This window comes from Hylobates moloch, unplaced genomic scaffold, assembly GCF_009828535.3.
Source record: "Hylobates moloch isolate HMO894 unplaced genomic scaffold, HMol_V3 SCAFFOLD_16, whole genome shotgun sequence".
NCBI lineage: Eukaryota > Metazoa > Chordata > Mammalia > Primates > Hylobatidae > Hylobates > Hylobates moloch.
In genome coordinates this window covers 6799650-6871738 of record NW_026652291.1, presented here as the reverse complement: position 1 = coordinate 6871738, position 72089 = coordinate 6799650, and the positions used below count along the sequence as shown (strand labels likewise).

Genomic DNA, 72089 nt, shown 5'->3' with positions numbered 1-72089 from the left:
TGCATGGCTGTTAAGACTTGGAAAATACTGTCAATGGTCCATGTTAATGATGCTTTATCCACTTTAAAGAGAAATAGTGTTTCTACCTGGAATATAGTTGATAACCATTGCTTCAGATAAAGGTTTCAAAAAGTCTCAAGGCTACAGGACGCAGGAAGGTCAGAGAGGCAGGGGTGGTATAAGAAAATACAGAAACCATTAAGAGTCACCCTAGGACTTTGGGGACTCAGAGAGCAGGTGTCTCTTTTCAGAGACAGCCACCCTTTAGGTCCAGGGGTCTCCAACCCTGTTGACATGTGAACTCAAGCTTTGTCAGATCTTCTGGTCTCTCAGTAGAAGAAGAAAATTCTCATTTTAATGTGGCAAATCCAAATGTTAAATGTTTATTACTAATTACAAAAAAAAAAACAGTGTGAAGGCCAAACAAAACAAATCTGCAAGCCAGACCTAACAAAGCCTACTGGCTCTGGCTGTGGCCAAGGTCAGACTATAATTGGCTGTGGACTCATGGTTCATTACTAGCAGTTGCTGCTTTGCAGCGTGAGAGGTTGGTCCTTGACTTTCTATAATTATTCAGATTGAGTGCTTGTGGTTTGTTCAGAAACCTGAAGCTTTGTGAAAGCAAAAGAGGGACACCGGAGCTCAGTCTCCACTGCCCGCCTCCTTTCTGCTGCTACCCTAAAGCCTGCACTGCTCCGCAGGGGCCGCCCTGACTTTTGCTTTGCTTTGGTGTTAGGTTTGATGTTTGCTCCACTTATGATGATAATGATAACAACAGTAGCAGGTTCATTGAACACCCATCACCTGTGAGTTGTTGTGTTTGTTTCTTCTCCCCATCATCTCATCCAGTCTTCACTTTAAGGTTAATGCTAAGGTTACCTTCCTTCCACAGATGGTGATATGATTTGGATGTGTCCCCACTCAAATCTCATCTTGAATTGTGGCTCCCATAATCTCCACGTGTTGTGGGAGAGACCCGGTAGGAGGTAATAGAATCATGGAGGTGGGACAGATCTTTCCTGTGCTGTTCTCATGATATGAATTAGTCTCACAAGACCTGATGGTTTTATAAAGGAGAGTTCCCCTGTGCACGCTGTCTTGCCTGCTGCCATATAAGACATGACTTTGCTTCACCTTGCCTTCTGCCATGATTGAGGCCTCCCCAGCCTTGCTGAACTGTGAGGCAATTAAACCTCTTTTCTTTATAAATTATCCAGTCTTGGGTATGTCTTTATTAGCAGCATGAGAATGGACCAATACAGATGGGAAGCTCAGACAGGTTGAGATGCCTGCCCAAATCCACTCACCTGGTGAGTGGCAGATCCAGGATTCAAACCCAGCTTTGTCTTTCTTCAGGGCCCATCCTCAGGTCCTGCCACACTGCCTGTCTCTGCACACAGCTGTGCTACTTTTAACCAGCTTCCCACTGCACCTGCCTGGGCTCCACAAGTCCCCTGCAGCCCAGATGGCCTCTGTGCACTAGGGTCTCCAGCCTCAAGGCTCCTCACTGTTCTTAGCTTTTAGTTTTCTGCCCCAAACGGGTGACTTGCATCAGCCCTGCCCTTGATGGGCATGAGGCATCCCCCATTTCTGTGTGATATATCCTCACTTGGGGGGCAGAGGATGCGTCCCTTGAATTGTCTTGTAGTTCACAGAATGAGGCCCTTTGATCAGTTGTGTGAGGTTCTCCACCAACTATCTCTGTGACTTTGCACTGCTATTCATCTAATGGTAGAAGCTGAACCGTAGGACTCAGATTTAGACAATTCTCTCTCCTTCATTTCCCACCCAATCTAATCACTTTCCAAACCCTGTGGATTTCTCCCTGCACATCTCTGATACCTAGCAGCTTCTCTCTAGGACCACTTAGCAGCCCTGTCTCCTGTTGTCTATCTCCAAGTTGTCTATTTTGTCTCTGGCATCTCCAAGTTATCTATCTTGCCTGGCATCTCCAAGTTGTCTATCTTGTCTCTGTTCATCTAATCTTGACCACTTCCAACACATTCACCATACAGCAGCCATCATGACCATGAAAGTCTGATCAGGACTCTGCTCTATATACAATACGTCCATGGCTCCCTACTGGTCTGAAGGTAAAAATCTCAGCCTCCACTCTCGGCAAAAGCTGATTCCTACCTACCTGTCTCTTGACTTTCTCAGATTTCAGTTCAAAGGCCACTTCCTTCACTACCACACTAATTCAGGATGTCTTTGTTACCTACTATTGAAGTTCTTGGACTTATTCTTTGTGGCATCAATCGCCCGTTTATTTAAATAACTGATTGCATAACTGGGATAACGTCTGCCTCCCTTACAAAAATGTAAGTTTCACAAGGAAATGAATGGAGTTGTTTACTGTTAGATTCTTAGTGCATGCAAAGAGTTTGCAGAGAAAAGAGAATGAGGAAAAAGGAATTCCTTCTTCAAGATACGAATGAGAAGTATAAAGTCCTTTTATGAAAAGGGAATTGTATCACTTGTTCACTTGATGCTTGACAGATGTTGACAAGCAGCAAACATGGCATCTGGAACCCAGTAGATGCTTAAGGATGAGAGCTATTCTTGTTTTGACCCCGGATCCATCGCTTCATTAAATCACAGGCATAGGCTCAACTCACTGCATTTCTCTTCTTTGCAAGTGTGATGGTATCATTATATGCACAAGCCCCAGGTCCAGAATCATCTTTCCAACCAAATGCTAGTGACATTTTGAGATTTGGAATCTTAATATTTGGAAGGTAACATCAGTTCCTTCATTTGAGACATTTTTTAAATTTGGATTTCATTTGATAACCATCATCAAATCCATTCCCCTGAAGATGGGGACATCATCCATTGAGCACAATATACCATCTCTTCCCAGAGCATGCACATCGAGGGGTGTTGGGAGGAACCAGCAGGCAATGTGTGTTGTATCATCTGCCACATGGCTTGATGCATGCTTCTCATCACCCTAAATAAGTGAATGATGAGAAGGTACACAGGACTTTTCAGGGAGGCAAAGAAAACCAATTAGGATGTGCTCAACTCTGGCTACTTCCACACATTCAAGACTCTAAATGAGGTCAAAGAAAAGATAACCAGAAAAATAAGATTCCACAGTGATGCCTTTTCATGCCATGATAGTCATCCCTCCTTTCACACTATAGAATTGTCTGAGCTGCTGTGACCCCTGAAAGAAGAGGGGATCAGGGTCAATTTTCACCAAGGCTGACTGGAGACACCTTGTTTGTTCCTTTGTAGTTAAGGATAGTGCACTGCCTCATATGCAGAGTGGGCTGTGGTCATGAACATCCACAGAGTGGGAAGAGGCTCAAGCTCCCATTATATGGCTTTAGTAGGCATAAGAAGCTATTGTTTAAAAGAAAAGTCTTCTTTTTCAAAGTACTATTTGTTGGAGGCTCAATAGGTATTGAGTGCTATGCTAAAAGCTTTACATGCATCATTTATTTAATTCTTTTTTTCAGAATATTATTTTTATTTATTTATTTTCTCCTCCAACTTCTTTTTTAGGTTCAGGGGGTGGTACATGTGCAAGTTTGTTACATAGCTAAACTGTGTGTCACTGGGGTTTGGTGTATACATGATTTTAACACCAGCACAAGAAAAAACATGTCCTTTCTCAAGAATACAGCCCTATTTCTGACATAATCCACTAAAATAATAATTCCTAAAAAATAAATTTATTTCAATATGAGCAAGACAGCATACCTGCAAATTCAATCTATAAAACTAAAAAACTTAAATTGTAGTTCTTACTGCTTAATTCAAATAGTAATCAGTAAGCATAAGTTTATGCTTAAATTCAAGTTTATTTTGTGGTAGTCCTTAAAATTACAACTAAGTAATTTGTCTGTCTTTCTATTTTTTCAGTTTATTTGAACCAATAAAGTAATTTCATCTCTTTCAGAAAAAAATAAATACATGAACTTGGATACCTTGTATAGATTCTCTTCCTATTAGTAAATGTGGGGCCTTTCGCCCCAATCACCTGCCTGAGAACTCAGAGTTGCAATGACATAAAAGCAATTTGCTTGAGGATTACAAAGGAAGGGACCAAAATCTATCCTCTGAGTGCATGTGTGGGGCTCACTTGATAAATAGCATCATCTTCTTCAACTTGTAGATGTTACAGCTCTGATAAGTTTGTTCGGGAGAGGAATTTGGAAACAGGCTTGCGTTGAAACGCAGGGAAAATGCAGAGGGAGAGAGACACGACTGCTCATCACCCAGAAAGTCTGCATGCCCAGGCTCTGCCATTACCCATTAACAGGAGACGGGCGTAATTACGCGGCAGCCCGGGAGAGGTCTCTGACTGAAACCCACAAATAAAACTGTCCGGTTCCTGGTGAAGCTGTCTCGATCCCTTTCCAGAGGAGGCTATGCATCCGAGTAACCTTTTAATGCGCCTCTCTTCCTCTTGCTGATACATTGGATCATTATTTATTTTGTTTTCTAATTAGTTAATTAGGCTGGTGTTGTGTTTTAAGTCGAAAATCCTGTTGTTTAGTTACTAGAAAATGGCTTTTTGTCTGTTTGGGGTATTTTGCAGGGTAATGGACACTTATTAATTGAGTGTCTGGCTCTGGGTGAAGCTGCTCAGGGACACACACTGTGGATTTTCTGGGAGTAAATTACTCATTAGCTGCGGAAGGCTGTGTTCAAAACAAGAGCACCTGGGTGCAGGCGAAGTGCTGGTGGACACTTTCAGTTGTCATTTCATTTCCTCATGTTTATGTGGCAATTTACAGTTTGCAAAGCCCGTTCACTTAAAATAGCTCATTTAGTCCTAAGTAAAGAGGCTTTGGAATGCATTTTATTACTTCTAATTTACAGATGGGGCAGCTGAGGGTCTAGATCGTCTGCGGCTGGCTCACGGGCCTCGCCGTCCTGCTAGATAAGCTGTCTGTTAAATTGGGCAGTAAAGAGGAAAACAAAAAAGAGTGAGCTCTGGACTAGAAGGTCCTAGGTTTGAATTCAAGTCCCTCCACTTTTATTTTAACCAACAGTCAGGATGCCACTAGCCAGTCGTCTGTCTAGACCCAGATGCTGTGCATGGGTATCATCGGGCCTCTTGCTGCCCAGGAGGACTGGGCTGACTGGCATCCCTGGGAACTTTAGCAAACCCCTGGCAAATGGGAGAAATTCCATTTACCTTGAAAGACTCTTCCCAGGTTGAGAGACAGCATCTGTCAAACACCACAGGTGGCGTCTGGAACCTAGTGGGTGCTTAAGGATGAGAGCTGTTCTTGTTTGGACCCCAGGTCCGTCGCTCACTTCATTAAAACACAGGCACAGGCTCAACTGCCTGCATGACCTACGTTTTTGTCAGGGCTCCTCTGCAGCCTTTGAGTCAGCCTCCTGCTGTGATTCCACATGCCTTGCTCTCTGTGCTCCTTTGTCACATCCTTCCTACTGGGCTCTAGTGGCTCTCACATGCTCCCTTCCAAAACCAACTTCTTTCTTCTACTGGTAACTTGGGCTCACATGGCCATACCTGCACTAAGTGCCAAGCAATTCACCTTCTGGCTTTCATAGTATTCCATCTTATTTTCACACAATGCAATAAGGTGGCTATGTTAGTTTTCTAGGACTGTGTGGAACAAAATAACACAGATACCTAACGAAAGAAACAGGATGTCTTCGACAACAGAAATTGATTCTAGGACGGTTCTGGAGGCTGGACGTCTGAGGTCAAGGTGTTGGTAGGGTGGCTGCTTCTGAGGCTGTGAGTGAGAAGGTGTTTTCCGTCTTGTTCCTGACTTCTGCTGGCTGCCAGTCATCTCTGTCGTTTCTTGACTTGGAGAAGCATCGCTTGATCTCTGCCTTCCTCTTCCATGGCGTTCTCTTTGTGTGCATTTCTCCATGTCTAATTTCCCCCTTTTGATTAGGATGCAAGTCATACTAGATTAGGGCCTACCCTACTGCAGTGTGACTTTGTCTTAACTAAGAACATCTGTAAGGAGCCCATTTTTGAATAAATTTCCATTTTTGAGATCCTGGGGCTTAGGGCTTCAACATACAAATTTTGAGCGGACACAATTCAACCCATAACAGTGGGTCTTATTTTTTTTTCACTGCTCAGGTAAAATAAATAAATAAATGAATGAATGAATCTCAGAGAAGCAATGCATGCCAGGTCTGGGAACTAGTTTTTGGCATGGCTGTTCTAAACCAAGTCTCCCCAACAATTCCAAGGAGCAGAGTCTTTCTTTCTTTTTTGATAAACGGCCTCTCTAAAAACCAGAGAGGCAAGGCAGGCATTGGTCTGGAGCTGAAGGAGACTGGCAGCAGGTTTCCACAAGGCTGGCATTTGCCATCCCTGCTTTGGATTATACCTATGAATGTTTGAGGATCTTCTTCGGAAAAGCATTGGATGTGTCTTCCACACAGCCGGGAGGCTGATTTTCCCTCTGGTTTCATCAGGTCTTTGAGGTTCATGGACAAGCTGCTTCCCGGGAGCCCAGGCCCTCTCTGCCTCAGGTGTGTGTTCATGTGGCATCTGGGCCTTCTGGGCTCTCATCACACCTCACATTCAATCTTCCTGAAACATGGCCCACGTTGGCACATCCTGGGGCCCTGCTCGGGCTGTCCCTGAGCCTGCCAGCTGCTCTGTCTTCCAGAGTGAGCTAAACACAATCTCTTCTCCTTCGCAGGCCCCACCAACTACTCCTGCAGGCAGCTTGAATGCTTCCTTCAGCTTTCCTTTCTGCTAAAAGGCTAATTTATATCACCACCTCCACGGATTGCCTTGGAATTATTTTGGCTTCTCTTCTTGCATCCACCATTAGACTATGTCCTGCTTATAGAAATACATTGACTTTGAGTTTATGTCCCCTCCGGTAGGTTCATCTTTGTCTTCTCAGCACCACGCATAGGTAACTTTGCAAATAACAGGGGCAGAACAAATGCCATTCAAGAATGGTTGTGTCTATACCTGGGCACTGATCTTCAATATGGATACTGAAAAAAAAGTTTCTGCTTTAGAGAGGTGTTATCAAAACCATTAGAGGGAGAATTCAAACTCAAGTCTTAGGAAGGACAGTTGAAAGAAGGACCAAATTTCATCCTAATAAGTGGCTCAAAGGGCCTAATATCACAGGCTTCTGATTGAAAAGGCTGTGCTAGGTCAGACAGAGTGAATGCAACCTACTAGTTACTCTATCCTACCAAGAGGATTCATACACAGAACTTAAGAGAGTCAGGTTTTAGTTCAACATGCAGAAGAAACTTCTCATGGAGCTGTCAAAAAATAAAGTAATAAAACAATAAAATGAAACAAGAAGGCCACGTTTCCCCGATCTAGAATGAGTTCTCTAAATCTAGGGCAGAAGTTCTCAACTGGGGCAATTTTGACACCCTCGACCCCCACACCCAGAGGATTGTTGCCAATGTCTGGAGCCTTCTTGAATTGAAACACTGTTGGATGGGGGGCTGCTACTGGCTTCCAGTGGGCGGAGGCCAAAAATGCTGCTCAAAAGCCTACAGTACACAACATAGCCCACAAGAAAGGATTGTCAGGACCCAAATTTCTATAGTGCTGCAATTGAGAAACCTTGTACCAGAAGTATTTCATCCCAAAGCAGACCATGTATTGGTAACATAGCATGAGTGTGAGAGTTTATCATGCCTAAGACTCACCAGGTAAGCTGGTTAAATGTCCATACTCTTGGGTTCCAGCTCCTAGGGATGTTATTTCAGTGGGTCTGGAGTAGGCTTGGGAGCCGGCTTTTAACAAGAACCCCGGTGACCCTAAGTAGGAATTTGGGGCCCCCATTCTGAGAAATGTTTTGCCAGATGACCTTTGAGGTCCCTCCAATCCTGTAATCTCCTGACTTCAAGAGAGAAGCAGCAGGAAGGTAAAAGGCATTTACCTGATTACCCACCTTCAGAAAATACTGGTTGAAGGGCTCAATTAATTAGGACTTTTAAAAAACTTGGAGATCTATTTTTTAATAAGAAAATGAACATAAGTGCAAAGCATCATGACTACTCATTATTTAATTTAATGATTTGTGAAGATTCTGTTGCCATGGTGACTGAGCGCTATTTATAAAAATTAAGAACATAAATTATAAATAATAATATTATTACAAGCAGAAGGGACTCGAACCTCTCAATCAGAGGGAATAATTTCCAGATGGAAAACAAAACAAAAAAAAAACAACAACAAAAAAACATTGTTTGCATTACATATGGGGAAGGGTGCTGGCAGATTTGCATTTCCACAGTGTTCTAGAGGGAGAAATCAGGTCAAGATGATGATTTCATGTCATTTGCATGACAGTCCGTGTCTTTGTATTCTGCGGGGTGTATCAGATCTGCTGTGCGATTCAGGAGAGCGAGGGTGGGGCTAATAATGGTGTCAGAGAAAGCACAGAGGCAGGGCTGAGATGTCACCTCTGAGATGTCAGAGTCAGCACTCGACTACTCCACAACCCCTCACCATGGTGATACAAACCAGCTTCCCAGCTTTTCCTAGACTCAGGAAGAGTTGGGTCAGAATGCCTGCATTTACTGAGAGGCAGGCAAGTCCTCCATTGGACTGCAGTCATTTTCATTTAACCCACGTGTTCAGGCATTGTGTCCTAGGGTAGCTGAGGCCAAGGGAAGTGGGCCAGCCCAGGAGGTTGAGACAGAGGCCAATGGGGCAACACTGCTGCCCTCAGAGTTTGCAGCCAGACTCTGCTGCCAAGTGATTAAGGGTCTCTGTCATCAAGTGTGGGATCCCCAAATTAGGGAAAACCACTTCCACCTAGGAGATCCAGGAGAGGAACTGAGACCAAGTGTTCAACTGAGATCGTGTGCCTTGTGTTGGTGGTAAAGGCAATATCAGAGCCCAGGTATGGTAATTCTCAATCTAATGCCTGTCTATGTGATCAGGCTTCTCCCCTTTCTGTCCTCCCAGGGCCCTCTGCGGACCAGCTACCACCACCAGTTGCTAATAAGCACTCCTGCCAGGGTCTTGGTGCTGTTTTGACAATCACCAGTGCGTTCTGGCTAGAATCAGGCTGGATTGCCCTAAGAGATTGCTCTGGTGGGGGACCATACAATGCCAAATCTGGTTATACCGCTTGTTTCCTAACACAGCTGATTGTTGATTACTAATCATGTTTACACTAGGGATTTCCGCATTAAGGCTCTTCCCCTTACCCATTGCCTGTCCAAACTCTGTCCATCCCACAAGGACTAAAGTAAGCCAACACTGACTCCGGAAATCCTTCCCTGATGCCCAAAACCACCCCTTGTATTTTGAGGCAACATGTTGTAATCAGAGGTCAGGGTGCATTTCTGACAGCAAAGCCATTGTGCAGATAAGAAAGTTCTGGCTTCTGCTCTTGCATTTGAATTGGTTCTGGACTAGCCTTGGCACACCAGCCTGCCTCAGGCAGATATGTAGAGGTCAAGCTCGGACAGCTATCAGCACGAACCCCCAAAGAGTGGACCCCAATATAATCCTCTTGTCCACTGAATTACTTCAAATTAAGGTGCTTTGAAGGATTCAGGGTTAACCAAAACATACTCCAGGCACTGACAGCAAATGGAATGTTTACAGGATATAATTGCCTTTCCTAGACACGGCAAAGGGAATTAGGTCTCCACAGAGCCAGTGCTACGATGAATACTTGTACACAGATGGGAAGCATAAGACGAGGCCTAGCAAAGCAAGTGGGTACATATTAAGGGGGAAAAAGTGCTTGAGCAATTGAATTCATCCCCTTTGACTTCACTCCTAAAGTTTTTATTTTATTTCTTAAAAAGGTAAGTTGGTTAAGCAATGAAAATGGGATATGCACTGTCCAATTAAAAAGCTAGCAAACATTTTTTGGCATAGGAGAGGAGTTGTTCCCAACGTAGTTGACTCAAGGGAAAGAGATGGGGAAGGAGAAAGAGGCTTTTCTCCCAAAGTTCATCTGGCCACAGAAGCCAGGGATGTGCTGACTGTCCTGGTGTGGGTGCCAGACACCGGAGCTGCCAAGCAGAGCATTAAGGGCATGTGTGCATGCAGCCAGCTTCTTTCTTGCTCTTTGGCTTGTAAAGGTCATAAGTAATACTGCTTTGGATCCAGGTAATCTCCTTAAGGCTTTGATGGTTATTCTCCCTCATGTCTCACTACAAAACTTTTTTTTGAGGAGTAGGAGAAAAATGGAGGTTATTTATACCAACTTATAAATGGGGACCTTGACCTCCAGAGAGGTCAGAATTACCTAGAAAGCTGTCCATCGGATTGTGCCCAGCGTGACCTAACACCTCAGATCAACCATCCTTTTCTCACCATCGGATCTGCCTCTATTCTCAGAGTGGGGGAGCTTTCAGCAAAGCCAATGCCATGAGCCTATCACTGACTCCTGCTTTGCCATCTGCCTCCAAACCTGCTGTATTGATCTCCTCACCTCTAGCCTAATTGATTGCCTGACAGCGTTCTCCCACTCCTTTCCAAGTCTGACAAGAAACGCAGCCCTCCTTGCCTGCACACATCTTGGGCTTCCAGGGGCTGCATTCTGCATTCGCCCCTGAAAACGTGCCTTTCTGTCTTCTCTCTGGAGGAAACCCCAAGCCAAGTCTTGCTCCAGTGACTCTACCTGCATCCCCACTGGATTTGACCCTGAGATACAACAAGCAGGCCACTTGTTCCTGGTCTTCTTGAACCCGTATGAGGAAAACGGCTTCCTAAGGATCTCCAAGCCAATGTGAGCCCTGCTGACTCAGTGTCCACCCTGGGAAATTCAAGCAAAATAGTTCTCCTGCATTTTATAATGAAACCGCTCCTTGCTCTGATCTCATCTACATGAGTTATCGATGACTAAGGATCAGACACATTTTATGATGTTGAGTATTTTTTCCAAATGAGAGTAGGTAGAGGAAAAAAGACAAGTTAAGGAATTTGACATTTGACTCATTGTGTGGATGGATTGTATGGCAGGCAGTAACACCCAGCTTCAAGGACAACCCACAGGCCTGATAGCTGTGCAGCCATCTGACCGCAAGGACTCTGTGGAGAATCATGTGGATTTCCTTTGCACATTTGGCCTGAGTCAGTTTCCTCCACAGGACTTTACCACAGTCATTGATGCTGCCACAACCTGAACCCTTGTCTGTTCGGATCTGGATGACAATCCAGGTGAACAGGGAGAGATTTGTTTTTATTTTTCCTCAAGGGAAAAGGAGGGGCACGGGGAGGGAAAGAGGAGGATGGGTTTGTTGGCTTGCTTGAGTCCCATAAATACTAATTCATCAAAGGTTAGAAAATAATTCATTTTCCACGGAGATATTGCAGGCTTCTTGCCCAGTGTTCAGATAAACATTTATTTAGGCAGATAGTTTATGAATTATACAGTGCTTTTTAAAAATGGGGTGATGGGGAAAAATTATAACATCCTGAAGTGCTTCCTTTGGTTCCATCAGAACCAAATGGAGAATTCCTCTGAAAGAGGCAGGTATTCCTGCGGTCGAGCTGCCCCCTCCTCCACAGCTACTCTTGGCCACCCACGGCCTGCACAGCGAAGGTCAAGGACTCTTGGGCTCACAAAATAGCAGGGCTGAAATGGGCTGTTTCAAGAGCTGTGGACCTTCCTCCTAGGAAAATGAGTATATGCTTACACATCCAACAAGTTTTCCATAATTCCCAATGTGCACAGGCTGCTAGAAGCCCTCCAGGAACATCCTAAGAGTCCTTGCACTCCAGTTAAAGGGTCCTGCTTCAGCTCAAATGCCTTATTTGATAGATGTGGAGATCAGGAGCTAAGCCCAGAAAGAGGCAATTCAAATTGTAAGTCCACGGGCAGCCAGAGCAGATGTAGGATGGAGCCTTTCTTATTCCTGATCCTCTTCCACCAAGAAAACAAAGAAAACCCAAATCCACAGGTGGAGGTCTAGCTGGTGGAGTCGGGGGTGGGGGGCAAAGTTAGACCTGAAACAGAGTCACCCAGGTGTTGGTAATTGAGAATCTGGAGGGACTCAGTGCTTGTGTTGAGTCTAGAGACACCTTTGCATCCTTAGTGCACAATGCAACACCTGCTGTTATCTTTTGGGAAATATTAGTTCAATTAACTCAATAACATAAGCTAATTTCTGTTCCATGCCAGAAGCTAAGGACACAAACATGAATAAGAAACAGTCTGGTAAAGAAGTCAGATAAAAAGAAAGGAAAAAAACTAAATAAATTAGATCTTCATGGTTTGTTCTGAAAGAGGTTTAATAGAAGACATGGCAGTAAAGAGGAAGAAATAATTATTTCTGCTGAAGGTGACAAAAAGAAAAGGCTCATTCAGGAAATAAGATTTGACCCAGGTCTTGAAATACGAGTAAAAGAAAGGTCATCATATTGATTAGGGTCTATAACCAATTTAAATAATGAGAAGAAACAAAGAAAAATAAACAGAAGGGAGGAAGAAAGGAAGAAAAGAAGATAAGAAGAGAAAGGGAGGTTAGGAGGAAGTACCCAGTTAGGAAGATAGAAATTAGTCCAGGTGCTTCAGTTGGAGGGAGTCAGATATTGGGAATTGGTTACACAGGGCCATGGAATTTCTGAGGAGTCAAATAAGAGAATAGTGAGAGAATATAGGAATTAGTAACAGCTGGAAGCCACTGCCACCAAGAAAGGAGATGGTATTATCAGAACCCAGGAGCAGAGGCCATCTGGTGGGAGCTAGAGCCACAGGAGACACTTCCCAGTAGGAGCTGGAAACACAGAGGAACATGACACTGGAGAGTGGGGAAAGCACGCAGGCTTTTCCTTCCCCTCCCCTCTGACCTTCTGGCAGTGTCTCCCAATAGTCAGCCCCACTCGGAAGCTGGAGGAGAGTCGGATTGGGTAAATGCAGTGCCTCATGTTGTAGAGGATGATGCCAAGACTCAGAGCCATTAACCCACCTGCCAAAGGTCATGAACACAGCTCGTCCTACAATGGTGCACACGGGACACAAGCAGGCCTCTCTTCCCCAGAGACTTTGCTCTTAACCTTTTCACAACACCACCTCCCAATCTTTAGCCTTCACTAAATATTTTGCTCATTTAACTTCCAAAAAATGCTGCTATTTCTATTTTTCAAATTAGATTTATTTCTCAAATTTAACTTACCAGGGTCTTTGTTCTAATCCCAGATTCTATCAACTGGCAATTACTTGCTTTCAGGAGGTACAGCAAAATTTAATCTTTTGATAAAAACATTTTAAAAAACTGTTATTTGTGATGCTTTTTTCAGATAACTGAGTGAAAATCAGTTTTATCTTAAGTAATAGTTTTTATCATATTATGAGAATTGTATTTCTGGCACTAAAAGTGAAGATCTTATTAGACCTTGGGATTAGTGATCTTTGGGAAACATTTCAGGATCATGAGCCCAGATTGCAAACGTAGGACCTAATCTGAGATCCTTTCTATTGACAAGAGTTTAGTCATCGCCAGCACCCGAAATCCAGACCATTTCAAGCCCCTTTGGCAAAATAGGTGCCTCTGTTACAGGCAATTTGTGCTTTAAGGTTTCATCTTGGTCATTACTGCTGCTGCAGCTGATTTAAATATTTTAATGAATGATGTTATTGTCTCTGTGCCTGGGGGTCTTTTCAGCAGAGGTCGCAATTTGAAGGAAAAAAAAAAATACAGAAAAATAGCTCTAAATAAGTCAGTGATGATGGATGACTCACTTTGGTTGTGTAGCAAAACCTAGGCTAGAATGTCACCACGCACAAGACTCACATGCTAGGAAGGTATGCCCCAGTCTTGGAGGGGAGGGTCACTGAGGCACAGAAGTGAGTCATTGGAGGAAGTAGGGCCATCTTCCAAGAGCATCTTCACCAGATTGAGCCAAAACTAAGGGCATGGGGCAGGTAAAGTGTTAAGAATAAGCACAGGGGTATAGCATCATGTATAAAGTTACTATAAACACGAGGCTTCAGGGGCAGGAGAAAATGATCACAGTGTTGATGGTTAGATCAAATAGCTTGGGAGGGTTTGTCTATGATTCCACTCAAAGAGAATATGTCCCAAGGTGTGCATGACTTGGGCATTGTGGCTTCTTTTACTAAATGGGTCCCAGCTCCAACACATGTGAACATCTTACCAAGAAGGGTGTGATTCTATTGCTTATCGATGGGCATGTCTCATGCAATGTGGATCCAAAACCATGGCCTAGTTCTGCCTCTGATCTTCTACCAAAGAAACAATAGAATGTTCCACCACTGGAGAAAACTAGAGGGGACAGGATGAGAGATGACTTATCAGCCTCAACATGGTGGCCTCCAAAGGGATTTCAAGACGTCATTGCCTTGTTCAACCTTCACTTTCCATGATGGCTTTGGACCCCCCCCTGTAAGTGGTATGCATGATGGCCAACATTGACAGGGATCACCATGGTCACTATGATCATTTGTTCACTTAGTAAGGCATTCAGCAAGTGTTTATTGAGCATCGTCTCTGTTGCAGGCAGTGACCAGGAGATGCTGAGATGCAGTGAAGATTGGACAGTCAGGGGCTTTGTCTGCTTAGCACCTGCATTCTGATGAGGGAGATAGACACTAAACCAGAACACAATAAGTATTGTAACTCCAGGTAGAGATCAGAGTCATGGAGAATGAGGAAGCACCTTAAGGAGATAGGGTAGGGGTGTAGTTTTGGATATTAGGGACATGGGGCCAATGAGGGTAAGCAGGCACCCAGATGATGTGAAGACGGAAGTCATGCACAGATCCAAGGAAAGAGAACTCCAGAAAAAGGAGCATCAGAAGGAAGGAGGTGGTCACATTTGAGGAGTAACTCACAGGACTCCTCATGCTCACTGTGATCCTCCCAGAGAAACAATGGGGTGGCAGGGAGATGTGATTAACCCCATTTTATAGATCCAGAACCCAGGACTCATGAAGTCCCTGCCCAGGGTGTGGCCACGCCTAGCAGACAAGGTAGATGTGAATGTGGCCAGGGAAGGCATTTCTGGGTAGAACCCAGGGATAGAGCTGATAAGAATGCAATTGAACAGAGGCGAGGCTAGAGAACTAGAATCCATAGTCAGCCAAGGGTCAGGCTATGGGCATGGACACAGATACCAAGACCCCAGGTTGAAGACACTTATCAAATATCAGTCCATGCTAGCGAGTCTGTGTGTGGCAATGTAGATTCTAGAGTCAAGCGTGTGTAAAAGCACAAGGATAAAGTGCAAAGATCTTTGCAAGAGCTTCTAGGAACCTGGCTTTCTGAGATTTTTATCTTGCTTACTTCTAAATCTATGTGCAACAGCTTATGGTTAGATGCATGTGCAAAGAAATTGTTAAAATTGTGCTTAAAAAGAATAATTAGAGGTCATCTGGAATGAGGGAAAAGAGAAATCCACTGAGGCTCTTGTTTAAAACAGCTGCCACAGTTGAACCTTGGGCAGAGTCCATGGCAGCCCAGGCCAGGGTTGTCTTGTGGAATCGCTGGATGGGAGAAAATAAGAACGTTTCCTGGGAGATACTCGTCCAGCTCTAAGTTTATTTTTTGGATCCTCACAGAAAAGATTCCTTTTTTGACAGCATTTTTATGGCAAAACTTAGGTCAGTTTCTACTGGGGAGATACGACAGATACTGTGTGCAGTTGTCAACTGTCAGTTTGGGTAATTCCAGGGTGTGGGTAGGATGCCCGCCAGCTTCTGAGCTCCACCTGTGTCAGAATGCTGCCTTTTTGTTAGCCTTCAATTCTCCCCTGAACAATTCCCAGAGCATAGCCAGACAGGGTGGCTGCTCCCCACTGCCGTGGAGCCCTTGGGCTTGCTGTGGCCAGTGTAGACAGGGAGAGCTCAGGAGCAGACAAAAGAGGCATCAGCTGCCACCCACACCCTTCACATTGCCACAGAGATTCCCTGCCTTGAGGATCTGGTCTTGAACAAAGCGAGCAGTGCGAGCCCATCGTAATTAAAGTTTTCAAGATTTCTGCTTCAGTTGTTTTACTCAAAAAGCATAATCTCTTGGAGGTTAAGATGATGAAACCTGGTATTTACAGAAGCTAAATGGCCTCAATCCTGAGCCTTAGTGGGGCAGGCTGGGAGGAGGCAGGCGGGGGAGACGGCCAGGGAAGCACAGGAAATGCTTTCTGCTCTGAGAAGGTTCTGGCCGGCGGCCTTCCGCAGCTCACAGGAGCCTTGGGATTTCCGTTCTACTGACTCTCTACGCCAGCCACGGTGCCGCCATATTCCCTCCCAGGCTAATCCAGAACGTGATCCAGTGAAAAGGTCTGGAAATCCCACCTCCCTTTTCAGGCATCCAAGGTGCTCAAGGAACTCTGTTCTTCTCAGGGCCTCTCACCAGGAATATATGTCTGCATTCACATAGTCACTTCGTGTCTAGGGAAAACCTGTATCATCAGTCCACTGAGATGCATATGTTCCCATCAGAACAAATAGGGAGAGTCAGGAAAATCACACGCCTATAAAAACAATTGTGATTAGATGCAGGGGTACTCAGACCAACACAATTTGGTTTAATAAATATCGGTTGGATTGAGTCTCATCTATGCAGAAAACTCAGCACCGGACATTATGCTAAGCTCCAGTAACAAGAACAACTGACAACTTCTGGGAAGTTACAATTTAATAAACCTTTCATGACCATTGTCTCATTGATTTATGCTACAAGCCTGTGAGGTCTTAATTATCAATGTCATTTGACAGTGGCCAATGAGGATCAGAGACATCAAGCCACTTTCTCAGGGTCACACAGTTACTAAAGCAGTAGAAATTGGGCTTGAAGCTAAGGTTTCAGACTTTCAGTTCTGTGTTCCTTTCTCTACATTGGACTTCTGGTACAGATACAGGTACTTTAGAGAACTGAAAGATGAATACCTTGTTTCAATAGAATGGAAATAATTTGTATTGACTCAGACCAGTCTGTACTGGTCTCCTACAGTGCATTTGCCACCAGGGTTGTAACTTTTAACATCAGCAAACAAAATGACCAGTGTTGACAAGATCACAAACACACACATGCGCACAGTGATTTATCTATGCTAAACACTTTACACACATCATTTATTTAACCTATACACAGTCCTATGAGGCAAATACTTACATCATCTCCACTTTACAGAAGCTAAAAGAAATGAAGTAACTTATCTGGTGGTCACATAACCTGGGAGGGCCCAAGAGCTGGAACCCAGATTGATCTCTCTTCAGAGTTCTAGCCATGATGCCACTCATATCTACAGCACCTGCCAAAGTGTGGTAACAAGGTAGCTTAAAACAACAGAAACTTACTCTCACAGTTCTGAAGGCTAGAAGTCAGATGTGCAGGTGTTGGCAGGGATATGCTCCCTTGAAGCTTCTAGGGGAGGATCCTTCCTGGCCTCCTCAAGCCCTGGTAGCTTCAGCCATTCCTTGGCTTGTGGCCTCATCACTTCAGTCTCTGAACGGCCTTCTTTTTGTGTCTCTGTCTCTGTCTCTCCTCTTTTTATGAGGGCACTGATCAGATTAAATTAGGATCTCCTTTAATTCAGTATGATTCCTCTTAACTTGATTATATCTGTAAAGACCCTAATTTCAAACAAGAGCACCTTCACAGGTACCAAGGGTTAGGATTTTAAGGTATCTTTCTTGGGGACACAACTCAACCTATATAATATCCATTGTCATCACCCCTACCCCACACTCATGCCAGGCTCCCTCTCTCTCATTTAAAATGAAAGTTATCTTCCAGTTGACAATTATGAAATGTTCACAGGTTATAAAAGGGCAAGTTGATCCTCAGGGAAAGGAAGTGATCCCAGAATGTCAGAGCTCCAATCTGAACCTGTTCCCTTACTCCAATCCACCAATCCTCATGCTTTTTTTATTTTTGTTCTTTTTTTTGAGACGGAGTCTCACTCTGTTGCCCAGGCTAGAGTGCAATGGTGTGATCTCGGCTGACTGCAACCTGTGCCTCCTGGGTTCAAGCGAGTCTCCCACTTCAGCCTCATAAGTAGCTGGGATTATAGGCATCTGCCATCATTCCCAGCTAATTTTTGTATTCTTTATAAAGATGGTGTTTCACCATGTTGGTCAGGCTGGTCACGAACCCCTAACCTCAGGTGATCCACCCACCTCAGCCTCCCAAAGTGCTGAGATTACAGGCATGAGCCACAGCACCCAGCCTTTTTTTTTTTTTTTTCAGAGCTTGATGAGCTTCCCCCTCTAAACAGGATGTACTCATGAGAAATGGAATTGGCCATGACTGAGTCTTTGCTAAACCAGACTTCTGAAGCTTCCATCTTCAAGAAATTGAGGAAATATTTATTGTGTGAGACGGTTAGAAAAGAAAAATCTGCATTTACTCTGCGCACATAACTTCCTTGGTCCTAAAAATGATTAAGTCTTGCATCCAACGTCTTTTGTGATTAACAGAGTTGTCTTTCATTGTAAATGTTGCTGTTTGTCTTGCCTGAGATTATATTAGTTAAAGTCATCATATGGAAAGCCAATATCCTGATATAAATGTTGAGGAAAGTGTTTGTTTTATCCCCTTCATGGCTATTTAAGTATCTAGCAGTGATAAGGTTATATGAAATCTCAGAATGTGTACGGCCCAAATGATATTAATATTCAGAAGTAACTCTGAGCATCCCAAGTCGCTCAAAATCTACACAGCCCAGGCAGAGGCCTGGATTTCCAAAATAAATTACTTATAAAATGTAGTGTCTCGATGAAATATTCAAGTTTAAACTCATTTTGTATTCCCAATTTTAAATACAGACACAAAGTTAGGCCGCAGCTTCTGCGGCCGTATCTGAAAGTGAGCAGGCGCATTGAATCAATCAGCTGGAGTCGGCAGAGAGAAAAATAATCCCTCCCCGTCAAAGTGAACTGCAGAAATCCATAAATAAAAACCAGAGCTACAGAAAATCTCAGTTATAAAGGGAAGTTTGTACATGTGCATTTTAAGACTTAACTTCCTTTCCCCCTAGCTTGGAGATTTAAGGGTCCTGTCTTAATAGGCAAATATGTATGAACTTGACTTTCATCACAAACCTGTCTACAATTGCACCTGCATGTCTGTAGTTTTTAACCAGAGTTACATTTGGAAGCAGAAAATTGTTTGCAGAGCAGGAGAAGAGGAATTAAAAAATGTTGTTGTCCCAGGATTAGCTGTGTACCTCAGCAGGAAGAAGAGGAGGAAAAAGCCAATTTCCATAAGCTCTCCTCCCTCTCTCTCAGGCAGCCTCCCATCTCTCTATGCCTGGTTACCTGTTTTGCCACTGGGGAAATGGGAGATAAGAGAATCTTGCAGGCTCACGCCTGTAATCCCAGCACTTTGAGAGGCCGAGGCGGGAGGATCACGAGGTCAGGAGATAGAGACCATCCTGGCTAACACGGTGAAACTCCATCTCTACTAAAAATACAAAAAAATTAGCCAGGTGTGGTGGCGGGCACCTATAGTCCCAGCTACTCAGGAGGCTGAGGCAGGAGAATGGCGTGAACCTGGGAGGCGGAGCTTGCAGTGAACCGAGATCATGCCACTGCGCTCCAGCCTGGGAGACAGAGCGAGACTCCCTCTCAGAAAAAAAAAAAAAAAAAAAAAAAAAAAAAAGATTCTTGCCCAAGATCCTAGGGTGCCAGAACTTCCCCAACCCATTTTCAGGTCATTTTCTTTCTGGAAGATTCCATTTCTCCAAATTTGCATGGCACCCTCCCAGGGGAATCTCATTCTCTTTAGGACAGATAACTCCTGGACATAAGCTATAGGCTGCTGTACCCTTGATTGTCCAAGGCCAACTTTCCACTTCTAGCAGAATGAACCCAGCTTATCATGCAGCATCTGAGCCTCAGTTTTCCCACTTTAAAATGAGCTTTGCAAACCCCACCCTCAGACTGCACCAAAGCAATATGCAAATATAGACACTGATTTTTATAAATTGCTATAATTGGAATCACTTTCATATCACCAAAACAACTTATGAAACAATCTGCTTCATATTTTCTCTTGATTTGCTAATCAACATGAACAGCTATGGCCTCCCCACATATTAGGCACTGTTTTCCCCACCATTTTTTTCCGTTTTTTTTTTCCCCTTTGATTTTCTCTTTCTTGTTTTCTGTTTACTTCTTCTTTGTTCTTCCGTTTCCATGTTGGAATCAATGGTCTTCTAATTTCCAGCTCAAGTCTAGAAGCCCCAGGGCTTTCTGTTCTCTGACATTCCGATCCATGAGGCAGTTTAGGCAGGAGGAGCCAGATCCCAGGCTCAGACTAGGGAAGAAGCATTGGATGTCTTAAGGAGGGAGAGGAGAGAGCGGGGGTAGGAGGGGAAGGAAAAGGAAGGGCCGGCCAAGCACCTCGTTATGCATCCCCCAACTCCCCTCTCTCTCAGTTCCCAACCCTCCAGACATTCCAAGGCAAGCAGGTCACAGGCCATCTTTCTGGACAGCTTGTGCTGCGGATACTGCCGAGGTCAAGGGTATGCCCACCAGTCACACCATCCCCAGCCCAATCCCAATCCAGTTCTCGCCCACCCCCAGGAGAGCCCCTCCCTTTTTTAAACTCTATTTACAATTTCTTCAACCAAGACCCAGCTTTTCAGACTACAGTATCGAAAAGGAGAAGTCTGGCTAGCGGCAGTGGCTCACGCCTGTAATCGCAACATTTTGGGAGGCCGAGGTGGGAGGATCACTTGAGCTCAGGAGTTCAAGACCAGCCTGGGCAATATAGGGAGGCCCCCTCTCTGCAGAAATAAAATAATTAGCCAAGCATGGTGGTGGACACCTGCAGTCCCAGGTACGCGAGAGGCTGAGGCAGTGGGGGATAGCTTGAGCCTGGGAGGTAGAGGCTACAGTGAGCTGTGATCGTGCCACTGCATTCCAGCCTGGCTGACAGAGAAAGAACCTGCTCAAAAATAAATAAATAAATAATAAATATAAAAAGAGATGTCTGAAGCAAAATTCTACACTAGAGGAGGCGAGTCAATGAAGTCCAGCACAGAGTAGAGGCAGACGAGCTGCCCCCATGTGAGGGTTTCAACTCAAGGATGGGATCCAACCACACTCCTGCCACCCTTAGTGCTCATAACAGTTCCCCCATCACCTAGAGGATGCCTCCCCAGCCCTCAGCCCACAGGCTCCTGCACTTCCCTGAGTCTCTCCCCGCTCAACCTTGGCCCCAAGCTTCACGCTCTCTAAGCCACATTAGGTTCCCCAGAGTGGCTGCACTTCCTGGATAAAAAGAGCTCTTGATCTCCATCTGCTCTTAATTACTGCTTGGTCCTCTATCAGCTGCGACAGCCCTGCTCCTGATCCTGAAAGACTGTCTTCACTGCAGACACGCACATGCACACACACACACCTTTATACATTGAAAAGCGTACAGACCCCTTAACTACTGTGCGTGCATCTGTGAATGTGCGGTGAGTGTATGTATGTCTCTGAGTATGGCTGTGTGTGTACGTTTATACATCTGAGAAAAGGCAGGGAGAGAAAAGAGAGATCTAATAATTTATTTTGAACTTGATCCTAAGGAAGAGCCATGTCTATTTTAACACCTCAGACTCACTAACACATTTATAAATTTTAGGGTCTCAACAGATATTGAAGGAATGAATGACTTGCCTCCACAATCTGCACCTTCAATAAGAAGACACCTCTTCTGAATTCCCATAGCATCTTCTTCTCACCTCTACCCTATGGGCTAGGAAATTTGTCTGGCCGTCTGTTCCCACGCCTGTCTCCCTCCCTAGACTGTGAGTGCTTTGAGAACAGGACTATATCTCATTTGCTTCTTCTGTCTACAGCATCCATCCCAGAGCCAGGCATAAAAGAGATAGAGATGCTCAAATACAGATGCTCCTCAACCTACAATGAGGTTATGTCTTATCTGGACAGATAAGGCGATGATACGTTGAAAAATATCATAAGCTGAAAATGCATTTAGTACATTTAACCTATTGAGTTTCATAGTTTAGCCTAGCCCACCTTAAGTGAGCTCAGAAGACTTACATTAGCCTACAGTTGGGCAAAATGGCCTAAAACAAAGCCAGTTTTATAGTAATGGGTTTTGGGGGGGGGGCGTGTTTTGTTTGTTTGTTTTGGGTTTGTCTTTTATTTTTTTTTTTTTTGAGATAGGGTCCTACATTGTTGCCCAAGCTGGAGTGCCATGGTGCAATTTTTTCTCACTGCAGCCTTGACCTCCCTGCACTCAGGTGATCTTCTCACATCAGCCTCCCAAGTAGCTGGGAATACAGGCATGGCCACCATGCCCAGCACATTTTTGTATTTCTTGTAAAGATGGAGTCTTGCCATGTTACCTAGGGTGGTCTCAAACTCCTGGGCTCAAGTGATCTGCCCACCTCAGCCTCTCAAAGTGCTGGCATTATAGGCATGAGCCACCACGCCCGGGCCAAATGTAATAATATATTTTATATTTACATATATTTATAATATGATACAATATAACATATAATCATGTTGTTATAAAGAATTATGAATCAAAATTCAAAGTACAGTTTCTATTGAACAGTTTCTATTTTGACTTAAGTCAAAAATCCCAACTGCACCCATGGTGAGTCGGGGACCATCTGTAGTTACTGATGAATGAGCATGAATGTGTACAAGGCCCCAGCAATGGGCATTTGCTCTAAGAAGCCATAAAAGTCCTTCTTGGTAAAATATCTCATTCCAGTTTGTCACACATTCTGGGGCAAGGAGTCTCCCCAGTCCCTCTCCACTGCATCCATACTCTGAAGATGGGTCCAATCAGCTGGGGCGTAGGCGGGTACGACCAAGCCAGCAGGAGCCGGAGATAAAGCATGCCTCCGAGGGCACCTGTGAGGGATGAGGTGAGTGGAGTCCTGCCACTGCCCTCCTGAGCAATTTTTTATCTCCAAATATAATGTAGTAAGATGTGATAATCAATACACCACATGGGGAAACAAATCATTCCTTCTCCCAACTGCTGTCTTGCTCACACTGGCTGCTATAAAAGCATGAAACAAACATAACCTTTTCAACCAAACCACATTTTTAAAGCTAAGTGGTTACTTTTTAAGAATGTTAAATGATGGTACCAAAGAATATTAGCATTTTTCTCAAAATAGCCAACAGCAGCTGCTTAATAGTCTTCAGGTACATTTGGGAAAAGAAAGACAAGGAAAGAAAAAGAAAGAGAGAAAGAGAGAAAAGAAAGAAAGAAAGAAGAAAGAAAGAGAAAGAAAGAAAAAGAAAGAAAGAAAGAAGAAAGAAAGAGAAAGAAAGAAAAAGAAAGAAAGAAAGAAAGAAAGAGAGAAAGGAAGGAAGGGAAGGAAGGAAGAAGGAAGGAAAGAAGGAAGGAAGGAAAGAAAGAAAGAAGAAAGAGAGAGAGAAAAGAAGGAAGGAAGGAAGAAAGGAAAGAAGAAAGAAAACAAAGAAAACAAAGAAAAGAAAGAGAAAGAAAGAAGAAAGAAAGAAAGAAAGAAAGAAAAAGAAAGAAAGAAAGAAAGAAAGAAAGAAAGAAAGAAAGAAAGAAAGAAAGAAAGAAAGAAAGGGAAAGAAAGAAAAGACACAAGGAACGGTGCTTTCACTATCAGTCCTAAAAAAAAAAGTCCTATTTTAAGTTCCTTTCTTGGTTGGAACTGGACTATTTTGCCTTCAGTTTTATTAACATAAAAAAAAAAGATCAGACAAGTCCTCATCTTCTTTTTCTCTGAAATCTCTTGAGTGTCCCTTAGACCAAGTATACAGGATAACAGGTCATAACAATTTTTGCAAATATAGTCCAATTAGCACCAAATGGGGGAAAAATAAATCAAAAATATGGAGGATGGGAAAACGAACAGGGCTCTTGCAACGCTAGGGCATTAGCATTATTTATTTAACCACATCAGCCCCACTGAGAGCAGCTCCATTTTCAAAGTCTTTCCAATGAGCAAGAAGGCAATTTATTTTGGCAAATTTTATCATAAAATAGCCCTACATCCTTTAGCCTTCTGCCTACTACAACCAGAACACAACTGGATCCACTGTTCATTGTCCCTGGTCTTAAAAGGAACAAAGAAAGCATCCACACTGAATTTGGACAAGTGATGATTTCAAGATCACACAAAGTAAAGATCTTCTGGTTTAGGGCTTTGCCACTGCAGCAGCATCTCAAGGGTTTTTTTCAGAAATGAAGTTCCCACGAACGCTTGAGTGTCAACTCGATCCCACCAAGACTGTGGGGCTCAGGGTCCGCGGAGGTGTTTCCTACCTGCCCATAATGCAATATGCAGTTCAGCCTGGAGATCAAAACAACTATTAGAGCCAAAGGGCATCATCTTGAGCTTCAACAGCCCTCTTTTACTAAAAGTAGCACACAGTTTACTCCAACAGACCCACTGCTTTTTTGTTTTTTGGTTTTTTGTTTTTTGCCATCAAAATTACAGTTGCCATTTCCAGGTTGGGTCTAAATATATCTATCAAAACACCCTCTGAGGTACACCAACTGGAGACTTTTTTTTTTTTTTGAGACAAGAGTCTCGCTCTGTCGCCCAGGCTGGAGTGCAGTGGCGCGATCTTGGCTCACTGTAAGCTCGGCCTCCCGGGTTCATGCCATTCTCCTACCTAAGCCCCCCAAGTGGCTGGGACTACAGGCGCCAGCCACCATGCCCGGCTAATCATTTGTATTTTTAGTAGAGACGGGGTTTCACCGTGTTAGCCAGGATGGTCTTGATCTCCTGACCTCGTGATCCATCTGCCTCGGCCTCTCAAAGTGCTGGGATTACAGGCGTGAGCCACCGCGCCCGACCATCAACTGGAGACTTTATGAACACAACAGGACTGCTTGCCAATGAATGAAGAATGAACCCACAGCCCAGAGTGGCTTCTCCCTGAAGGTCACCCAACGTCAACCTAACCATGAGGCAGACCATGGACTCAGAAGGATCTGATCAAAGGCCCAGTTCTTCCTCCTTAATACAAGATAATCAAGATTCTCTATGCATGGTGCAAGTCATGCTGTGTCTCTCTGGGAGTTGTCAACGTTCTTGTTCCACGCCCTCTGCACTTCTGCACTGACATGCTCTTATACTCGGGTAGAACTCTTCAGTCTGCTCTGCAAAACATCTGGAATCCTTTGTATCTACCAATGTGGAAAGTTTCTTTTCGGTGTTTTGTCTTCAGCAGTTGTTTCCTGGGGAGGATTCTTTCTTCATTATAGTTTACAAAAGTGACCTTGATGGCTTTTAGTTAACCAAGAGATAGCTCCTGTCTGTCATGTTGATACACTTTGCCCTGCACCTTATGCCCTGCACCGCTGCTTGTTGCTATGAAGTAAGGAAAGTCTTAGATGCTTTCTGTACAGCAGGGTTATTGGGGTTAATAAGAGCCATTATCCCCTGATATCCCTCATCCAAAACCACACAGAACATGACATGAATAGCCTGGCACTTGCTTGCTGACTCCGCCTGCCTGCCTGCTTAGTGACTTCAGTGTCCAGTTTCATACAGGCCACATATTCAAAAAACAAAAACAAACAAACAAACAAAAAATAGGATTCAGAAGAACAAGGGTTCTTTTCCATATCAGCTTTGTCCTGCATTTCCCCAGAAGTGTGATGAACAACCCCGCCTAGAAAGGTAAATAGAAAAAGAAGACCAAAGGTGCCCTACAGCCACAGGCAAGCTAAAGCCACACACACACACCCTTGCTCTTTGGAGGTCCACAACTCCAATAAGAAAGCACTGAGCCCATGACCCCAAACTGAAGTCACACCCAGGATCTCAGCTCCACATCCACTCCCTCACCTCTTGTACAGAAATACTTAATAGATGTCAGATTTCATGATCAGACATTATGTCATGTCCATTCAGGGTCTCTTCCCTTCTCCAACCCAAGCTAAGAAATCATCCCAGCTACTCTGTCCCACATACACGCTTCTACCACACCGTGCACACTACACCCCAGAGTGTCCCACTCATCAGCTGCCCTGTCCGTTCCCACACTGCTTTGTGAATTCCTTGTGCAGTCACTCTCTCTTTTTCCTTCCCTCCCTCCCTTCTTTCATCTCTTCAATTATTCATTAAATAAAAATAGACTGCTATCCTGTGGCATGGCAGGCACTGTTTTGAGATTTGAGGGCAGAGTAGTGAAAAGGACAGATGGGCTCCACCCTCATGGAACTAATATTTTAGCAGAAGGAGAGCAGGGCATGGTAAAAAGCGATTGAGCTATGGACTCAAAAAGTAATAAATGTAAATGCAATTCCTGATTCTGCAATTTACTAAAAGCAGCATTGAGGCAAATTACGTAACAGCCTTCATTCTTGGGTTCCTGATGAAGTAGAAATGATTGTACCTACTCTATAGGGTTATCATGAGAATTAAATTGAATAATGCTTGTAAGGCAACTGGCACACAGTAGGTGCTCAATAGATGTAATTATTTTTATCATGGAGCCCCTTGTCTTAAACAATGGTGTCAAAACGTTTTTGGAAACAATCAGCATGCTTTCCCCATATATGTGCATATATTTCATGTTGTAAATTATAGATATGTGTAAATATTAGCCTACATATAAAATTTTAAAGAAAGTTTAAATTTTTTCTTATGTTTTAGATAAAAACAAATATAAATAGAATCTCAACTATGTCTAAATCATTTTAGGTACCCCAATGAGCAATCACTTCACTTTTAAGATCATCGGTAGAAAATGTAGGCTTCAAGGTTATTGATGAGTGCAGTTTCACAGGAGAAGAAACACCTCCCAAAACTCCATGCTTTTCATCACTCTCTTAGGAGTGGCATGATGATAAAGATATTGCCCAATTCGCAGAGGAGAAACTAAAATGGCTAACAAACATTTGAGATGAAGCTCAGCCTCGTTAGGAATCAGGGAAATGCAAATTAAAACGATGAGATACTCTTTCTCAAACATCAGACTGGCAAATATGAAAAAGTCTTCAAATACCAAGTACTGGCAAGGGTGCAGGAGATGGGAATTCCCAGCTATCGCTAGTGGGTTCGTCAAATAATTGGTAACATATTTTATTAGAACAACTGTCAATTTCTACTAAAGCTGAAATTGTAAACACCATGCACTCTAGCAATTATATTTCCAACCCTTACGTCCTAGAGAAGGGCTTATTCAATTTCTTTTTTTCGTCATGGACCCTGTTGACAGTCTGTGATGCTTATAAATATACATGTATGTCTAAATGTTTGTATGTCTTTGTATATGTGTGTGTGTGTATATATCGCATTTAAAATATATATGTATACAATAAAATACACAGTATTGAAATGAAAGCCAATTGTACTGAAAACGTCTATAAATGTTTAAAAAACAAATCTTTGATATTGTAACATATGTGTTACTTCTTCACTTGTTAAAATACAGATCTAGTAAGGTTCACACAATCACTGTAATTTTGAAGTGCTGATGCTCTTGAATAATATTTCAGATATCTTCAACAACTGTAATGTGATCTGAAATTGTACTTTCCATTGCTTTCAAAGCCACAGGGCTGCTAATGCTACTGAAGTTGGTTGCCTGCATTCAGAGTCGGAGGAAATACCAAATTTCAGGCAAATGTTTAAAAACATAGACTTTTTTCTTCTTTTAAGCCCTGAACCCCCAAATTGTTACCCTGCCCTATAGAAGCCTTCCACAAATACTCAAGAAGGCATAACCAAGATGTCAATTCCAGCACAGTTTGTAAGCATTAAAAATTGAAAATAGCAAATGATATGAATGAATAAATACATGTAGCATATTCATAAAATGGGATATCGCAAAGCAGGTAAAAGAGATTAAGCTGTGCACATAGAGGTCTCAGACATACTGCTGAGGGTATAAAGCAAGGTACAAAATAAGCAAAACCACAGTGCTCTTCTATTTGTGTATATATTAAAATATGGCACGAGACAATGCTGTTTACTACTTACTATGAACAATATGTTGTTTATGGATTTTCTTGTAATAACTCATTAAAGTGTAGACCAAAAGGATTCACAGGAAATGCCTGATAATTGTTGCATTTGCGAAAGGAGGGAGAATAATTAGAGCCATGCAGGGTAAAAAAGTGACTTGAACTCATACTTAAATGTATTCCAGACATAAGATGGATAATTGATAGACAGAGATATAGATGGCAGATAGACAGATAGATGATAGATGATAAATAGATGATAGGTAAGGAATAGATAAATAGATAAATGATAGATAATAGATGATACAGAGATAGAGACAGACAAGAGATAGATGACAGATGAAAATAGACAAATAGATGATAGATAGATAGATGGATAGACAGATAGATGACGGATAATAGACAGAAAGGTGGATAGAAAAATAGATTACAGATAGAGACAGAATGAAAGAGAAAGACAGATGATGGATAGGTAAATAAATAGATGACAGATAGATAGATGATAGACAATAGATAGATGATAGAAAGATAGATAGATGGCAGATAGATAGACAGAGATAGATATATAATAGATAAATAGATGATAGCTAGCTAGCTAGATAATGGAGAGCTCTATAGAGAGATGACAGATAGAGACAGAGAGAGATGATAAAGAGATACATGACAGATAGAGAGATAGAGACCTACAGAGAAAGATAACAGATAAATAGATGATTGATAGACAGATAGCTATAGAGATTAAATTCTAGGTGTTGGGTATATTTATCATCTTTAAAATTTGAATATTTATGTATGTATGCATGCATTTATATGTATATATGATATGCATATATGTATATGTATGTATATATTTCCGCTCATCAAGAGTTCCAAGAGGATCATCCCCATGGTAATATTTTCTCAATTTTAAGACTGTTCTTAAACAACTACCTAGAGCTTTTTTAAGCTCCTCCAATAACATAAGGAAGAAAAGAAAATAAATATAGATGCGTAAAATTTATTGTTTGACATCCAGTTTCTCAATAATCTTAATATAATTTTTGGAATAATATTATAAGCCAGAATTATTCACAACAATACTTAGTATTTTTATATTCATTTTTATAACTCCATGATAAGTTAGTTGCTCTTTTAATAAACATTGATGCAATATGGCGAGATGTAAAAATACAAGTTAGGAAGAAAATAAAAGACCTCAGTATTTAGTAATGCATCAGAAAAGCAGGTTTGGGTTTTATTGAGAATGCATTTGTAATGTTGCAGATGGCATCAACCTTGGGAAATGGCCTGGGGAGTCCCCTGGTCTATCACAGCCATCGTGCCAGGCAGTGCCTCTCTTTGAATTGTTCTCATTACTTTGCTTCAAAGTAGAATTTGGTGCCTGCTGTTGCAAAGGTTGATCACAAATATCTCGGAAACCATACAAGATAATGCAGGTGAGGAATAAATCTTTGGAATAAAACAATATGGGGAGATTATGAAAAAGCTATTTCCAGTCATTTAAAAAAAAAAAAAAAGTGTCAACCTGAATAGAGAGAGCAGGGTCTGGGTGGAGCATTGCCCAGGGGATCCGTGCTGCTGGTTTTGGAACATTCCAGCAGGCTCCAGCACTGTGACTGTGACTAGCTGTGTTAGTCTGCTGCAATGCACAGGCTCCCAAAATCCCAGTGTCAGAGAGGACCTTAAATAACACATTATCTGCACGCCTCCAATACTGGGATGAAATCAATGATGATTATGATGATGACAACTAACACTGTAATGTGCCAGTCACTGTTGAAGCACCTTCCATTTTTTAAATGGTCTGGCCAAGACACCACTGAGTCACTGCTTGCATATCTCCAATGACAGGGAGCTCATCACCTACTGTCAAAGTTCATTTTATCTTTGGAGAACTCTGGCTGGGCAGCTTTATGTCCAGCTGAAAACAGTGTCCCTTGGCTTCCACCCAACAATTCCCCTTCTGTCCCTAAGGACTAACAGCTTCCTTTGGGATCTCTCTTTGCATATTTGAAGTCCACCCTCATGTCTTCTCCAAGAATTCCTTTGACAGTAACTCCAGTGACAATCCTTTTGCTTGCACCAGCATTCCCATAGGTTCTGTCACTATCTCCATGCCTCTCCAAGGAACTATACTTGGCCACTTCTCATTTAAGAAACCCACACTGAATGCATAACCTAGATGTGTTCTGATCAGCATAACAATCCCTCCCCATTCAAGGTACTTTACTTGCATCCATGCAATCTGACTTCAGTTTTGTATTCTTGGAAGCACCCTATGTTATATCCATCCACAAACAGAGATCATGTGGAAGACAATTAGGGATAATTACAGTGGATAACACTGTCAGAACTCCTAAGATGCCACCTTAACTTGCCTGGGCATCATCCGCAAGTCACGGAATTCCACTGACTCTTCTAACAGAAGAGTAACAGCATAATCAAATGCTGATGATAAAGATATTGCTCAATTCACAGAAAAGAAACCTGATGTACAGTAGTTACTTAGCTAATGTTTGTTGGATGGGTGGGTGAATGAATGGATGGATGGATGGGTGGATGGGTGGATGGATGGATGGATGGATGGATGGATGGATGGATGGATGGAGTGGGTGGATGGATGAATGGATGGGTATATGGGTGGATAGAGGGATGCATAGATGGAATAGTGCAGAAAAGGCCTGGAGAAGGTAGGAGTGGGGAGCAAGGAAGCCAGGCAGATCATGTTCTAGGAACATGAAACTAGAGACAAGGAGTACCTGGCCAGGTTCATGAGAGGGAGACTTGAGAGATCTCACACTCTGGGGTCAGCAGAATGACCATGGAAGTGTGCTGAAAATACCAACTGCCAGACCCTGCCCTAGATCTCTAGGTGGGGCAAGGGCATCTGCATCTTAACAAGCTCTTCTGGTGAGTCGCAGTTGAGAGCCACAGGGTTCTAGAAACATAGGGAGGAGGATTTTGTGATGAAGAAGAAACATGAGTGATAAAGGAGGAGGGAGCTTGCAAATGAATCTGGGACATTTAGCCCTGGATATTGGATAGGAAAGCTTGCTAATATAAGAACTAAGGAGACAGAGGAGAAGAGGCAAGATTGAAGGGGAAGAAAATTATTTTTCTTTTTTCATGCTGAGTTTGCATGGTCTGTGGGACTTCCAGCTAGAGACATCCAGCAGATGCTTAGAAAACAAACCTGGAACTCAGATGAGATCTATTTGGGGGTGAATTTCTTTTAAATCTATAGAATATAGCCTCTCTTTTTCAAATTTAAATTCAAAATACCATCTTTGAACTATTTAAATCCAAATTCTCAATTGGGATGAAAGTTCAAAAAAAAAAACCCACCTGTTTAAGTCAGATGCTAAAATGACTAATATAAAGTCACTTTTGATTTTAAACTTTTAAATAACTTTCTATTTTAAAAAAAATTGCCTTCAAGGAGCGCAAGTGCTTACACACAACAGGCAGTCGATGATAGTGGGTATTGAAATATCAATGTGTTTTTTCACAGGTGCTGAAAAATAAATATAAGTCATGAAAAAAGTAATGAATCAACTTCAAAACCCAGTGGGATGTTAACCTCCTGGAGTAATAATAGCACACTCTCTGTCAGGGCAGACTGCACGTTAGAAAGGTATTTGCACCCAACTTTGTTCCCGTGAAAAGCCTCGAAGTACTCAGTAATAAGAGCTGCTGGCAGGATCCTGACAATCTTTAAAAATATCTACCCTCTGAAGGAGCTTGTCATGCCAGAGTTATCTCCTCTAGAGACAGCTGTTGAAAGCACCGATGGGCACAGGCTGCATAAGAAAACCTGGAGTAATCCAGAGGAAAGTGGTGTGGGGAGAGGGCCCTTATCACTGCTGAGGCAGACCTTCACAGCAAGAGGCCAAGGAGACCAACACTGTCATTTCTATATTTAGAGACGGATAGAGACGGAAGTGCTTTGGGCTTTTCGTTTTTATTTGCTCTGAAGAAAGGTGCAAGAGGATGTTGTAAGGTGGGTTGAGCAGTGGTATCATTCATTTGGGAAGTCACCTAAAATCTATTGTCCCCTCATTCAAGGAAGCACCTCAATGTATTTGAGTGTCTACGGATTGTCCCACCCTGCTGGCTGCATCAGGTTTGTGGGATCACGAGGAACCAGATGTTGGGACTTTTATCTTGAGAATCTTGTGTATCCCCAGCACCTTGGGCCAAGCCTGGTGTACAGTAGTTATTTAGCTAATGTCTGTTGGATGGGTGGGTGGATGGATGGACAGATAGATGGGTAGGTGGGTGGATGGATGGATGGATGAGTGGGTGGATGGATGAATGCATTGGTGGATGGGTGGATAGAGGATGCATAGATGGATGATAGGGTGGGTGATTGATGGAGGGTTGGATGCATGGATGGATGAATGGATGATGGAGCGAGTGGATGGATGGATGGATGGATGGATGAATGAATGAATGAATGAATGAATGAATGAATGAATGAATGAATTAAATGAGCTGCCTTGGAACATAAGGCCAGAATGGCCAAAGTGCTTAGATCTGAAGGGTTGAGCTCGGCTACGGTGAAACCTATAATAAACAAGGTTTGCAAAGACAATCAGTATGTTTCAGGAACTATCTAAGCAAAAAAGTTAGGAAATAAGGTTTGGGAGCCATGATAGTTAAAGGCTTTAACATTGTCCCTGCCTTCCATTTTGCACCCCTGTCTGGTTCTCCTGGAGCCAAGCACTAATCTAGAATCCATATGAACATATACCTCCACAGATTTTTAAGTTAGCCTGCATTAGTTCAGCTTTTAAAAGGGCATCAAACTAGCAGTCTCTGGTGGAATTTCTTTCAACTTCTTACTGCAGTCATTCTGAACACAGAATAGTAATAGTAAGGGCAATAGGCATTTTTGAGCTCTGATATTTTTGATCCAGTCAGTATGATAAAGGCTTGGCACAATTTTTACTTGAGGCTGACAGCTCCACAAGGGTGATATTATTAAAATCATTAGTCCACTGAAGAGAAATAAGAGTCTCAGAAACATGGAGAAAAAAAATCTCACCAAATCCTCACTGGATTTTCACTGGAAAATCTGGCCAGAATAAGGCTGGGGGCAGAACTTGGGAGCAGGACTAAACATTGCCATTCTTAGCCTGCCTTTACTGTGCCACTGCTGATAAAGCAAACCCACTTACTTGAGGTTAGGAAGAAAGCCCCTGCACCCACCCTCCAGGGTCTTCTGGGACAGAAATACAAGATCTGTCCAAAGTGGAAACCACATAGCTCTTTCATTTTAGTATCAGCACAACTTTGGGTGGTAATCTCCCTGCTGTTTCTTGCTCTCTCCCTCCATCAGTTGCCCTTGCACTCCAAAGAGGAGAGGCATCAGGACAGTAGGCTCCACTTCAGTGTATTTAGCTGTGAAATGGGAACATAAAAACCTTTCTCTCAGAATTTTTTTTGAGTATTCATAGGACTCATATAGATGGAGCACTTCCCACAGTACAGTCCACATCATAGACTCAAAAGAGGTCAATTATTCCTACTATTACCATTCATATTATTATTTTCTAGCTTTTAACAGATTGTAACTCTCAGAAATCATGTGAGTCAAATCCAAGACACCCAGTGGTCACATGACAGGTCCTGGAAGATGTGATCTTCATCACTGAGGCACATCAAGTAGAAAGAGAGGGTGGAAGGTCCTGGTAGCAGTGTATGCTGGAAATTATCATTTTCCACACAACCTGTGTGCTGAGTCTAAGCCCATACGGGATTGTGAAAAGGAGTATGTGAGCACACAGTCTCCCTGGATGACTCATTCCATAGCATGTGGTGGGCTAGAGGCCAGATTCTGCAATCTTGGCTAGATGGTCAACCTCAGTCAAGCTCTCCACTTTGCCAGCTCTTGGTGTCCTCATCTACAAAATCCCTTATGACAGATCATGCTTCCCTGGCAGGGTGGTTTGAAGAACAAAATGAGCTCATGTATGTAAAAAGCACTTAGCATATTGAATGTCATGTGTTCATCCTTGATTGACAATAGGTAGTGTTGCTATTTCTGTTGCGTTTATCCATATCATTACTATAGAAGACACTTGACGGTGAGGAGCTCAAGTTACATATAATTTATGAATTGGGAAATGGTAGAGAGAGCACATGTAGAACACATGTCTTGTCTTTGGTCAGCCCAGGGTCTAGAGAGCTCACTCCTCATATGAGGATGAGTCAACAGGAAAAGGAGCTGATGAAAGAACAACACTGAACAAGAAAGGAGGAAGAAAACAGTAGTTTCAACAGTCAATGACAACTCAGGACACAGAGAACAACTTAATGCTGAAATTTTTAAAAAAGAAAATTATCTGGCATTATTGGACATCTTCAGCAGGGGCCAGCCAGAAGTCAGAAGTAAGAACAACGTCAAAATCAAATCAACTAAATAAGAATAAAAAGAAGAAAAGTGTGGTGAGGAAGGATTGCCTGAGCACTAAAGATACTCTATGGAAGGTTTTAAAGAGTGGAACCAGCACTGTAAAAAATAAAATCAGTGACGTGTAGAGAAAATTTGACTAGATCTTTTAGACTTCAGACAAAAAGACAAAGAATTGTAAATAATTAGACGATGAGACAAGGCAATGAAAACAAGAAAAATGTTGGACCTCTCGAGTTAAAGGTGATCATGCATAAGAAGTCAGGCCCACAGGAATAGAAGGGACAACTGGATTCAGAAGATACCAGGCATTGCAGTCAGAAAGCCTATCTGATTTAGAGGGAGAAAAACCAAAGAAAAGAGAGGCTAATAGCAAAAATGATGAATTAAAAGGAGAAGAAAAAAATGAGTTATACAAGCATCCAAGCATACAATGCAGACTCAAGACGAAGTAAAGTTCAGGATTATTCTACCTTTTTTGAGATTACATGACCAGAGATCACGAGCCAGACTCTACATAGATTTGGGGAGCAAAATTTGTGACCCAACAGTGTTATACCAAGCAAAATTATCTTTCACATGTGAATGAAATAGAGAGTCATTTTTTCTCAGCTAGATAAGGGGTCAGGACATGTATCAATATAAGCCTGTCTCTGAAAATTTAGTTAAAAATTTATGGAAAACCGTGGCAATCAAGCAAAATTAAGGACTGAATGATAGCATTTAAGAACAGACAATAAGCATTAAAGCCAGTAAACCCTAGAGTTAGCTCCAAATTGCTTTTGAATTTTGGCCACAGACCTGTGAAGACTGTGTAAGATGAGCCCTGTTATTGCTGAAAACTATGTAAATGGAAGCAATTTTTCAGAAAACCAATTTGGCAATTTCTACCACAAGCCTTAAACTATCTATATATATTGACTCTATTAATCCATTATATCTCTATTAATCCATTAATCCAAATCCATTAACTTTCATTTTAAGGAAACAATCAAATTGCCTTCAAAGATTTAGGCTGCAGTGTATTTATTTCCTCTCTGTCAATAATATTATAGAGGTAAATATTGTCTAAAACGTCCAACAAAATAAGAATAATTTAATGAATTATATGACCATATGATGAAACTTTAATTTTCTTTAAAAAAATTGACATACTATTCTCATGATATAATGCTAAGTAGAAAATAAGTAAAGAACAAAACTGTATAATTATATTTGATTTTTTAAATACACTGATAGCTATTAATAGGTAGGTAACTATTCAGATACATGCACAGGACAAAAATAAAGAAAATGAACAAAATATTAACCCGTCTAGTGAAGTAGGAGCAATGTTTTTCTATGTCTGTTCTTTATTTTAAAAAAATTCTGTAGTGAATTAGGATGTAGAGAAATTTTTGAATTTCTACAGTGAAATTTCAGGCAAGGCATGGGAAACATGGAGATGAAATTTCCTACCATGGAATTTAGAAACCACAGACAGTAAAAGAAAAAGTAAATAGATAAATAAATAAATAATATGTTTTAAAGGAAGGAGAGCACAGTGGTCTCAGCTTCAGAATCTACAGGGGAATGAAGCACTAGGGAAGTCCATGCAACTTCTTGCCTGCGTTCATGTAAGCATTCATTCTTCTGCCCGTTCATTCATCCATTCCCTGCAGATCTATGGATCCCTAACTCCTGTCAGATTCTAAGCTAAGCATAAGGAGCACAGAGATGAAAATTCCATATATGACTGTGGCCTTCATGGAGTTCACAAACATGCAGCCTGGTGTATGCCAGTCGTGAGGGAAAGTAAACACAAATGAGGCTGGTAGTAGTTACTGAGAGAATGAAGGACTGAGCCAGTGGGCTTGTGGAGAAGATGGATGTACCACACCTGAGGACATAGCCGGGAGAAGCCCCAGGCACTTCCTCACCAGGCCTTAGGCATTGAGGCAGCATGATGTGCTTTTCCAAGCATTTTCAAGTCTAATACCACATGGATTCCTCTTTTCGATATGGAGTCAGTGGTGTGGGTCGGGATGTTGTAGAAACTGAGGCTCAGGTGTATTCATTACAGATGGGAAAACCAATGGCAAAGAGTTTAATTTTTGCCCTGCACATTCAGCACAAGTCTACGGGGCAGGGGCAGCTGAAAACCAGGTCTCCAACCTGATGGTCTTGCTCACTCTTCGCTGCCATGTTCTCCTCCCATTCCCCTCCCACAAGATCCAACTCAAAGGTTTCTTCTGCTGTGAGATCTTCCCAGCTTCCTCATGCAAGTTGGTCATGACCCCTCGGGGCTGTGAGTACTGGCCTCTAATGGTACGCTCTTGATATTCAACTATGTTATCTTTCGTTTAACAAGTACGCAGGTCGGAAACTTTTATGACTATCTCCAACTACAGTGGGAGATCCCCAGGTCGGGGGCTGGGTCTTTTCCTATTTCTTTTTAGTTTGTTGATTCTAATCACTATTTATCTAGGCCATAGTAAAGACCCTGATAAATACGTTTGAGTTCTGTTGGATTCACTGGAGTTAGTGAGGAGAAAAACATCCATATGACTGTGTGGTTTATACATAAATTATTCATAACTACAAACAGTGACTCTCTGACTTCTCTTCCAACAGATAAGCTGACCTCAAAGGTATACCCTGTTTCCTTAACTGCTCTCTTTCTAAAAGGCTCTGCCTCCCTGCTCCTACTTCTAGAACCTTCTTAGATCCCTAGATACAAAAGCAAGTCCCAAGATGGGTGAGGACTAGAATGAATATTTTTTTTACTGCCCACTGAATGCTAAGCATTGCAGCCTCACAGTCATGCTCTGATTGAAAAAGGATTGTTCTTTAAGAGCCAAACATACACACACACACACACACACACACACACACACACACACACACACACGAAACCTTGAAAAATAATCCATCCTATGTCACACACAAGTAGTAAAAGGAAGCAAAACTGAGATTAGAAACCAGGGCTGCCTTTCTCCAAAGTTTGTGTTCTTTTGATTAAATGAGGACTTCCCAAGGAATAATAATCATAAAGTGGCCTGATAAAGAAACCTTCTTCCTTACCACTGCAAATTCCGCAATAGAAAAGCCCTTTCTGTCCCAGAAACTTGCTCTGCCTCACCTACTAGACTTACATCCCTCCAATGGCTAACTTTTTCATTTTAAAAAATTTCTTTGATTTAAGGAATGCTCACTTCCAAACATGTATTTTATGAATGATGCTTGACCCAGATGCCTGAGTTTCAGCTGCAAAATATAGAATATCTTTATAACATAAATTACAGTTATACAAACACTGACCAACAAGCTATTGTTAAAACTACATTCAGAACAAAATGCCTTAAAATAATTTAATTTTTTTATATTACAAGAATAAATTAATAAAACTATAGGAAACATTCAATTGAAGAGGTAAAAGAAAAGGTAAATGCAAGAAATCTAACAGAAGCTGAGGCAGACAAAAGGAATGCAAACAATAAAAACAAAAAGTAATGAATTTGAAAATAGAAAATGATAGAAAGGATAAATACATTTAAGAGCTTAACAACCAAGAATTTTTTTTTAAATCTTAAATAAGATAGTCAAGAATACAAATCTTTCTTTGAAAGTATAAATACCTACATAAAAATATGAGTATCAAAAAAACCCAGAAAAATAATAGAAATTAAAGACACATAAGAAAATAATTTGCTTAATGCTATGCAAATAAACTTGAAATTCTTTATGAAATAGGCGGTTTTCTAAGAAATCATAAATAAACAAGTTGATCTCAGATGGATAGACTTTCTGCATATAAATAGTTCCATAAAAGAAGTTGAAGACTTTTTTAAAAAAGCTGTTCCTCCCAAAATCCCTGGCTGAGATAGTTCTACCAATGAAATCCTCAAATTTCAAGGAATGCATTACTTCAATGTTCTTTGACTCTTTGGAAACATAGAGAAAGAAGAGAGGCTTCTAAATTCCTTTTGTGAAACCAGTCTACTATCGATTTAAAAACCTGACAGAGAGGATAAAGTAAAACTACAGACCAATCTCACATATGAATATTGATGAAAAATCCTAAATAAAATATTAGCAAATAGACTCCAGCAGCACACTAAACTAGTTTGAAGATGGCAATCTGAGCTTCCCCCTCCCTGCATCCGATCCATAGAAATGATAGTAAAGCTATTTTGAAAACAAACAAATAAATTCATGCACTCAAAAATACAATGAGGGAGCTCTCAGACTTCCAGAGCAGAGAGAGAAAGCAAATGGAGAGAAATGCTGCTTCACCAGGGTGACGTGGACATGTTCCTTCCTGGAACACCACTCCAATGACAGTGAAGTAATATTTTTAAAGACATAAGCTCACAAGGACAAAGAAGGCAGGCGTTAGGTTTATTGCTGTGCAGCTGAGCCTCCAAGTCTCAGTGACTCAACACAAAAGAAGCAGATTTCTCAATCACAAAAAGTAGTGCTGGTGAAAGTGGAGGACTCAACTCCCAGACCTACAGGGACCAAGTCTGTTGGGGGCTCAGCAGTCTCCAACATGTGACTCCCAAGGGGGCTCTAGGATGGACATTCAGGGTGCAGATGAGGGAAGGGAGAAGGGACGATGGCACATAGGAAGTTGTGTGAGCCAGCTGTGGAAGCGATGTGCGTCTTCCCTCCCTGCAGTCTACTGACCTCTACTCAGCTGCAGGGCTCTAAGCAGCTGCAAAGACTGTGGGAAAACAGAGTCTAGCCATGTGCTCTGGGAAAGGTATGTGGAACACCTACCTAGTCCCAGCATGCTCCACCTTTCTGGACAGCTAACACCCATTTCACTTGTCTTTGCATATATAAAATATACTCAACTGCATTCCCAAGTAAACAATCCCAAATCCAGTATGCTCAATCTTTCGAGAGTATGCTGAGACTTAGTCTTTCTACTCTTCAAGTTCAGAGATGGGAAGCTGAGGAGAGCCAAGAAGCACGCTCATTCATGCTGCAGAGGCCCCAGAAAGCGGGGGGAGACCATCCTAAAACAATGACTCAGAGAGGGATAAGATCAGAGATTTAAAATCTTCATTTAACAAGAGTGTACAGATTAAAATTTCAAGGCACATGAGGAAAGCTGATATCATAAAAGTTACCTAAATACAACTAAGGGAAGATGCATTTTCATAAGGAAATGGAAATAATTATGTAATTGGGAAAAGACTCTCAATGTGATAAGAATGAATAGCATACAGAAAGCTAGACAGAAGACTATTTAAAAAAAAAAAAACAGACAGATTGATATGAACAGAGAGGTAGTAAGCAATTAGAAAACCCACAACTGTAAAATAGAGAATTCTCGTGGAAAACCCAATATTTAAACAGCACACAGGACACAATCAAAAAGTGAATTTATGAAAGAGAATATAAGGCTGAGGAATTAACCAGAATTCAGAGAGATGAAGAGATGGGAAAATTAAAATACTTAAAGGAAAGTTTGAGAAGTTCCAATATGTGTCCAATAGGAGTTCAAGATTGTGGTGGAGAGGAACGTTTAAAGAGACAGTAGCTGAATGTTTTCAAACATTAAGAAATATATGAGTCCCAAGATAAAAGGTGTAAACTCAGTGCAAAACAATGTAAGTCCACATCTGAATGCATCACAGAGAAAGGGAAGAATATCATGGACAAAAATAATCTTAAAGGCAAACAGCAAAAACAAATGACCTTCAGAAGATAAAGTTTAGATTGACAGTACCCTCAGTGGAAACAATAGATGTTAGAAAATTAATGTAATTTGTTCATCATGGATGATTTTTGAAAAAAGACGGATTACATTCTAGTATTTCTATGCATTGAAATAACACAGCTATTTTGAAAAGAATTCAATAAATCCGAATGTTCAATTCGGAATGATCTCCAATATTGGGGGGCAGAAAGCAGAATAACAGAAAAGATGCATAAAGTATACCCAGATATATATAGACAAATAAAAAAGAGCAAGATAGATGTGGGTGATACAAGATACATGCCCGGGTAGGCAGACACTCCTGCAAATTTAAACATCAACTTGTATGAAATGTCGCAACTGGTAGGTGAACAGGTTCAAGGCCAGAGGAAGAGAGATCTGTCTTTCAGCATATACTCTGTGTACTACCCAAACATTTAAAATATGTTTATACAATGCCTTTTCAAAAATAAATTTTAAAACATTGTGAAATTGCATCATAGGCCATCAGTGAAATGTAATGAGATAACATGGAGGAATTATAGACGATATTTTATTCTCTTTGCACATTGCATTTAAATTTCCTACAAAGATTCAATAATGATTTTATAATCAGAGAAAATAAACTAAAATAGAAACAACTTTAATGCAAGTGGAAGCATAATTTTTAGATAAGTACCTTTTCATGTAAATATAGGAAACTAAGAGCTTCAGTCTCAAGAAGCATAAAATCGCAGTGGATCTCAACCGACGCAGCCACGTGGAGAAATGCTTGTGATAGAATGTTAAGTGGAAAGGAAGAGACACATTTAAAATGAGAAATACATTCCACTTAGAATTGCTTAGTCACAGTTGCCCCTCTGAGCAAGAAGTGGTTGTTGACACGGCAGCAAAATAGCGGGTCAATGTTGAGGACAAAAATGCATCAAATCCATCATGTGGCTTTACACATGAGAAAGAAGCTGTTGATTTTTGGGTTTGCTTTGTTTTTCTTTTATATAGATTTACAGAAATCCTTGTAGGAACGCTCATCATTTTCTTACACGAAAGAAATCTCAGAAAACCTTCCTGGCCATAGATGCTAAGGAGGGCAATGTTCAGATGCCTGAACAGCACCAGCCAAGCAGTGGAGTCTCAAACACGATCTGCCCGCTCAGAGGCTTCATCTGCCAGCTCCTTATACAGAGCGTTGGAAGGGGCCGGTAACTCCAGGAAGGCATTGCTTCACCCCCAACTCCACTCCTAATGCTTTCCGATAACTAAAGCTTCTCTGAGTGTCCTCATTGAGGAAGTATTTGCTGTTCCCTGGCCTCCACCCATTATGTGCCAGGTCTCCTGACATGTTCCAGTTCCCACTGCCCAGTGGTTTAATCCAACACATCCCTTCTCACCTTCTTTGAATACTCCCCTTACTTCTTGACCATCTAAAACCTGGCTACTTCTAGAATAACACCACTCTGCCTTCATTTAGGCATCTAATAAGCATGTTAAACTTTTTTTAAAAAAAATAGAGACAGGGTCTCTCTCTGTCACCCAGGCTGGAGTGCAGTGGTGTCATCTTGGCTCACTGCAGCCTCGACCTCCTGGGCTCAAGCGATCCTCCCGCCACAGCCTCTCAAGTGGCTGGGACTACAGGCACACACCACCACACCTGGGTATGCTTTTTTAATATTTTGTAGAGACAGGGGTCTCACTGTATTGCATACGGTGGTCTCAAACTCCTTGCCTCAAGTGATTCTCCCACCTCGGCCTCCCAAAGTGCTGAGATTAGAGGAAGTACTTTCAGCTTAACCAAGGAGACCACATAGACCTCTAGCTTTTCCACGTAATGCTGTTCTGCCTCTCCTTCCTCATGTCAGTCCACAGAACCACTCAGAAGCTCCAGCCAAAATCACAGGCAGCCTTATTTCTCTCTTTCTCTCACTACTCACATCCGATCCAGAAGCAAGCTCTTTCTGTTGACTCTATTCCCAAACATATCTGAAATGAGTTCGCTCGCCCTCCCACACCCATGGCTGCCATTCAGTCCGTGCCACCTCCCCACTGCCTCCCACCTGAGGCAATCTGCATCCTGGCTCAGCGTCATCTACCTGGAAACCTTACATGTCACCTTTTACAGCAGAATCCTCATCACCCTAACTTTTTAGGTAAATCTTGCCTTTTTGGAGAAGTTTGCAAGGCTACTCAGCCTCTATCCTTCTTTAATTTTTTTTATGGAGCATTGAACTCTTCTTGATTGATTGATGGATTGCCTGTCTCTGCCATTAGACTCTAAGCACTGTAAGAATGGGGGCCTTTGGCTATCTGGTTCACTAAGAAATTCCCAGAGACGAAGACATGGCTGGCACATGGTAGATCTTCAGTAAATGCTTGATGAATAAATGAACAAATTAAAATGTTCTGTTTACATTCTGGTCATCTCTGCTGGACTGTCAGCACCTTGAGGACAAAAGCAGCATTGTGTGCACACCTGTGTTCCTGTCACCTGGTACCCAGAATAGAACATCAGTAATGTGTGTCGGATTAGTGAGAACTGGGGCATATATTTGTCGATATTTAATTGCATGCACAGATATAACTGATCAACAAATAATGCACCCCTTAGCCCCCCACTTCTATAAATAATTCTCCTAATTATATGGCATTTACAAAGGGCTTTCTATGTATCAAGTACTGTCCCGCATGCCTTATCCGTATTAGCTCAGTTAATTATTTGAACAACCCATAAGGCAGGAACTATTAGTATCTCCACTTTAGAGATAAGAACACCAAGCCACAGAGAGGTTGAGTATATCAATGGAGGAAGTAAATTAAAGTTGACATGGAATTCAGATTCCCTGATCACCAGGGCACTCAGATTCTTAACCACTTTGCCAAGCTGACCAGCGGTACCTTTGAGTCCTTTCTAAGTTCTATTTACTTTAGAACTCTACTATCCAATGCCACTAGCCACAGGGGTATCTAAATGTACATCGATTACAATTAAATACATTTTAAAATCCAGTTTCTTGATGTTATCGACCACCTTTCTTCTCACTAGTGGCTGCCATATCAGAAAGCACAGATATGGGACATCTCCATGGCAGAAAGCTCTCTTGGATGGAGCTACCTATGAATACTGATCCTTCGAAGACAAAGATCATATCACACCTTGATCATAACTTTTTTTGGTGAGGTGAAAGTGTCAGCTCTAATAATTAGCATAGTAGAAATCCTTAATAAATATTAGCTATTCATTCCTGAGGCATGTCTTTGCCTCCTAATGTTAAACCAAGATATCTTGCTTGCTAATAAGTGAGGATTCATATAAATCAAGCTCTTTATTCCTGACTGAAGGGGGAAAAGGCTGAGGTGCTTGTGTTCCCATTGTTGCTAACTATGGCACACATCAGAGCCAGCCCTTTACTTGCCTATTCTACTCCTAATTAAGGATGTTTATTGTGTTCTTTGTTCATATGGATTTTTTCTCAACAAATATATTTGACTATTTAGCAGCTCTGAACTTTCCATACCCTGGAGAGAAAGCTCAAAATCAAGATCTATTAAGGAGGCATGCAACGTTCAGAGTTTTCCAAGACTGTGATTCTATTTTACTTTATTTCACTGCTTTTTTCACTAGCAGTGTTCAAATCCCATAACATTCTGACGGGTTTCCAGGAGCATGTTAATTAAGACCTTCAGCTTCATTGTCAAGAGCCAGGAACACGTTCTACAGTTCAAGACAAGTAGCACATACTGAGGCCCTACCATGTGCCACCCTATGTTAGGCACAGAGCTTTGGAGAAGTACTACCACATCTCTGGTCTTGTGCTAGGAACTGGGGATTTGGAGAAGGACCCTGGACAACTAGGGATGGCCCATTCTATGGAAAAGAGTGGGTGTATAAACATTCATTCATGTAATCAGTATTTATTAAGCAACTACTAAATGGCCGGCAGAAGGCTAGGCAGTGGGGATCTAGAAGAGGGCACGAAACAAATTCTGCCTTTGTGGAAGTTGCAGTGGGGAAGACAGCCCAAAAGCAAATGCATGGACATATAATATGTCCAGTGCCAATAAAATAATGCTAAGGAAATAAAGCAGGCTGTGGGGGATGAAGAGCATGGTCGAAAGCAAGATTTTACAGAGAGCAACAGGAGAGTCTGAGGAGGTGATGGGAATACAGTGGGAGAGAGGGCCATGACATCATACAGCAAAGAGTGCTCAGGGTAGAAGCACTGGAAATGCAAAAGCCTTTCAGTGGGAGGGCACCGGGCATGTCTGGGGAAGAACTGAGGAGGGGAAAGGGAAGAAAGGATGACAGGACATGAGGTCAGATATGCAGGTGGGGCAAAGTGAGAGGGGGTCTCATCGATGTTGGAAGGATTTTGGGTTTTATTTTCAGGATTCTGAGCAGAGTTGGGACTTCATCGACTTTTATTTTAGAGAAATCTCTCTGTGCAAAGAACAGACACAAGGCAACAAGGATGGAGCAAGGCCACCAGGTGGAAGACAACCACAACAACAGAAGGGAGGGGTCAGTGTGTCTGGAGCCGGGGTGCTGGAAGCCCATAGAGTCTTCTGATGTGAAGTATGAGCAGAACAGCATGATAAATAAATGCATGCATGGGAGTGCTTTGATAGGGATGTGCACCGGCATTAGGGACACACAGAGGAGGGACATCTGACTGGCTGCCAGATTTAGCAGATAAAAATTCAAGAGGCCCAGGTAAATTTGAATCTCAGATAAACATTGTTTTTAATCCTCAGATGTTTCATGCAGTATTAGGGGCATACTTACACTAAGAAATCATTTGTTGCTTATTTGAAATTTAAATTTAACAGGTTGATCTGTATTTTATCTGCAATGTAACCAATGTGCTGGTCACACCCAAGCTAGGTATTGAAGGACAAGCAGTACTTGGCCATGTGAGTAGGGAGGAAAGGAGTCCCAGCAAAAGAAATTACATCTGTCCCTTCTCTGAATTTCCTTGGGCCTTTCAGAAAGTAGGACTCAAACACCTGGGGGAGAGGCACCAGCACCAGCCCACCACTTCCAGTGTCTCTAAAAGCCAAAGTCAGGTCAGTGACCAACGTTCAGGGAGGCAGCCTTCAGCTTAGTTCTAGGAAGAGTGTCCTCTCAAAGCCTGTAATGCAAAAGGTTCATGTGCACTTCTCACAAATAGGTGGTCAAGATGGCCACCACCATTTTCCCCCAGGCTAAAGGTCTGCCTTGCAGAATTTGAGCTGGATCTTGGATGGATAGGATTTAGAGATCTGTGAATACTCATAACCATTTGTGCACAAATACTCATGGAGGGCTTGCCACATTTCAAAGGCTGCATTAAATGTCTTGCTCAAGTCTCACAGAGGGGACAAACAGTAGAGCAGGGCTCACACCCAGGCCTGCCCAGCTCAGACCCTTCCCACCTCTTTCTACATTGCTTACCCCCACCCCCACTCTCCCCAAAATGGCACCAACAAAGTGAGAAGGGGAGAGCTTGCTGAGTTGGGCAAATTACTTGAAAAAAGGTACAGTGGTGGAAATGCATGTTGTGGTCCAGGGATAATGAGGAAATCTGTCTGATTGGAAGGGAATGCAGGAGATAGTTGAGGCCTCGGGGGCGCCACTGAGTGCTTTGCTCCCGTACATCCCCATGTGATGGAAAGTTTGGAAGACCTTGGAGATGGAGAGAAACAGAGGAACAGCAGGGAGGAAAGCCAGAGAAATATTCTGCTTCCCAGAGCCTATTCACAGAGGTAGCCAAGGGTGAGAATGAGAAAACATCCTGCCTTCGTGGGATTTTTAAGAAACAGAATAAGACATTAAGTGAAGGCTTATGTGAGTGCACATACTCGGCAGGGAAACAACCAATGATTTCAGAGAGCTATATTATTACTTTGTGTTTGCTTATCTTTTTCTCTCCTTACCTGATAATCATCTGTAGCTCTATCTGTCTTTTTAAGGACATGTGAGAAAATAGAAAAGGTTACAGAGGACATTCAAAGAATTGCATATTATTACCTGGCTTTCCAGAGCTGACTGTGCAATTGTTTGTTTTTGATGAGATGACAATGAAGATAGAATTGTTCAAAGCAAATGCTGTTCAAATTTCATCAAGCCATACCTCACTACCCCACTCTCACGCACGCCCCCACCCTGCACTGATGACTCTCAGGCACACCCCGGCCACTGCCAATGGAATGATTGGTGAGAAGTAAAATTTTTTTCTTCAATCTTCCTGCCCACTAGAACCAATGACATTTCTGGATTATTGGGATGGCATTAATTTCTAGTGATGGCATCAGGTTCTTACCCAGGGTTTCCCAAGTAAGCCCTATCGCTGCACCCCTTAATACCTTAGTATGCTGGCCTTTCCTTCCCGGTGAAACGCCCTCCTGCCCTTCCCCAATCTGCCTTTTTCTTTCTTTTCTTTCTTTCATCACTGCAAGCATGTTTAATCATCATTTAATTTGTCACGTGGCTGCAGTACATTTCGTACTCTCGCCCCTGCTTGTTTCTAGATCTATTTTCCCACTGGCCATCTTTTTGGGATTATTGTGTATTTCTGGAGCATCATGTCTGCACAAAGTTACCACTCCTTGAGTTTTGTCCATAAATGAACAAATAACAAAAAGTAAATGTTTACCAGGAGTAGAGGAAGAGCATTATTTTAGGAGTCTTCTATATGTTGTGTAATGGATGCTTCATGGTATTTCTAGAACTCTACTGGATGCCTTTGCGTTTCAAAAGAGAATCATGTTGATTCTTCATGAGCAGTATTGCAGATGAGTCACCTGCACCACTGACACAATGAAGGGAACATCTTTGCATGAGACAAGCCATCTATATTGCTTTTCAATCTTACCCACAAGGCGGTTCAAAGATGACTGTTAGAGACCATGGGCTTTGGAGTTCAAACACTCTGGATTCGGACATATGTTCTCTCATGACAATTCTGTGCAAGCTTTAGCAAGTAACCTTTCACCTCTGTCAACCTCTGTTTCCACCTTTGTAAAATGAGAAAAATGAAAGTATTAACCTCATAAAAATGTTGTGAGAAAAAGATGAGCTAATACACTTGACACTTAACACAGTGCCTGCTATAGAAGTGTTTCAATACTAGGTGTCATTATTGGTACCTCTTTTATTTTTATTCATGCATTCATTTATTTATTAGTTTATCCCTTGAGCAAGTCAGTAGGCCTAGCATTGTACTAAACAGTAGTCCCCACATGAAGAATGGTCTTCCTAAACCCTTGGGAAGTTCTTGGGCTCAGTCCAGAACTCTCGCTCTGATGCCTCCTGCACTCCACTATCCAGACCAACCCTGGTCTGGGACCCTAGTGGATACCTCTCCACCTCTTCTGTTCCCAGATCTGATAACTCACCCAGGGATTGTCTCGGACTTTCCAGTCTTGATATCTTGATAGCAAGATTGATTCATGGCTTACTCTACCTGCTTCAGTGCCACCAAATATTATATCTGAACTAGTCCAGCCCCCCCAGATCTCACATCATGGTGCAGAGTGTCACAAGTGTTGTACCCCTATATTAACTGTAACAGTGACAGGAATCTAAACAATTCCTTCCAGATAAATAAGGAGGTACCAAGATGGAGACTTTCATAGCATCTGTGTTCTTTATAAGTAAGATCAAATATAGGTAAACTTTTGGAAGTGATCTATTATAGTCTATTTCTAGCTGGGCTAATGGCATAAGGGGGTGGGATGTGCTGTGTAGTGGACTTTGGCTGGACATTCAGTACTCCAGTTACCTACTGTTGCATAACACAGACTCCAAAACGCAGTGGCTTAATACAACAATTTACTGTGACTACAATTCATGAGTCTGTGAGTCAAGAATTTGGAACATATATACATATGAAATATATAGAAAAATATATACAATACTATTATAATATCTTTTCAAGTCTTACCTCCTGAAGTTATAATTAGATTAGAGAGAATAAAAATCTTAACTCAGATTATATTAATTAGCAAGTGCAAATAGACTCTATAGCTTAGCAACAGTACAGATCACCAGCTAACATGCATGTCGATAACCAGATTTGTCCATCAGATTACGTAGGGTTGTTCCAGAAACCAGCCCTGCGTTATTCAAGGAATCCAGAAAAAATAGGCAATGGAATTATGCTGATTTTTAAATATAATTTTCCAGTAGTTTAAAAAGAATAAGTTTTTCATTTAAAAAGCCAGCGGGATCAGCAGGCAACTAACTTCTGTTTTAGTTGGAAATCAGTGGGTGGGAATATAAAGCCACATTTTTTTTCCTAAATGGAACTAGAGAAGCAGCAGATCTAACAAGTTATAATCAGCCAAATTTCTTTTTTTATAAATATATGAGTAAGGAGTTGGAGTTCTCTTTTTACAGTATATATGTTTTTAATCCAACATAGCAGTAACAAATCACCTTTACTGATCTCACCTATGCTTATTTCTTTTTGTGCACAGAAACCTTTATTTGGGGGAAGTCAAAAGAACCTCCTCTTAAACCTTAAGAGTCTATGGAAAATCAGAGATTTAAAAGGCCAAAATAGCCCAAGGCCATTTGCATCTGAAGGTAAAGGAGTATGATTATCTAATAGTATCTCTCCTGTCCTCCTGTCCACAGGGTCCTAGGCCGGGCAGCTTAGGGGCACCAGCTCCCCGTACTGAGGCTGGAGGTCTGAAATGGTCAGTTGGAATGAATGAAGCCAGGGGTCAGGTAAAACTGGGGATCTGAGAAAGGAAACTGGGAGTCAGGGACTAAGAAACAGTATCACCCAGTGGCGGCAGAATATGGATGGAATGGGTCATATTGGCCATTGTTGTTCACCTTGGTCCAAGAGCTTAACATTTCTGGACCAGTTTCTTCATTGGCAAAGTAGGTCTTATAATGCCTACGTATCAATTATTTAAAAATTAAGCATTAGCATGTTTATAGCAGCACAATTTGCAATTGCAAAATCATGGAACCAACCCAAATGTCCACCAATCAACAAGTGGATAAAGAAACTGTGGCATACATATATGGTGAAACACTACTCAGCCATAAAAAGGAATGAGTAACGGCATTCGCAGTGACCTGAATGAGATTGGAGACTATTATTCTAAGTGAAGTAACTCAGGAATGGAAAATTGTATGTTCTCACTGATATGTGGGAGCTGAGCTATGAGGATTCAAAGTCATAAGAATGATAAAATAGACTTTGGGCACTTGTGGGGAATGGGAGGAGAGGGGTGAAGGATAAAAGACTACACATAGGGTGCAGTGTTCAGGTGATGTTCAGGTGATGGGTGAACCAAAATCTCACAAATCACCACTAAAGAACTTACTCATGTAATCAAATACCATCTATACTCCAATAACCTATAAAAATTTTTTAAAATTAAGCATTAAAATGCATATAAAGGGCTTGGTCTAATTCTTGGCACATGGAAGTGTCAAAAGTCCAAGACGCAATGGCAAGTATAGAAAAATCTGATGAACCAATAGCTTAAGATCCTGGCAGGGAAGGAAGCAAAAAACAAACCAGTAGAGGATCCCAGAATTCATCTGGGGCACCCCTGCATTAAAATGCATATAAAGGGCTTGGTCTAATTCTTGGTACACAGAAATGTCAAAAGTCCAATAAGCAATGGCAAGTATAGAAAAATCTGATGAACTAATAGCTTAAGATCCAGCTGAATGCCCTGGCAGGGAAGGAAGCAAAAAGCAAACTAGGAAGATCTCTAGAGGATCCCAGACTTTGTTTGGGGTACCCCTGAGGGTATTTTTGGGTAGGGGTGTTGGACTGCCTACTGCTAGAGACATTGACTGGGGACAGGCAGATGCTGTCACTCCCAACATAACAATGAAATCTAACAGTAATATGCCTTCTTTTCTGCCACAGATCTCTTCCTCAATAGCTTGCGTGTGTGTGCCTTTTTGCTCGTGCATGTGTGGCAACGGAACTATTTAACAAACCCTATGGTAAGCTCACTAAGGTAGTTCAATAGAAACATGAATGAATCATTTTGTAAAGCAAAGAATCTTTTGGCCAAGTACACCCAGCATGTAATTTTTCTGTTGTGCACCTTTCATTGGTGTGTTTGGTTATACTGCAAGGCAGCATTAATGGTGTGGACACACACATTGAAATATCAAGGTGAAAATTCAAATTCTTGTTCTTCAACTTAGGCAAGTGACATCACTGCTCCATGACTCAGTTTCCTCGTTTTCAAATGGGGGTTATACCAGTTCCTACCATGTTTGTTTTTATCAGAATTAAATGAGTTTGTGCATGTAGAACACCCAAGATAACACTTGGCACATAGCTTAAGTACAGCGAACATTAGTTATGTTATTCTATTTTATTTCATCTTATTGTTTTAGCACCACCATTATTCACTTCCTTGGCCCAGAAATCTTGTAGGTGACCTTGACCTCCTCCTTTCTACCACCTTGCGTAAAATTCCTTTCTACCAGAGTGCATAAAATTTTATCAGCAAGTCCTGTGGATTCTACAACCAGAATGTGGTAGAGACAGTGCTTCTTGTCCTTCTTTCACTGCCTCCGTCCTAGTGCAGGCCATCACTCTTGCATGCTGCATTTTCAATGACAGCCCCACATAACCCTCCATACACCACCTTCCACGTTTCAACCATAGGGAACCCCAAAAGCCACCCACAGCTGGCGTGTAAGCCACCTGAAGCTCCCCAGGGCCAACCTTGACCTAGTTCCATTTGCCTGTTGCCTTATCTCGGATCTCAGAAAATGTCCCTCTTAGGGCCCCCAAAGCCATCTACACAGGTCTTCTCACTATATACAAAGAACCCATGCTCCTTCTGGTCACTGGCACAGTTTACTTTGCATTTAAAAAGATGAGCTATTTGCATTTATTGCAGCAACCACATGAAGGCATGTTTTCTGGTTCTGTATTTCAATGCATTGAGTGAGTATTTAATAAATACAAGTTAAATTTAAAAAGATAAAATGCAGTCACATTCAATAGGACAAACATCTTGGTGTGAATTCCAAGAAACAGTCCCTGAGTCAAAACTAACATGGGGATCTCCCAGGGAGAATCAGCCAGCCCTACTCCTTGATTTGTCTATAACTAGACTATGATGAAGAGACTCGAAGCATGTCACAAAGAGCCATCTCTTCGGAGCAGAAGCTCTGCTGTCTTTGAGGTACTTCTGTGGCACTCCAATCTTATCTTTTAAAATATTAGATACATTTCAGTCAAATATAGGCCACCACTCTTGATTTCCTTCACCATGGGTGGACAATAGAGATTTGAGCGGTGCCAAACATTGGGAAAGCACACAATTAGGTATGCTCTACTAGATTACAATTTAGTTGCATTCAGCATGATCACTATACTCTTACGGAAAACCTAATATGTACAAAACTACAAATGCATTCAGGGCAGATACAAATGCATTAATTATCCAGTTTGACAAGACTGTCAGGTGCTAGTAGGCACCTGTGGAAATACCACTGAAAAGGTAATTTAAGGTGAGATCATAGAAAGACTGAAAAGTGCCAACTGAAGAGTGAGTTAAATCACTAACAAGGAGGCTGGGATGGATTACTAGCAGGGTGGATCTCATCTCTCTTAGTAGGTGTGGACGTCGTGTCCTTGCAACGTGACTTCTGCCTTGTTATTCCAACTGAGATGTTATATGGCTTAAAAGAAATGCAGAAACAAAGCAGAGGCCTCTGCTTTTCTTGTGCCCTGATATGGAATGTTCACAAGTCAGGCTGCTTTCCCAGCTTGACACTCTGGAGAAAATGCTTGGAGCCCAGGTAATGGGCCTGAACCCCTGGGTCCTGAGAAAGCAGTTTACACCCTCCAGCAGTGGAAGTCCAGAGGATGTGGGGAGCAGATGTGAGAAGCATCAAGGAGCTGCAGATACCTGGTACAGTCCGTCGGTAAGGACACAGTGCAGTGGACAGAGACTCCCATGGCCACCGGCCTGAGTTCAAATTGTGGCTCTCATTGATTTGCCTTGTGGCTTTGAATGCATCATTAACTCTCTGCGTCTCTACTTACTCATCTATAAAATGGTAGAAAACAAACATTCCCGGCTAAATGGACGTCTATCTTTGTTTTCTTTTTACTTTCTAAATTGTGCCTTCAAAGAATATAGACCCATTGTGACAGTTAATACTGAGTGTCAACTTGGTTGGATTGAAGGATGCAAAGTATTGATCCTGGGTGTGTCTGTGAGGGTGTTGCCAAAGGAGGTTAACATTTGAGTCAGTGGGCTGGGAAAGGTAGGCCCATCCTCAATCTGGTGGGCACAATCTAATCAGCTGCCAGCAAATATAAAGCAGGCAGAAAAACATGAAAAGGCGAGACTGGCCTAGCCTCCCTGCCTGCATCTTTCTCCCGTGCTGCATGCTTCCTGCCCTCAAACATCAGATTCCAAGTTCTTCAGTTTTGAGGCTCACACTGGCTCTCCTTGCTCCTCAAGCCTGCAGACAGCCTATTGTGGGACCTTGTGACCTTGTGATCGTGTAAGTTAATACTCAATAAACTCATACATATATATATATCCTATTATAAAGGGATAGTTAATAAACTCCCCTTTTTATATCTATCTATCTATAAAATAGGGGATAGAATATATAATAGCGGATATAATAGGATGTATATATATCCTATTATATAAAATAGGGGATATAATAGGATATATATGTATATTATATAATATCCTATTATATAATAGATATTCTATAATATCCTATTATATAATAGATATTATTAAGTATAATAGATATTATATAATATGTATATATATCTCTATAGAGATCTATATAGATAGAGATCTCTATAGAGATCTATATAGATAGAGATCTCTATAGAGATCTATATAGATCTATATAGATAGAGATCTCTATAGAGATCTCTATAGATCTATATAGATCTATATAGATAGAGATCTCTATAGAGATCTATATAGATCAATATAGATATAGAGATCTATATAGATCTATATAGATATAGAGATCTATATAGAGATCTATATAGATATAGAGATCTATAGAGATCTATATAGATATAGAGATCTATATAGAGATCTATATAGATATAGAGATCTATAGAGATCTATATAGATATAGAGATCTATATAGAGATCTATATAGATATAGAGATCTATATAGAGATCTATATCTCCTATTAGTTCTGCCCCTCTAGGGAACCCTAATACACCCATTTTTCCAATAATCAATTGTTCAAAATAAAAATAGAAGTTAAATCTGGACTCAGAATCTACAGCTGCAGTGTATTAGTAGATGAGAGCCCAGTGGCGGCTCCAGAACTAGAGGACTTTCATGGAAACACAATCAGAGCTGCATTAGACCCAGAGCATTAGACCCAGAGCTGCATTAGACCCAGAGCATTAGACCCAGAGCAGCATTAGACCCAGAGTGGCTATGGTTACTATGACAAACTGGTTGCTCAACCTCTTTCCTTGTCACCTTGCAGAATAAATAGAGGGTGCACATAGGGCTGTTATCAAAGGTCCCGCATGCTATGAGTTACTGCTCTCATCATCATCATCATCATCACCAGAAGTTCAGGCCCTGGGGGAACATATGATTGTGACCCATCTCTTCCAATTTGCTCATCTATATATTTACCTACACTTCTTTACCTAGACCCTACATGTTGTTAGAGAGGATGTAAGGCAGTTTACAACAACTATAGTGATGGCATGACATGAAAATAAAATGAAATTGAAAAGAGTAACATGAAAAAGGGAGCATGCTGTTATTTGTGGTATAGGAGTTAAGATAATTTCTATGGCTTAAGCTCCTAGCAGCTAACACAAAGAGGAGAACATGAGGAATCCATCACTTGTGTTATCAGAATGGGAGACCTCGGACAGTTCCTCAGAAGAAGAGAAACGTTCCCTGATCTTCAATCCTGATATAAGTGTTTCTAGGAGTTCTATGGTCAGAGGTAAATTCTAGGAGCCCAGAGAAGCAGTGGACCCTGGCTGGATTAGGGCCCAGGGGCAGAAAAGACTTTCAGGGAGCTTAGGTGAGTCTCGAAGATGACCAGACATGGACAGGAGGGAACTGGCAGCCTAGACAGGAACCAGTGTGTGCAGGCACCAGAGGTGAGAGCATGCACCAGCAGGATTGCACTGACTGATGGCAGGAAGGAGCCACGCTGGAGTCATGGCAGCCCGCTGCATTCATTGGCACTTGTGGGTGACTATAAATATGTGTTCTGTGGAAAAAGCCAAGGAGAAATGAATAAATCTGTCTGGAAAATAAAACCAATGTACTAGTTAGCTCAGAAATTCAACCATGCCAAACATCTCTGCTTCCTCCATGAGTTTGGTGTGATTTAATAATATGATATGGACAGGCTTTATGCTGAAGCACTCTTTGTCTTTCTCTTGCTGTAATCTTTGTCCAAATAGTGCCAAGCAGTATGGATGCTTCTGGAATATTCTAGCACCTTAATGCTTCCCCAGCAGTGACTGACATCAGTAAACTCTGGGATGGTAAGTGCTACAAGAATCTCCTCCAGGTGACAAATCCAGAGTGACTTTTTTAATAAGAGAATCTGAAAAACTCCCAAAGCATCTTGTTTATTCGCTGGCACCAATTCTTACTGAATTTTGTCAGCTTATCCTCTGCAGCTTGATGATGCATCAGATATTGACCCTGGCATAGCAGAGTTAAGCAATTAATAATAGCTAACAATTAAGAGCTCAGTTGTTGTTTATTTAACAATCTAGGAAACCTGGCTTCTACTGAGTATTGGGCCATGTAGACATTAGGGATCTGGAGATTAGTAAACCATTGTACCTTCCTTCTTCCAAAGCTCTCAGCTCCTCCCTGTGCATAACCCTATTGGCTACACCCTATTCCAGACACTTCTGCCTCTTTGCCTTCTCCCTCTCCAATTCTCTCACTCTCCTTTCTCTCTTCTAATCCTCTCTCTCTCTCTCTCTCTCTGAAAACATTTAAGATATGTGTTTTATCCTCAGGGTTTTAAATGTCACATTGGCATGTCTAGGAATAGATCATTCTTCATTCATTCTCCTCCCTCTGGGAAAGCTCATTCAATCCAATTACTGACATATCTTTTCAGCTTTGGGAAAAAAAAAATCTATCTGTGTGACCATTTCTGACTCATTTTTTTCTTTGGTTTCAGTAAGTTGTATATGGCTGTGGTTGGCAGAATAATGGTCCTGCAAAGATGTTCACGCTCTAATTCCCAGAACCTGTGCATGTGCTAGGTTGTGTGGCAAAGGGGAGTTTGGGTTGCAAACGGAATTGAGGTTGCTAATCAGCTCTCCTTAATGTAGGAAGATTGTCCTGAATTACCCAGGTGGGCCCAAAGGAGTCATGAGATCCTGAAGAGTGAATGGGGGAGTCAGGAGAGGAAGTCACAGGAGGGAAATATGAGGACTCAAACTGCTGTTGCTGGCCTTGAAGATGGAAGAAGGGGCCACAAGCCAAGAATTATAGGTAGCCTCTAGAAACTGAAGAAGGTAAGAAAACAGATTTTCCCCTAGAGCTTCCAGGAAAAATGCAGCCCAACCACACCTGACTTTTAGTCCAGTGAGGCACAAGTTGGAGTTCTAATCCACAGGACTGTAAGAGAATAAATCTGTGTCATGTGAAGTCACTATTTGTGTACTTTGTCACAGGCACAGTAGGAAACTCATTCACTGGGACTCCTGGATTAATGCTCTACAGCTCTTATAATTCCTATCAATATTCTTATTTATTTAGGAGTTGTCTTTGACTTTAACTTCTGCCATTTCTATCCAGCTATTTCATTTTATTGGTTTGACATTTAATAAAGAGTTTTCTTTCTTCTTTTCTTTTACTGTGGCATCTTTTTCTTGTTTTATTGATGCAATATCATTTCAGAGAACTTCAAACCTACAGGCGATTGCTTCTGAATTTTCTCTGATTTATTTCCAGACTGCATGTTGATCTTAATCTCTCTTTTGTTACACTGGTTTCCTTCAGATGTTTAGTGGCGTTTGGTTATCTTTCCACATTTAAGCATGAAGAACATGGTTTATTCTTCTAGGTAGATAGCAATCCCCAGAGGAGATTTGGACTGTCCCTTGGTCATCTGTGGACTGTTCAATGAGAGACCATTGACACTGCTAAGTGACAGGCTGGCAGAGTGGACAGTAAAAGGGAGGTAGAGAGTTGAGTCCTCTCCAGGTTCCCCTCCCTCCTGGGAATGCCAGTGGTCGGCAATTTGCAGAACAGCTCAGAGAAAACACAATCTTGGGGACAAATTAAATGTAGTTTACACAGTCTTAGAACCTGGGCTTCGAGCAAGAGTATGAATAACAACAACAACAACAACTAGCCTTCTTCACTATCATTAAGAGAGCTCAGGCAAGAAGAGACCTCCTTGTCATAAAGTGTACCACAGTGGGACACACAGAAGGTCCATGACTTGGTAGTTTTTATAGCTCATATGACAGCAGCCAGTACTGCAAACTATACGCAGTTCTCATGTCAGCCCCTAGTACAGTGCCTGGCATGGAGTCGATATTGAATGATGTGTTTATTGAATAAGTAATTCCAATGGTAGGTTTAATTGTTATTTAGTGTTTAAATAATATTATTAATTAAATAGGCACACATACGAATCCTAGGTCTACCACTTGCTAGTGGGGTGACCCTAGGCAAGTTGCTTACCGTTTCTGAGCTTCGGAATCATGTAGGTGATAATACTTTCCGTGTAGGGATGTTGTGAGGATGAACTTGAGTTTGAAGTATTTAGCTCAGCACTTGACATTGATAGGTGCTCAGTAATAATGGCTAGTGCTCATTTGTGTGAAGTTCCAGCAGAAAACTACATATAGTTAGAGGTAGGTATCAAGGCCCAGTAGAGACTGCCGGATTCTGGTTCCTGGAGAGAGAAAAATCAGGACAGTATTCCAACATAGAGAATTGTTATAATAGATCTTTTTCTCTCATTTTCATCTAAATATGCTTCATGTTTTCAGTGCACAAAATGGGAACTCAGGAATGCTGACCCCACTGCAGGTAGAATGGGACACAGAGGTCTTTCCAGACCCCTCACCCACCCCACCGGCAAACACCTTTGACCCACATCTGTCAGAGGAAGAAGAGGGCTCAGACATCACCCCATTTAGCTTTGTAGAGGAGATCTCAACAGAAGGGAATGAGTATTTCTTGAGCAACTACTAGAACCTCAGGAAAGCTCTCAGACTGTATTCTGTGACTTTGCAGCACATGGCAACAGATTGTGGAATCTCTAGAAGCCAGAATTTTGAATTTCATTTAGCATTTAATTAACTGGAATAGACCAAGAACTGCATGGCAGCCCCCTGATTGCAATCTGTGGATGGATGGGCATTTTTATCTGAAAATGATGACCAGCTTATCTTCTGTCGTGCAGTGATCACACATGATATGTATCTCTAGTTATCTCACCCACTCAAACACAGAAAGTTTATTAAGATTCTATCATTTGAAGCTATCACCAACTATAGGATTTTTATCTGAATGTGCTTGTGTGCAATACCGTATTCTGCCTAAGAGACCCTCAGAGAGATTAAGAGAGGTAACGTTATCATTTATGAATATGCTATGACTCTGCAGTCAATGACTAAGCAACTTAAGGAGTACGGCCACCCAGATGACTCTAACAACCAGATCACTTTAAAAGATGTCCGTTAAATCTCCTTTCTTTCCATGTTTATGCTATGGAATAGAATAGCATAGCAAAGGTGGTTTCAATTCTATTCTATAGAATAGAATAGCATGGAAAGAAATCAGTGTGATCCTATAGTAAGAAGGAAAACAGAAAAACTATTGCTTAGGTAAGTAACTGAAAATGCAAGCCAGATGGTTCCATATTTTGCTAAAAGTAGGCTCTGAGCTTCCTAGAGGCCACAGAAAAAGAGCAATGTGATCAATTCTGAGATTGTGGAGCTCCTAAAATGACTGCTATCCATTATTTATGAGAAGACAGTTATCTTTCATGTTGGTTATACATAGTAAATTCAGAAAAAGAAAATTCACTCCCTTAAACATCAGATATTAATTTATACAATCAATAAATAGTTATTGAATTCTCACTTATGCCACCTGCCCTATTGGTGCTGGGTTTTCAGTGCTGAATCAGACTTACCTCCCCTCTTAGTGTGGACAAGCCACTCCATTGAACAAAGGAGCAGTAAGACCGCCACAGAATGTGGGAGTGCTTCCACAGAGGTGTGCACAGCACCTACCAAGGACCCAGGGCTTAGGCTGATCTCTCCTACTTTGTGCAATTGGGGTTGCTTTCACAGGCAAGACAGAACTTTACAAGAGAAATTCATCATCTAGGAGATGAGGAAGGCAATATAATGGAAGGCACCAAGGTAAGAAAACAATTCTGCATCATGACTGATGTCCACATGAGGGGTTGTTGATAAGTGTCAGCTGCTCTTCCCAGGCTGAAAGCTCCCTGAAACCACTTTGGCTTTGCTCTTCAACATCATGCTCCCAGCACCAGCACAGGACCTCACATGCAGTAGATGCCAAATGGGTTCTTGCAGAAAGAGTGATGGAAGCAAGAGACACACCAAGGAAAGCAATGGCAATCTGGAGGTGCAAAAGATGTCCTTGGTACTTGGACAACCAGGATTACCTGTTTGCCTTAAGTTTTCATCTAAATAAATTGAGCAGCACTGTTCTTTTGAGGCTATTCAGAGAACCACAAGGAGGATTGCTGTAATTTTTCTAGAGACCTCTGGAGTTTACAAAACTGTTCACATCCTTGGTCTTAGTTGATGCCCACAACCATCTGGTAGGGGAAATAGCAGCCTGGTGGGAGAGAAGGCTGGAGATAAATCTGGAAGAAATTCTACTTTAACTTTTCCCATGATATATTATTGTTGGGGTGCATATCTGCCTCCCCTGCTGAGGCTGTGAGTTTTCTGAGTCCAAGACAGCATCTGCATTTTTATAGCAAATTCTGAAAGTGTTGAGCAGAATCTGAGTTGTACCACAACTGGGAGCTGGGTGAGCCCTGGGCAAATAATTAAACCTCTCTGAGTTTTAAATCCTTCCATTTTCAAATGCAGACTCAGGGGATAAATTAAGTCAAAACACAGTTGCAAATCACCTCATGTCCCCAAATTCATCTACCTTTCCTACACTCTTTAATCACCCCTTCTCCATCTTTTTTTTTTTTTTTTGTCAGAGAGTCTTACTTTGTTGCCCAGGCTGGAGTGCAGTGGTGTGATCACAGCTCACTGTAGCCTTGACCTCCTCGGATCAAGCGATTCTCCCACCTCAGCCTCCTGAGTAGCTGGGACTACAGGTGTGCACCAACACGCCCTGCTAATTTTTGTACTTTTTTTGTGGAGATGGGGTTTCTCCATGTTGTCCAGGCTGTTCTCAAACTCCTCAGCTCAAGAGATCTGCCCTCCTCAACCTCCCAATGTACTGGGATTACAGGTGTGAGCCACCACGCCCAGCCCTACTCTCCATCGTTGAAACTGTCCTTACTTACCTGAAAGCAGTCTTGAAAGACTCTGCTCCTGCACTTGCATTTCTTTCTCCCTATTCATACACAAATAATACTGTGCAAGCTTCCCCATGGGCTCTCCATCTTCCACCTTCACCATCTCTCCAGGGCTGCAGGACTCCCATCATTCTCAGCATTCTCCTTGTCTTCCTGACTCTTTACCTAGCCTGGAGACCCATCTCCCTAATTTTTCTACCTTCCCTTTCTAGAGCCATGGGGGCCACTTTGAACACTCCAGCCTCTGCCTCCTGGCTCCATAACTCTTCACTATTACCTCAAAACCTCCGACAACAACTCCTCCTTGGCACTCGTTAACTCGGCTTCTCCGTTAATTCATTAGCACTCGGAAGCCCTGGCATGATCTTTCTCTTCCTCCCGCCGTCTCTGCCCTTACAAATTTCATTTCTGAGGTTTCTCTCACATTCCGTTTATTGTGACATCATTTATGAAGTTCTCCCTCGACAGGAGAGGAGATAAAAAAATAACTATATATCATTTTAAATTGCTCTGGTTAGTAACTCTACATTTTAAGCATATCAAGGAAAAGAAGTGTCTAATGACAGGGCTACAAGTGGATAAAGAGCTGACAGGGTAATTGCACTACCAGATGCTTCCATACACCAGTTAGCTGCTTCCCGGGCCTATTTGAAGCAACGGGTGTCAGGTCAGTAATTAGGCTCTTGCAGACAAACTGGAAGTGCCATCTGATCTCCTATGAACACCCCCATCACTCCCATGTATGCCAAGTTCAATATGAAACACAACGTCACCATCCTTTTCCCGCAAGGCTGCCAGAAGTTCCCAGGGACATCTCCCCCTTTCACTCCCACACGAGCTAATGAAGTCAGTGCTTCCCCCACCTGTCAAAGCACTTGCTCCTCGGATGGCAGTACGAGGGTGCCCATCTATAACGACAACGCCCAATAGCAGCCTTGATTCTGCTTTTGATTCTTCTCTTCTGATTGTAGGCTGGCTGACATATTCACACTCGGAGCTACTTTGTGTTCATTTCTTTGTTTGATTTTCCAGTGTCGTTGCCTCTTTGGAATAGTGCAAAGGGCAGATGAGCCTAGAGAACTGGCTGCAAGTCCCAGAGGAGCCATTTACTTGCTGCGGGGCATTGGTCGTGATCTGATGCCCGTTGGATCCGTCCCCGTTTATTGACCCAGATTGGGGTTAACGGGGAAGGAATGGGTCATGGGACCAGACAGAGCCATGGGATGACAGCATAATTGGTGTTCCTGGAGAAAATAACCAAACTATTCAATGCCGTCTTAAAATAAAATTTTCTGAAATAAAGACTAGAAGATTTCCATCTGCCCCAGCTCACTTTGCCCCTGTCCTTCTTCATACCATTTGTCTGTAGATAGGAGAGCATGCAGGGAGGCTTTCTTGTCCATTATTCATGGTTAAGAGTCACAAGGTAGAGCGACAAGCAGGTGATAACCCAGGTGGACCATCTCTGTTAGAGGGAGGGTGGAGAACTCCAATATGAAGGAGAAAAAGCGAACAGCTAATCCTTAAAAGTGTTTAAGATCAGTCATATTTGGAGAGGTCCATCGACAGCCTTCAGGGCCGGACTCCAGGCCAAGGGTAGTCAGGGATAGAATGCCAAACGAGGGTGAGAGAGGGCAGGAGAGACATCTTGAGCATCTGCTGGTTTGCCCACACAAACTGTATCTCCCCTTTTTCTGATAACGAGCATCCATGACTTCTCTTAGGAAAATTTACTCTTCCTCTCTCAGTCCATATGGTTCAGGTGAGACTGACTTACCCCATTCCCACATACCTGGGGATGAGTGTGACTCTTACTCGGGTCCAACGGAGAAAGCACTGGAATTTGGAGGGGGGGAAGGAAGCCTTCTTTCTGATGATATTGCTGAGCTAGTTCCAGCAACTAGATGAAATCAGGGGGTGGCTTAGGGGGCGCCAGAAGGAGAGAGAGTCCCTAAATAGAAAGCCAACATGGAGGTGAGATAGAAAGAAACCAAGCCCGAATAATGCTATGCAGCCCCCCGGAAGCACCATTGGACTTTACAGCTCTGGACTGCTGCAAGTCTCCTTGTATCTGGTTTAAGCCCATCTCCATTGAGTTTAATTCACTGCCAAAGGAATAGTCCTAAATAATAAGGTTGAATAGAGCTCATTCCTAAAGGAATTATGTACTGGTCAGTTCCATAAGAAGAACTCTCAGAACCTTCAGCTAAAACTAAAAATGAGTGTGAGTCCCAGAACAAAGAATAAACATGGTTACGCAAACTAGGACATGAAGCAAGTCATTACGGGGGTTGATTCTGAGTCCCAGAGGGTCAGGGTCTTCAAGTGACTACCACTCAGGCCACAGTAGGATGGGTCTCCTTGTTGGGGCTGGGAGTGCAGCTGTGGGGGAGCAGACGCTGGTTTCCTTATTCACACTGAGACAGCCTGACCCAGGAACTTTGGACAGGCCATTTTCTTCCCTTGGCCTTGGTTTTTCCATCTGTAAAATAAAGAAGCTAGATCATTTGCTCTTCAGATGCACTTCTAGGTGTAAAAAACCATAGCCTCCTGCTCCCACCCAGTCCTGCTGTGAAGCAGTGGCAAAATCAGAAGATATAACACCCAGGATGGCTGTGAGAGCCTCAGAAGGACAGTTCCTGGAACTTGAATAAAGGTTGTTTGCGAGCAGGGACTCTGACTTCTACACCCATCATGAGAATCTTCCTTCTTTCTCTCACCTTTCAATCCATCTTCCACACAGCTGTCAGAGAGTAGACCCTGAAACATCAATGACATCTTCTTGTGTCTCTTATTTCTTTGACCATGCTTGGCCAAAAATGACATTTGTCGAGTTTGAGGATGGAACATCCTGTCAGCTGAAAATTTGGAATTTTATAAAACTCCCATATATAATGCCCTTTTACATTCTTTAAAACAAAGATGTCAATGGCATCTATAAATGTTACATGGTATAATTTTATATGGTGTGAATTTTATTATCTTATTTTTATTTAAAGTTTCTATAAAATCTGTAGAGAAGCAAAGAACATGGAAAGTTAGGACGTGTATGTGTCAAGATGTGGGTATAAATGCATGACGGCCTCTCACTTTTATAGCACAGTATCATTGCCTCAATCCAATCCTGTACTGAGTATGCTATGTTGGCTGAAGTTTTTAACAGCCATGAAGAGAGAGGTTACTTGACTTCTTGATCATTGGAAAGTCCACTCAAGGTCTGGATATGACAACACACCATCTTGATGTTGAGAACCACTGGTCATGAGATTGGCCTCCCAAAGAACTGCTGCTAGGGTGGAACCCTGGGAGCTACAGTCAGGTCCTGCAAGGAGCACTTAGGAGAACTGCCTCTCCACCCATCCTCTTGTGTATTAATCTCCAACCTTCAGTGGGTTCACGGGTGTCTGCCCATGGTGTGGCAGGCTTAGGAGCCACCAAGCAGTCAGGTTCCCTCTCCCACCACTCTTTAATAATGAGGCCGTTTTTTCAAAGAGTGTTCTACAAATATTAGCTTTTTCATGATGCCCTGCAGGAAACATTCGCTAGACAACCAATTTTTTGCTGGTTTCTGGACTGGATACTGAGAATACAAGTGGAAACTTCTTAGAGAAGATGGGAACTCAAGGAACACCTTAGAGAGACAGAACCACACATAGGTAAGTTCAATATTAAGTGGCAAATGCTATGTACCAAATGCTACCAAGCTATGTACCACCAGAGGAGGTCAAGCTGAAAGTACAGTTTTAAGGTGGGGAAGCAGGTATTTCTGGTGGGAGAAGGAGGAAAGCAAGTTTTTGAAAATGGTCAAATGTAACTTGAATTTAAGCACATTTTCTCAATAATGTCTTACTAGTTTCTATGACTGAGGCTTTTGGTCACCTATGGAAATGTTTCTAATGATGATGTGAAAATAATCACTCCAGATTCATTTTTTTATTAAAAAACTTTTTAAAATGTTTAAGCAAATACAAAAGACTAAAGGACTGTACAGTCACAACACTCACCATGCCTCCATGACAAAAGCAAAGCAGAGACTCTGCGGGCAGACACCTGTGAACCCACTGAATGCTGGAGATCAATACACAGAGGAGGGCTGGAGAGGCAGTCCTCCTAACCAGGTGGTAGGTTATCCCCTCAGCAGATGCTAGATACAGAAAGAAAAGAAACGGGGTTAGGAGATGTGCCATGAGGAAGTGAGAGAATTTGAAGATGAAGACAGTGTGTAGTCACTCTCATTATGTTATTTGCAACTGCTGAGTGAGTGAAAGGGTGCTGTGGCCAGAGTTCAACTTTACAAAGTTTTTGAAGTTAGTTCTCTTCAGCCTAGCATAGAACATATTGATTGTAAATAGACCAATTATTGAACCAATCAATAATAACTATAAAGGTACAAAAAAAGCCCCTTTCTCATCCAGGCACACTTAACAGTCCCTGTTATACACTGGTTAGTGAATGGACACTGATAATAAGTGAGCCCAGGGAAAAGTACCCATGAGGTGCCGCTAAAATAGCCACAGAGATTAAACTCAAAGCAAAGGGCATGAGGAAAAAGAAATTACCAGGGTTTGCTGAAACTTCTACTGAATTAAAATTTTATTTTTAGACTTCACATGTTGCCTATAGAGAAAAATAGGAGGAGGAGTCAGGAAGTGAAACTCACTTGATTTTGAATGCAAGCTCAGTGATTTATCATCCAGTCACCTGATCTTTCAGATTCTCACTTTTCTCTTTTTCCTTTGGTAAAATGGGGTTAACAAACCTCACCTCAGCAATGTAGCCTATGTGTAGCCAGTGGTTCTTTGATTAAGATTCCAGAATTGTTTGCAAAATATAGAAGAGGTGGCAGTGTCCTTCTGGAGATCCCATCCAAGAATATAAATTGTCTGGAGAAGTGGGGGCTGAGGTTCTTGTTTGGATTTGAATTGAAATAAGCAAAGCATCGGCCAAGCTCCTGGACCATCATAGGCATTCAAGAGGCTATAGTCAATATTATCATTGTTATGCTCAAATTCCTCTGGGCAAAACTTATTTGGGCCACAAATAACTATTGATCCTATGATCCCTTGGCTCTTAGCCTAAATTCTTAAGCTAAATTTGCATCTGTTTTACAATTAAAGTAGGGAGATATAGAAGCCTTAGATTATCATCTCTCTTCATCTGGAAGTCAAAGGAATTGTTCATTTGAAGATGGTTAAGAAAGTACATTTTTGCTTGATGCTCAACTCTTAAACCTTACCAAAAATAATAACATTTTAAAAAAGGAATGAGAATAAGAGAGAAGATGACACAAGGGAAGCACCACCACAAACCAAAAGCTATGGGACACACCTGCCAAACAGCACCTAGTTTAAACCTAGATGGTGGAGGATACTAAGCAAAGAAATACTCCACCAGCTTGGATCTCAAGCGGAGTATGTTGTCCCTAAAATGCCAACTTTTTGAGCAATGTAGACAGTGTGTAGCCAATGTGTAGCCAATGGTTCTTTGATTAAGATTCTAGAATTGTTTGCAAAATACAGAAGAGGTGAGCAATGCCCCTCTGGAGATCCCATCCAAAAATATAAATTGTCTAAAGAAGTGTGGGCTGCGGGACTCATGGCCTCATTGTCTCTTAGCAGATAAATATTGTGGAGGTCAAAAGGATCCCAAGAGGGAGAGGAGGTGGGAATTCAAGATGGCAGCACAGAGCATCTGTGGCTTTGCTCTTAGCCACAACAGCATTTAAATGTTAAAAACTGAGGCACCCGCCACCACGCCCGGCTAATTTTTTTGTATTTTTTAATAGAGACGGGGTTTCACCATGTTAGCCAGGATGGTCTCGATCTCCTGACCTCGCAGGGCACCTGTAGTCCCAGCTACTCGGGGGGCTGAGGCAGGAGAATGGCGGGAACGCGGGAGGCAGAGCTTGCAGTGAGCAGAGATCTCTCCACTGCACTCCAGCCTAGGCGACAGAGCGAGACTCCGTCTCAAAACAAAAAAATAAACTGAGGCAAAAAAAAAAAAAAAAATGCCTTGTATCTCCCAGGATACATGACGTCCTAGGTATTGTGAAGAGGATGAAAGATTCACTTTGTCAGACTTGAGGCTTCCGTCTGCCCCAGCTCATTTTTCCCTGTCCTTCTTCATACCATTTGTCCGTAGGTAGGCTGAAACAAATTTTGGATATAAAAAATGTTAATGATACTAAAAAAAAACCGAAAAGAAAAGAGATATAAAAAAGAGATAGGTAGGGGCAAGGTACTGTGGCTCACACCTGTAATATCAGCACTTTGGGAGGCCAAGCCAAGTGAATCACTTAAGCCTAGGAGTACAAGACCAGCCTGGGAAAGATGGTGAAACCCTATATTTACAAAAAACAAAATTAGCTGGATATGGTGGCAAGTGCCTGTAGTCTGACCTACTCAGGAGGCTAAGGTGGAAGGATCACTTGAGACCAGGAAGTCAAGGCTGCAGTGACCTGTGACTGTGCCGCTGCACTCCAGCCTAGGTGATAGAGTGAGACCCTGTTTAAGAAAAAAAAAAGAGAGAGAGAGAGAGATGAACATATATATATATTTATATATCCACATATATGAATATATCCATATATATTCATGCTGAATATACATATCCATATCTATATATTTATATCTATATAGATGATATAGATATAGATAGATATCGGGAGGAATGACCCATAAGGATAAAAAAAAAGATCACAAAATACCTATACGTAGCTTCGAGGGGATTTTTCTCTATAGAATTGAATTCAAGGAAGTTATACAATGGTGCAAAGAAGAGGTTATCAGACATAAAAAGAGCTGATAATTTGGAAAAGAAAGAAATGTGAAAGAAAATGATATTGGAGATGAAAACCATTTTGGAAAGAAGAAAAAAGATAAACACAATTCAGAACAAAAAAAAACTTGGAGAGTAAACTTCAGGAAATGGCACAAAGTAAAATAGAAAAGAAAAGCAACAAAAATGATTACATAGAGGATAATAACATATAAAAGAGCTAAACAAGAGCCAATAAATGTATAGTTGGTGCTTCTGGAGGAAAAAAATCAAACAAATTATCCATGGCATCTTAAAAAAATTCTGAAATAAACATTAAAATCTGCAAAACAAATAACATGTTATATTTCAGGAAAAAATAATAAAATCCCAGTAATATGACTGACCCTCAAAGAGAAACAAAAAAAATCATGAAGACATCTAAACGAGAGAATCAAGTTACCCAGAATGCACCTCAGCTATTCAATGTCAGAAGAGAGTTGACTATTACAAAGTTTTGAGGGAAAACAATGTACTCCTAAATTGCATAGGGAGCAAGCTAGTCTTTAGCCATAAAAACAACAGAAGCTATCAAAGGATGGAATAACTGGAGGACTCTAGCAGCCCTGACTCCTTCTTTTAAAATCTGCTGGACTATAAACCCAGTTAACAATGCTGGGAATAAAAAAACAAACTTGGCTGGGTGCAGTGGCTCACGCCTGTCATCCCAGCAGTTTGGGAGGCAGGGGTAGGCAGATCACTTGGGGTCAGGAGTTCAAGACCAGCCTGGCCAATATGGTGAAACCCCATCTCTACTAAAAATATGAAAATTAGTTGGGTGTGGTAGCTCTTGCCTGTAATCCCAGCTACTCAGGAGGCTGAGGCAGGAGAATGGCTTGAACCCAGGAGGCGTAGGTTACGGTGAGCCAAGATCGCACCACTGCACTCCAGCCTAGGTGACAGAGCGAGACTCCAGCTCAAAAAAATAAAAATAAAAAAACAAACTCAGGAATAGAGAAGCTGTGTTAAGAAGACTAATAAAAGGCATTGAGTTCATTCAAATGTAAAGGTGTCATTAAACAATTGTAAAAAGTATAATTAACAAACTCATAAATGTAAAAAACATATAAACTGTAAAAATGACAAAATTCAAATGTAAAATTAATAATATAACTGAAAAAAATCAGGGACTAGAGGAAGGCATAAAAGAAAGCACAGACATGCTAATTTTTTCATCTTTGATGGAAAAAATCAGTAGATACTCTTTAAAGTTGAGAGAGTCTTCTAAAAATTCTTCAAGTTTTTCCATAATGAATCTCACTTTTAGATGAAGAAACGTGTCTATAAATCAAGTTGTTCAGTTTCTTGCCGCTGTTGTTGTAGTGAAGCAAAAATATGCATTTGATTTTTATAAAAACCAGAAATATAATTTGTACTAATAATACATTTTCTTTCTAGCTATATTTTAACTTGTTTCCTATTGTATACACAAAAGTGTCCAACTAATGATTACCAAATGTTAAATAATTGTTACTTCTGAGTGATTTGAAATGACATTTTTTAAGTTTCTTTTCACTTAACCACTTGCATTTTTTCATAATTATCAGAGTTTTTAACAAAAGAAAAATTGTTTATCCCTACCACCAAACGCCATCCCCATTTTCTTATAATTTCTTGGACACGAGTTGCATGACAACCACCTAAGTGGTCATCTAATGTTCTACTTGTCAGTCAAAAACAATACTTTCACATCATTCTTTACTGAGCCATGTGACCAGCCAGGGGCATCTGATCCCCAGAGCTCCCCGCCCTTGAGAGGAGAGGCTGATGAAGAGACATCCTGGCCCAGAGGCCTCCATGCTCCTGCCGGGTCACCCTCTGCAGCACTGTCCAGTGTCTTTCATCCAGCACCCCCTGCCAAGTCCTGCAGGGCCCACGAGATACACACACTGCAGCCTCCCTGCTCCTACAACCCCTTCGGCATCGGTGCCTCTTCCTGAATGCTCCAAGCTTGTGCTCCATTTAGATCCTTTGCTTTTTCTTTGGCTGCAGTGTGGTTTCCCCTGATCTCCACAACATCTCATCACCTAGACATCAGCTCACCCACTCAGTAATGCCTGATTACCTGTTCCATCCCACCCTTGAAACTTTTAGGCCCTTCTTAGCACTCATTATTGCCTGAAACCATCTCATTCATTGATCCCTTTACTTGTTTATTGTATCTTCCCTCCAACCACCACCCCCACACACACCCAAATAATTCAGGAGAGGAAGGGGCACCTCTTGCTTGTTCACTGCTGTATCCCCAGTGCCTGAACTGCTGGTGGCATATAGTAAGCACACAATAAATACCTGTGGAACCAGGACTGGCTTCATGGGCACATGACCTGTGCCATTGCACATGGCCCCAAGTCCAGAATGGCCCTGCACCTGAATTAATGCTCTGCTGTTGCTGTCTTGAAATTTTTAACAATTTTGAAGGAAAGGTTCTATGTTTTTATTTGTCCCATAAATTTTGTAGTCGGCGCTATGTGAATGAATGAATGAATGAATGCCACCTAAGTGATCTTGGGCAGGTCACTCCAGACTCGAAGCCTGTTTTCTGAAAAGTAGGAACAATAACTCCTCCAGTGTCTGATTCACAGAGGCTCATAGGATCGCCACAGAGGACGTAAGGAAAGCTCGCCCAAGACATGCATCTCCCAGACACATAGCTCATCTACCCAACTAACCACGCTCAACCTACACTTCTGCAGCTTTAAGCAGATTTTTTTTAACTTCAAAGGGCCTCTCCTTATACTGTTTTCCGTTTGAAATGCCACCCTGTTCCCTGTCTGGCTGGCTGCTCATGTCTATCAGGACAAAGAGAGGGTATTTCCTGCTCTAGAAAGCCTTCCCATCCCAAGAGGACTAATAGACCCTCCTCTAAACCCCCTCAAAATTCTTTGCTTGTGTTTTCCACAGTGCCGTTACGTTCTTAAGCAGGGCTGTCATTTATTCATTTCACAAACCTCTCTTGCTTTTCTACTCAATACCAGGTCCTGTGATTGACACCTGAGAGCCGGAGAAGCCTGAGGCTGCACCTGGCAGGACAGACAAATACCCCATCTTTTCTGCCATTGTTGATAAGCCCATAGGAGGTGCTCCATAATCATTTGTGGAATGATTGATTGATTGACTCAGAGGTCGGATTGGGACTTGGGAGACCTTTTGTCTAACCAAGACTTTGCCACTAATTTGCAGGCTGACCTGGGAAAAGTCAATGGTCCTCTCATGTGCATAGTTTCTCCTTCTGCAAAATAGGAAGAGGGAAGGGCCAGACTAGAAAACCTCTTTCTTGTCTTCTTTTTGTCTAAACCTTAGAGTCTATAAACAGTGGATCAAATGGCAATAGAAGAAGCATCGTGAATAATATCTCCTCCAGTCCTCACAAAAACCTTGTAAAATAGACAATTATTCCAGTTTTTCAGAGGACAAATGCATGGCTTAGAGAATTTAAATACATTTGCTCACTGCTGCACAACTTATAAATGACCATTCTAAGATTAGAATTTACCTACCTGCCTCCAAAACCCATGTGTCAAGCCCCTCCACAAGGCTTCTAATCCAATCCTATCCAATCCAATCTAATCTTCATTCCTCAGGCCCCTGGCTGGTGTCAAAACAAAAAGCCCATATGAGTTAAGAATAGAAAGTGTAAGACTGCAGACTGTAAGCAGTTTTTCCCCTGATCACCATCTAGTTAGCCAGGATTTGAAAGCAGGGGATTCCCCTCTTCTGGCTGGCATGAAGCACTCATCAAATCCACGCACGCCAATCTCCAGGGCCTTGCTGTAAATCACTCCCACAACATAGAAAGCCTGGCACTCACATCCATATGGGTCAAATAAAAGAGGTGGCCTTGCCCCAGGAAGCTGGTTCCCAAGTTCCCTGTCCATTGATCCAAGGTATCCACTCAGGTGCTTGTGTTGGTGACAAAAGAGCTCCCCAGAGGGCTGTCAGGAAGCCGATCACGTGATGGATCCTCTGTGTAGCTCTGGCCCTTTCACCAGCCTCACCCTCTGACAGTTACTACTGCTGCAATAAATTCTTCAGTAAAACAAACAGGCACGCTGTAAATTTATTAGTCTGGGCACTCTGTGTTACTTAAAGTAACGGCTAGTCTTAAACAGGTAACTACTGCAGTAAATAAACCAGTTTATTTAGGCACTGTCAGCCCTAAGTGTTCACGGGGGCCTGGAGAAATGGCATTGGCCTTTATAAGCATGATATATGCCTACATAAATTACACTTGCCCACTCAGATATTTGATGGTAACACACCACCTGGGAAGAGTGTGACAGCTCAAAACATCTCTGTAAACTTCAAAAAGTCTATTTACAGGAGACATGGTACTTTATATGGAACTGTATATATAAGTAGAATTTGTATATATGGTCTCAGTATAAAATAAACCAGTGCCCTGCATTTGCATATTATGGGAATGCATGCAAAATTGACTAAGATTTTCTGCTGAGCTGTTTGCAGAGGGCTAAGTGGAGAACAGAAATAAGAGAAGAAAGAAAGGAACTCATATGTATTGAACCAGACCAATGTCTAGGCATCTCCAGACACCAAGTTCAAGCAAATAATAAATTCTGGGCCTCTGTGCCAGGTTCTGTGCTAAGTTTTCTATGAAAATATTTGTTGGGCAGTAGATCCTTTCTTAGGGCTGCCATGAGAAAAGTCATCACAAACTGGGTGATGACTTAAGGCAGCAGAGATTGCCGGGCATGGTGGCTCACACCTGTAATCCCAGCACTTTGGAAGGCCTAGGTGCGTGGATCACAAGGTCAGGAGCTCGGGACCACCCTGACCAAGATGGTGAAATGTCGTCTCTACTAAAAATACAAAAAATAGTCGGGCGTGGTGGTAGGGGCCTGTAATCCCAGCTATTTGGGAGGCTGAGGCAGAGAATTGCTTGAACCCGGGAGGCAGAGGTTGCAGTGAGCCGAAATCATGCCACTGCACTCCAGCCTGGGCAACAGAGTGAGGCTCCATCTCAAAAAAAAAGAAAAAAAAAAAAGACAGAGATTTATTCTGTCACAGTTCTAGAGGCCAAAACTCCAAAATCAAGGTGTAGAGTTCTTTCTGCCACTCCCTGGTTGTTTCGGTGGCCTTGCATCCTGTGTACTCCTGGGCTTACAGCTGTATCACTCTAAGCTCTGCCTCTGTCTCCACATGGCCTCCATCTCTATGTATGGTAAAGGCCCCCAAAACCCACCTCAAAACAGTCTGAGCTTCTGAGAAGGACATGAATTTGAGGGGACGCTATTCAACCCAGGACAGATACATGTGTCAAAGTGCTTTGAAACGTATTATCTCATTTTACCCTTGCAACACCATGATACGTAGGAATTCTCATGCCCACGGTACAGACGAGGACACTGAGACCAGGAGAGATTGAATAACTTCTTGAATATTTCAGAGCCAGTAGTTGATGGAGCCAGTGTTCCAACTCAGCTCTGATTCCAGAATCCACAGGGCCCTGAAAGGCAATTCTCTGTACAGTGCTTGATCCACATGAAGTTTCCTTTATTACCCTCTCTTTAAAAAGCAGTGTGCATGCATGTGTGCCTATGTGTTTAATGGGGATAATTTCACTGAAAAACATAGTTGGAATTGTTTAAAGGACAATTGCAAAAGTTAAAAGAATCAGGGCCAGGAGAAGAAGACAGTATACAACAGAATTAAAGCTTTCTCCAGGCCATATTTGGATTCAATTGCCTGTTACCCAGAGCCCTGAAAATAAATGTACTGATAAATAATTATTTTCTGCCCCACACATAACCAAATATGACTATGCCTGGCCTCGTGGCCAAGGAGACAACCCATTGTTCAAATGCCTGGCCCCACTCCCCTTGGCTGCAAAAAAAAA

General features: G+C 42.0%; 1 long non-coding RNA gene across 1 annotated transcript; it reads right to left on the bottom strand.

The window, feature by feature from the left end:
- Nucleotides 1-46792: 46792 nt before the first annotated feature.
- Nucleotides 46793-59751, bottom strand: LOC131381468 (uncharacterized). Its single transcript, XR_009210216.1, has 3 exons — nucleotides 59694-59751; nucleotides 56575-56788; nucleotides 46793-46898 (listed from the first exon to the last, which is right to left on the bottom strand). It is a non-coding gene; the product is annotated as an uncharacterized LOC131381468 (long non-coding RNA).
- Nucleotides 59752-72089: the final 12338 nt, after the last annotated feature.